The 72,089-nt window shown below is 33.6% G+C and overlaps 3 protein-coding genes across 4 annotated transcripts; all 3 read left to right on the top strand.

Moving 5' to 3' along the window:
• Nucleotides 1-344: 344 nt before the first annotated feature.
• On the top strand, nucleotides 345-10,748 carry LOC117028762 (NKG2-A/NKG2-B type II integral membrane protein-like). The gene is made up of 6 exons (XM_033117648.1): nucleotides 345-531; nucleotides 924-1,019; nucleotides 1,526-1,579; nucleotides 2,101-2,252; nucleotides 10,256-10,359; nucleotides 10,592-10,748. Exons 1-6 carry the CDS (start codon nucleotides 345-347, stop codon nucleotides 10,719-10,721), a joined length of 723 nt encoding a protein of 240 aa, XP_032973539.1. The 3' UTR covers nucleotides 10,722-10,748.
• Nucleotides 10,749-21,126: 10,378 nt separating this feature from the next.
• LOC117028761 (NKG2-A/NKG2-B type II integral membrane protein-like) lies at nucleotides 21,127-29,896 on the top strand. The gene is given in 7 exon segments (XM_033117647.1): nucleotides 21,127-21,241; nucleotides 22,977-23,077; nucleotides 23,586-23,603; nucleotides 23,606-23,683; nucleotides 24,231-24,284; nucleotides 24,813-24,964; nucleotides 29,786-29,896. Coding segments are annotated over 6 exon segments (483 nt in total). The 5' UTR covers nucleotides 21,127-21,241; nucleotides 22,977-23,007.
• Nucleotides 29,897-52,488: 22,592 nt separating this feature from the next.
• KLRK1 (killer cell lectin like receptor K1) lies at nucleotides 52,489-62,769 on the top strand. 2 transcript variants are annotated; one of them, XM_033118037.1, is made up of 8 exons: nucleotides 52,489-52,622; nucleotides 53,648-53,749; nucleotides 55,245-55,352; nucleotides 58,142-58,234; nucleotides 58,455-58,490; nucleotides 58,872-59,023; nucleotides 59,320-59,423; nucleotides 62,525-62,769. In XM_033118037.1, the coding sequence occupies exons 2-8, from the start codon at nucleotides 53,689-53,691 to the stop codon at nucleotides 62,640-62,642; spliced, it is 672 nt and encodes a 223-aa protein (XP_032973928.1). In that variant the 5' UTR covers nucleotides 52,489-52,622; nucleotides 53,648-53,688; the 3' UTR covers nucleotides 62,643-62,769. The 2 variants fall into 2 exon arrangements, with proteins under 2 accessions (XP_032973928.1, XP_032973929.1); XM_033118038.1 differs by lacking the exon at nucleotides 58,142-58,234.
• The last annotated feature ends 9,320 nt before the right edge of the window (nucleotides 62,770-72,089 follow it).

Here is a 72,089-nt window from a genome sequence, read left to right as displayed (position 1 = left end):
ATGGTGTTAAAAACAATTCTCTGTAATCTGATTTAAATTGAGACTATTATTATTTATGAACTTCTTTATTCCTCACTACTTTATCCTTTTCATTGCACTGACCAAAAATACATTGTCAAATACAGAATATCTTACAAATGTATTTAGCCATGAGACAGTTATTTCAAGTTCTAAAGCATTTAAAACAAGACCTTTAGATTCTTTTAGTGGAAAAATCAGCCTAGCTCACCCTCTACCCCACCCTCTTTTACTATAAGAGATCTCATCATTGCATATATTAATACCAATCAGTCTTAAGTAAGCTTACCTTAGTGCACACTCTCGAACACCACTCAGCTGCAGAGATGAATAACCAAAGAGTAACCTATGCAGAACTGAATCTGGCTAAGGACTCCAGTAGACAGCAAGTAAAACCTAAAGATGCTAAGAGTTCCATTTCAGTAACTGAGCAGGAAATAACCTATGCAGAATTAAATCTTCAAAATGCTTCCCATGATCTTCAAGGGAATGACAAGAACTACCACTGCAAAGGTAAAAAATTTAATAGATACACAGTATAACTGTTCTAGGACGTGCAGTTGAGGTGCAGAGATGTGGGGAAACAGTAGGGAATATGTGGAGAAACACTTTTTATTTGTGGGGATCAGAGCTGGAAGTTGGAATATAACATTCTAATGTGAAATCTGAGCCCTACTTTTACTCAGGCATCGTTGCAATGTGTAGCCTTTGACCAACAACTCATGGAGCATTGTGTTTCTTGACAATGCAATGGTACATTCTGAGAGGAAGATTGCAATGGCAGATATGGGTCTGGGATCCAGTTTATGTATATAATTCCCTGTTCAGGAAGGTTCTCTGTGTGCAAACTATCTAAACAACTGTTTCCATCTCATTCCTCAGTGTTTCCCTTTCTCTCCCTGTAGATTTTCCATCATGTCCAGAGAAGCTCTTTGCTGAGATTCTGGGAGTCATCAGTGTTGTCTTGCTGGCCACTGTGGTAGCAATAGCTGTTAAAACCTGTAAGTCAATATTTGAAAAATTATAAGGGAACTTTTCTCTAATGATTGATTGCCAGTGTTTCTAAAGATTTCATAATATTATGGACTAGGCTTCTAATTTTAACATATGCAGTTAGAGTAAATGTGAATGGGCTGACGAATTTTGAAGAATAAATATCATAATGCTTGCAGAGAGCATTTTACAAATACATGTACATATATACATATAAATTCTGATTTCATAACTCAAAGACGTGCTTTAGAAGGCTAAAAGAACTTACTGAGAAATATACACTAATTCTTGAGATTGGTTAAATCAAATACTGTAGTGGAATTTGATCCTTTAGGCTTTTGAAATATATTTCCTTAAATCTTCATTAATTCATTAATTTTTCTTGTAAAATCAATTTTATTTCAGATTATTCTAATCCTAAACAGTACACCAAATGTCAAAGTAAGAAACAAAAAGTATTATGATTTATGCAGATCAATATTAATTTTTTGATAAGAATTCATCCATTTTCTAGCCACTGAAAAATCAGAGCAGAATAATTACCCCTTGACAACAGGGATCCAGAAAGGTAAATAATAATTTTCAAAGTTCTGATGTTAATACAGTTTATAGTTTGTATGGAACTCAGGATATGCAAAAACAATATTACGTTTTTTTGGAATATGTAAATTATACCATTGGGCAATAAATGTTCATAAATAATACTTTTTGGAGAATGTCCTTCTTACAGAACGATATGAAGAAATGTTCGCTTTAAATCACCATACCCGTTGTTGCCGATTGGCTGACATTTATCCTGCTATGCTATGAGACAAATAATTTTGTTTTCTAAAATTAGTTTTGTTCATTGACTTTCATGATATGTGTTAGAATGGATATTTATGTTTGTGTGTTTCGTTGTTTGGACACACAAATTATGCGGTGAGAGGCTGACCCTTATCTGTGAGTGTGAGTAATTGTATTTTATTTTACATGTACCAGCCAGTGAGGGTGCATAGAAATGTTATGCACATAATGTTTGTAGTTATGCAAATATGTAATTATTTTTATTTTTTAATTCAAATTGTTTTTTCATAATAATTTCTTCAGCATATCATCGTGGTGCTTGTTCAAAGGAGTGGATTACGTATTCCAACAACTGCTATTACATTAGCACTGAAAGAAAAACAAGGAATGAGAGTCAGATGTCCTGTGCTTCCAAGAACTCTAACCTGTTATATATAGATAATGAAGAAGAAATGGTAAGATTTTAAATGTTTCCAACATTTTATTAAAACATTATTTTGGTCTGCATTAGATTTGTAGTATTCATTCATGTTTTTGTATATATTTGTAGTTTTCTAAAAGTCTGTTAATATTCTATTGTTTAAGCCTTTAATCTTTTTTCATATCTCATGTCATTAATGCACATTTAATAATTTCCAGTTCTTACTTTCCATAGACAACCATGCTTGCATACATACCTTTTGTCTAAAATAAGACTTGCTATTTAATTTTGCTGTACAATTATCAACTAAACATCATGGTTGTGCAGATTGTTTATAAATTGGAAGGACCCATGTAATTAAAAATCAGATCATGGAAAGGAAGTTTCCAGTCCACAATATCTCAATCCTGTGTATTCTCTCAACTTTCCCTCCCCCTATTTAATCACTATTCAAATTTTTAATATTCCAAATTATCTTTGCTTAAATTTGAGCTTCATGTAATAGGGAGCATTCAGTATGCATTTTATGTGTCTCCTTTCATTCCCATATGACATTTTTGCAGTTCATCCAAAGTGCTGCATTTACCTGTGGTTAATTTTTGTTGTTGTATTACATGTACGTGACATTTTTAATCTACACCATTCAGAATACAGTTGTTTTAATGTGTGTATTATAAATAATATTTTATGAAATTCCTTGTGTACACCTTTTCCCAAATATTACAATATATTTAAAATGAATATATTATACATACATGTTATGTAGAATATATTGTTTTTATATAACATAAATACAATATTTATAATAGTTTATAGATAAAATTATATTATAATTGCACATAGGTGCAGTTATAATATGTCTTCTATTTCTCAGAATAAAACTGTGGGGCCATAAATATATGTGTACGTCAAGTTTATTAAATGATTCCATCTTTTTTTTGGTTTATTGAGTAAATACACATTTTACCAAATAGTTCTTTGATTTAAACATAGTACTATCAGGAATTTAATGTTATAATTTTTTATTTTTACAGAAAAGTATCATGATGACACTAATAGGTATTTTCCTGATTACTATTAGTTTGAAAACATCCTTCTGGGCTACTAATCATGACATTCTCTTCTGTGTGAATGACAAGTACCTGGCATGTCTCTTGCCCATTTCTCCTATATGTTGTCTGATATTTTCCTTTCTCGCAGTTCTTGTTATATTTTGGATATAAGCTCTTTTTTGAATTTACGAGATGGAAGTAGGTTTTTTGACCATGTAACTTACATTTTTCTTCTCATATTGGAGTCTTTTATTGACCAGAGAGTATTAACGTTAGCAGAGTCTCCTATATCATTTTGGGTGTCAGTGATCATTTTGGACCTATTTGTGAAATCAGTCAAGATTCATGAAGATAAATTCCTACATTACTCTCTAGGTTTTATTGTTTTCCTTTATTATTATTATCTAATTGATGGATCATAATTTATAGCAAAGATTACTTTTTCATAAATATCTATATGTGCATGTATAATTCTATACATACACATGAGCTGATATGCTTTATATAGATAGTAGGTATTATATATATCTTTCTATACATGATAATGTATATAATATTACATGTATATACATAAACATACACAGAGTAGTTCTCTTATCTGTGGGGAGTAAGTTTCAAGACCCCAGTGGATGCCTGAAATCACTGATAGTTCTGAACCTTATATATACAATGGCTTTTCTTGTACATAGTACATATGATAAAGTTTAATTTATAAATTACGCAGAGTGAGAGATTAAGAACAGTAAGTAATAATAAAATGGAACAATTATAAAAATATACTATAATAAAAGCTATGTAAATGTGGGTTCTCTCATTTCTCTATTAAAATATCTCATTTTACTATACCCACACACCCACTTTGAGGTACGACAGCAAAACTAGCACAGATTTCCTCCATAATTTCATGGATGGAGCGGTATTTCTTATGGCAGATTTTAGTGATTATTGCAGCAGATTTTTTTTGCCTTTATCAAATCAAGAACTTCCCCCCTTTTTAAGTACAGGAATTATTTTACAGCCTCTCTTTGGCATATTTGATTGCCAGTGTCACTAGTCTCATGCTTTGGGACCATTATTAAGCAAAATAAAGGTGCCTTAAACACAAGCACTAAGATCCTTCAACGATTGATCTGATAACCAAGAGCTACAGTGACTAACATTAAGGAATGGGGAGCATATACAGTGTAGATATGCTGGACAAGGGAATGATTCATATCCTGGGCAGAAGGGAGTGGGACAGGGGGTGTTTCATCACTATACTTAGAATTACATACAATTTAAACTTGAATTTTTTAATTTTGGAATTTTCCGTTTAATACTTTTGGACACTGGTTAACCGTGGGTATCTGAAACAGCAGGTAATGGAAACCACAGATAAGGGGGCACCTCTGTATATAAATCACAGTCTGTACAGTCTACAGCTGTTTGAGTAACATGGGGAAAACCTATCTCCTTTTTTGTCCTTTACTGTGTCCATTTATAATATAATTGCCTTAAATATTTTATCAATATACATATAGATTCACGTGGCAGAATGTTATAATTTGCTTCAATTTATAGTTTTGCCTCAACTATCAAACAATTTACAAAACAAAAGAGGTGATGGATAGTCTATATATCTAGTAAGATTTTTATTCTTGTTTTATTTTCCTTCCTGATGATCCAAGAGCCCTCTTTCATCATTTAATTCCTGCTTAGATACTTCCCTTTCACTGTTCTATTAGAGGGGGCCTGGGGGTGACATGTTTTCTTAGTTTTTCTGTATCTGAGAATGTCTTGATTTCCCCTTCATTCCTTAGTGGTATTTTCGCTGCAGTTTTCTATGCTTTTTGGTTGGAATAAGACAGTTAGCATCGAAAGGTTTTCTGTCTTTCTAGCCTGCTGCTTTCATGGTTACCTTTGACTGGAGAGAAAAGGCTTTTCTTGGGACTTTTGTCTGCCGTTGGGTGTTTGTGGTTTGCTGGCCTTCCAGCATCCAGTCTGGGATAAGTGAGGTAAAAAGTAATTCCAGGGAGCTTACTGCCATCTGTTTCATTAGGTCCTGAGTTCCCAGCTCTCTCATCGTTCTCGTCACAGTTTTGCTATAATTAGTGGGAGAAATAAAGAATATGCACCTTCATTATACCAGAATAAGAAGTCTGATCTGTAGCAGTTTTAATTTAATTTTCTTAAAACTAACGGTCTTGAGAATCTTGTCATGTACTTATTTGTCACCCTTATATGTTTTAGAACATTTTCATTAAATATATTGGAGTGACATTGGAGCTATTTTTTTCCATTGGTACTCAATGAACTCCTTTTTTCAAAATAAAATTTATTGAGTGACAATGGTTAATAAAGTTACATAGGTTTCAGGTGTACAATTCTGTAAATACATCATCTATATATCACATTGTGTGTTCACCACCCAGAGCAGCTCTCCTTTCATCACCACATATTTGACCCCTTTTATCTCTTCTACCATCCACACTCCCCTTTTACCCTCTGGTAACCACTTAGCTATTGTGTGTGTCTATGAGTTTTTGTTTCTTTATTTGTTTGTCTTGTTCTATTGTTCCTTTCAGTTTAATATCCCACATTTCAGTGAAGTCATGTGGTTCTCGACTTTTTCTGTCTGGCTTATTTAGCTCAGCATAATAATCTCAAGTTCCATCCATGTTGTTGCAAGTGATACTATTATATCTTTTCTTATGGTAGAATAGTATTCCATTGTGTATATATACCACAGCTTCTTTATCCAATCATCTATCGAAGGAAACTTTGGTTGTTTCCATGTCTTGGCCAGCATAAATAAAGCTGCAATGAACTTCAGAGCACATATATCTTTATGGATGTATGTTTTTAGGTTTTTTGGGTATATACCCAAGAGAGGGATTGCTGGGTCATATGGTAATTCTATTCTTAATTTTTTGAGGAATCTCCACACTGCCTCCCATAGCAACTGCACCAGTCTGCATTCCCAACAAGTGTATGAGGGTTCCTTTTTCTCGACAGCCTCTCCAATGTGGCCGACCAGCAGCCACGAATCAACGAAGAACCTGAAAGGGGGAGTGGGAATTAAATAAAGACACTCACAGTTAATTAAGATGCGATATCGGTCTCCCGTGATGCTGAAGCATCGGCTTTATTCACCTTCACCACTTATATACCCTAAGAGTACGTGCACAACTACTAATCAGCAAACAGTGGAATGCATTACATCACAGAGTGTTATCTTTTACCTAAAACACAGAAAAGCAGAAACTACTAAACAAGCCTCAATGCTATTATCTCATCAAGAGCAAATTTATAACTTTTACATACAGATACAAAATCCTTGAAACTTTCCCAAAGTCATTATCTCATGACAAAGCCCACCAATTATCCTGCTAGTCTTCAGTCCTCAGTGTCCGAGAACCGGTCACTCCCACCTCATTCCTCAGCAGCTTGCAAGCACCCTCCAGGCACAGGCAGAGATAATGCCTTAGAAGCCGAAACAAGTTAATCATAAACTGAGCCAGTCTGCAAGGCTTTAGAATAACAAGAAATCATGGCTCCCCACACTCCAATACTTGTTATTGCTAGTGTTGTTGATAACAGCCATTCTAACAGGTGTGAAGTGATATCTCATTGTGGTTGGAATGACATTGGAGCTTTTAAATGTCCAACTATAATCATTGAAGTACTTATATCTCCTTTTAATTTTGTGAGTTTCTACTCATGTGTTTGAGAGTTCTGTTGTTAAGTGGGCACATGTTTATAATTGTTTTCTGTTCTTCTTGTAATGACATCGTTAACATTTTGAATTGTTTCTTTTTATTTCTAATAATATTTCATGTTTTAACAGCTATTTTGTCTGCTATTAGAATGGCCAGTTCAGCTCTCTTATGTTTACAGTTTATAGGGTATGTCATATTTCACCCTTTTACTTTGATTTTTTGGGGCTTTGACTATAAAGTACATTCATGATAGAGAGAATATAGATGGATCTTACATTTTCCCTGTATGACAATATCTGTCTTTTGACTAAAAAGTTTATTTTATTCACATTTAATAGAGTTGGATTAAGGTCTGCTGTTTTGCTCTTTGTTCTATGTCCATGTCTTTAGGTTTTTCTTCCATATTTCCTGACATCTTTGGTCTATACACATATTATTATAGCGTTTGATTTTATTCTTCTGTTGATGGTTTGGGTACATTTTTTATTTTCTTAGTAGTTGCTGTAGATATTAGACATATATCCTTAGCTCATCACTGTCTACGTCTAGTTAATACTGACTAAATTCCAGTGAAATATAGAAACTTAGAACCAATAGAGCTTTATTTCCTCTCCCATCTGTTGGGGTCTTACTATTTCTTCTAACAATGTTGTACCGAGTCAGCCAGGACTGGTTTGTGAACAAACAACAATGCACGTTGTTTGTGACCTGGCATTCATGATTTACACAAGGATTACTCGAAATGAATCATTTTAGGGTTTTTGCACCACAAAAATAAACAAATGCTAACAAATAAGGTTTTTTCCCTCCACCCCTAAGCAATGTTCCCATTTACCAGCACGGAGTTGCATCCAGGTAGACCCAACTATACAATGTCATAATTATTGCCTTAAATAATGTCATTTAAAAAAGTAATCACAAGAACAGAAACACAGATGCTTAAGTTTACCCACATATTTACTATTTCTACTGCTCTTCCTTCCTGTGGCTATGAGTTACCGTCCAGTATCATTCACTTTTAGCCTGAAGAACATTTTTGGAGAGAATGTCTGCTAACAAGAAATTCTCTGTTTTGTTTTTGTGTATTTTGTAAGGTCCTTATTGCAACTTCTTTTCTGAAGATCTGTTTTGCTGAATTAAGAATTCTTGTTTGACAGATGTCGTTGTGTTCCTCCCCAGCCACCCCCGTACATTTTGCTCTTTGAATATGTCACTGTTCTATTTTATTTCTGATAAGAACTCATCTATGAATCATATTGTTATTTCCTATAAGTAATGGGTAACTTTTTTTTTTTCTTATTTCAAGATTACCTCTTTTAAAAATTTTTTTGCTCTCTATTTTACATTTTATATTGTGGTAAAAACACTTAAGATAAAATTTACCATTACCAATTAAAAACAAATAAACACAGGCTTGATTCTCTGAGAGTAGTTTAGGTTACAGCAAAATTGAGACAAGACGGAGATTTTCTATATACCGCTATTGGCTATTCATCTCCCTCGTCTGGAATAGGGTGCAGGACAAATGTGGATTCTGGGAGAGATAATGTGGTTCATGTGCTGCTGGAGGAGGGAAATATCTCGCCCATTTCCTGATTTTCCACTGACCTAAGGTACATCATGCTCCCGCATTTTCCTCATGATTATTTCCTTGTGTCTTCAATGTTTTTCAGGCATTTGATTATAATATTTTGAGAAGTAAATTTCTACGTGCTAATTCTATTTGTTATTTGCTGAGTCACATATGCCTACAGTATTTTAAAAATTAAATTAAAAAGTTGTTTATTCATTATGTCTCAAAATTGTCTGTCTCTGTCTCTCTTTTTATACTCAGTGTACATTTACACCTTTGTTAGTTTTCTTGATATTGTTCCAAAAGTCTCTGAGTATCTGCTTATTTTTCTCTTTTTTTCACTCTAGTTTTTGGGATAAATAATTTTTTAAACACCATCTTCAATTTCATTAACTCTCCCTGTGTCTCAAATTTTATGTACGTTTAGTAAATTTTCTTTGCAGGTAATGTTTTCCAATTCACAATTTCTATTTCACTCATTTATGTAGTTTTTCTTTCTCTATTTGGTATGTGGTTTATCACTGCCATCATTTTCAAATATAATTATTTGAACACATATTTAAAGTAATTATTCTGAAATATTTTTTATAATAAACCTAACAACTTATCTCAATAAAAGATTGTTTTCACTCTTTTTCTTGTATATAAAAAGCATTTTTGGTATGTTTTCTAATCATTTACAATTACATATTTTTGATAATATTGTGTAGTAAACTTGGATTCTGTTTCATTTATTATTTTTTGTGAGTTGCGAAACTTTAATGCAGAATATTCTGTTTAGAGTTTGCTTGCTTCTATCTCTTCTCAGTTTTTAAAATTCTAATTGTTTGTTTTTATTTTTAGTCTGGCTTCTTAGGGATTCCCGTTGTGTATGCATACCTCGGTTGACAACCAATGATTATATATTTTTAAAGTATTCAAATACCTCCAGTCTATAGGATTTCCATAGTCTGTTATTTGTACTTGAGTGTGTATGCATGTACGGGGGAGTCCTCATAAATTTGCAATTAGTTTTCAAGTCCACATTGCCTTTTATTTTTACTAGGATCATCTTTAACTCCTCTACACAAGTACACTTCTGTTTCATCAGCCAAAAATGTGTAGAGAGCTAATGTCTTCTCTTCTGGTGAACTCCTCTTTTATTTCCTCTCTATTGTATTTTTGGCTACTACTGCGTTGGACACAAAGGAGACTAAAAGCTCAGACTAGAAAAAGGGTGGGTTTTGCTCATTTTAACCTTGTAAATTCAGCACTTTAAGCTGAAAAAATAGTGGGCAATTTATCACCCCTCCCCCAGTGCTAATCAAGTGTGCTTCTGTGGAAACAACACCATTGATTTTGACAGCCTTCTCCAAATTATAAAAACTACAGTTCTGCTTACTGAGCTGAGGTGGGGATGCGGGGTGACATGGGAGCCGTCCTAGGACAGATGACTACAAATTTAGTCCTTTCTTACTTGAATTTCTAGGAGCTTTTCCAATAATAAGTCACAAGTTATTGTTACTCTTTGGTAAATTGTCGCAGCCTTGAAATTATTTATGTCAAATTCCCTCTTCAATAATAATTACACATTTTCCTAATGTGCTCAGTGTGTAAGTATATAATGTAAATGGAAAGACTGAATAAAATACAAAGAATGATCTTTATATTCCATTAGAAGTTCAAATTAGTATAAAGCATTTTTTTGGTGTCTCATATAATTTGTTTCTCATAGAATTTTTTGAACATATTCCATTCTCATTCATGGATTGAACTCTCCTACAGAACCAATATAAGATTGTTGGTGTGGCCAAATGGCTCAGCCCTCTCTTCCAAACTGTAAGTTTAATGAGAACTCTTATACTTTATGCTTTGAAGTAATTGATCATAGCAAGAAAAAGCAACATGTGAACCATTATATGCAGATTATTATTTAAGTATTTCCATACAAAATTATAAAAGGACTATTCAGATATAGATAGATAAGTATTAGTCTAAGTCAATTATTTATTCATCAAAGTATTAGCTCGTATGTTACCAGGTTAGTGATATCTTATTCTCTGTATTTCAGGTTCTCAATATCTTCAGAGATGAGCAAGAATTGTGCATTTGTGTTGTTTAAGTCACACCAGTTTTATACAGAATCCTGTTTAGGAAAAAAACTATACGTTTGTAAGCACCAGAATCTTTGCAGTATCTGAAGTTGGTATAATTCTAATTTGCAAAGAACATATTCTTAATTGATTTAAAACCGTTACAGTAATTTTCTTATAATTATTTCTTCTGATACAATTTTGAGTACAGTTTTATGTTCACAACAAAACTAAGACAGGTACTGACATTTCCAAAATTACACCAATCTCGACACATGCAGAGCTTCCCCCATGATCAACATCAATGGCCAAAATAGTCATTTGCTAGTGAGAATGATTCTACACTGATGCATCATAATCACTTAAAATCCATAGTTTATGTGAGACTTCACCCTTGGTGTTATAGAATTATTTTTAAATCTGTATTTTTATTAATTTTTAAAATGTATACCCAAGTATATGCTATATGTTTCTTAAGCTTTTGCTATTTATTAAAATAAACCATATGTTTTAACATCAAGAGCTGTTATTAATAAGTCCTCAATCTGGTGAATAATTCCATTTATAGTTTATATTAGTTGATTTGTCCTAACCCTTGAATGTTGAAAATGAGGATTCAACAACAAAGGCTGGCACAGTGTACAGCTCATAGTGGAGTAAAAACACAAAAAAGAGAGGAAATTCGATTTAAAGTATTATTAAGTTTTTGTAGAGGAGATAGTCTACAAACAAGAGATAAAATAAAATTATAAAGAATATCCTAGGGTTAAAAAAGAATACCCAAAGGTGGAATTATTTGGAAGCCCGGTTTACTCCCTCAGGATGGATTTCAGACTTCACTGAACACAGTGTGGCTGCCGACAACCTAACAGCAGACATGTTCACTGAGTTGCCCTGGATAGAGCAGTTCCACAGTCCGCTGGTGTTATTGGTGAGGACGGATCTCAGGCTGTGACTGGCAAGCAGGAAGACCTCCCTATCACGGTGTCCTCAGACAGAGGTTGGAAAAAGAGGGAACTATGACTGGGACTGTCCACAAAAACTGCTGGAGGGTGAACACCACAGGACTTCCTGCATGCGTGCAACTGGCAACCTCACCGCAGAGCCAATGCGGAGAAAGCACCATGAAACCAGGAACAAAAGTCCTTTTTCTGTCAGTGTCTCTCCAGTGCCTTTTTCTGGCAAACTAACATCACACGAGCTAACAAGAGAGAAAAAGTTATAGGATCAAGCTCCATTATTTCAGAGAGGGCCATGAAGGACAGATTTGGATCTGAGATTAACACATTGTTAATTGACCCTCAAGATTATTGTGCAAGAAATACAAAATTGCTATATGGCATAATTCTTTACATAGAAAACCCTAAACACTCTACTGAAAAAGTATTAGAAACAATAAACAAATACTGTAAAGTTACAGTATACAAAAATCAATATACAAAAATCCATGCAGTCTGACATACTAACAACGAAATTTCAGAGAAGAAATGCATGAAATCATTTCTTGCAATTACAACAAAAAATAATATAATATCTTGGAATAAATTTAACAAAGGATGTGAAGGACCTATACAGTGAAAACTATAAGACTTTATTAAAAGAAATTGAAGAAGACACAAAGAAATGGATAGATATTCTGTGTTCATGGATTGCAAGAATTAACATTGTTAAAACCGCCATACTGCCCAACGCCCTATACAGATTTGATGCAATTCCCATCAAAATCACAATGAAAATATTTAAAGAAATAGAATAAATAATCATCAGATTATTATGAAATCACAAAAGAGCCTGAATAGCCAAAGTAATCTTAAAAAAAACCCCAAAAAACAAAACAAAACAAAAAACAGGGCTGGAGATATCACACTACTTTGCTTCAATTTATACTACAAAGTGACAATAATCAAAACAGCCTGGATATGGCAGAAAAACAGATGCACACACCAATGGAATAGAATTGAAAACTCAGAAATAAACCCACATATACATGGGCAGATAATTTTTAACAAAGGAGCCAAAAACATGCAGTGGAGGGGAAAAAAAAGCCTTTTCAATAAATGGTGCTGGAAAAATTGGAAAGCCACGTGCAAGACAATGAAACTGGACTGCTATCTGTCATCACACACCAAAACTAACCCAAAATGGATCAAAGTCCTAAACATAATACCTGAAACAATAAATTGCATAGAAGAAATAATAAGTATTAAATTTATGGACCTTAGGTTCAGAAAGGATTTTATGAATTTGACCTCAAAGGTAAGGAAAGTGAAAGCAAAAATAGATGATATCCAACGAAAAATCTTCTGCACAGCAAAAGAAGCCATCAACAAAACAAAGAGGCAACCAATGGAATGGGAGAAAATATTTGCAAACAATACCTGCCATTGTTTTGCGCTAATATCTAAAATACAGATATAAAGAACTCATACAAATCCTCATCTTTTAAAATGTAGGAGTGGCTCTCCATGCTTCAATATGAAGAAGCCTGAGTCTTACAAAGTCTGGATGATCTGAGTCCTGTTACTTCTTGCATCTTATCCTCTAATACAATGTTTCTCAAACTTTTTTTTGTTTTTTCCATTTTCTCCCTCAACCTCAAGCTACTAAGGAGCTTTCACAGATATGCTTTTTTGGTCCATCGCCATGAAAATTCAAAACCACCGATGTATCATACTTTTCTTTATGTACTTTATGTGTATCTGCACTTTATACATGAAGTGAGATTTTTTTTTCACTACCGTCAAAACTCTGTTTTTGTCCACTTGTCGACACGATCACCCCTGTTGAGAATGCATGAGCTCACGCTGCTGCCTTCACTCACTCTGCTCCAGCCATGTCAGCCTCCTCGCTGATCCTCAAATATTCAGACATGGTTCTTCAGTAGGAAATTTCATTAGTTGTTGGCTCAATTTCAAATGATCTCCATTTATCTGCTGTCATAATTTTCTTACCCAATTCTTGTCTTTGTCCAAATACTATATTCCCAAAGAATCCCAATGGAATTTCAGTTCCCTCTTACAATTGGCACTCCAAATTCCACTTACTCTTTTCAAAATGCTTTCATACAACATTTTTTTTTTTAACTTTCTAACATTATATATTTCATTTTTTTTTCTGGTTCAAACAACAAATATTCTATCACAGTTTTGGAGGCCAGAAGTCTGAGATGAAGGTGACAACTGGGCTGTCCTCACTTTGAAGACACTAGGGGAGACTATGTTCCATGCCTTTCTCTGAGCTTTTGGTGTAGCCCCCAGTCCTTGGCTTACAGACATATAGACATATTACTCCAAGCTCTGCCTCTATCATCTCAATGCGCTGTCTGTGTGTCTCTGTCTTTGTGTCCAAATATCCCTCTTTTATAGAATATCAGTGGCACTAATTAAGGGCCTACCCTACATCTACATCGGTATGACCGCATATTAACATGATGACATTTGACCTTATTCCCAAATAAGGTCACATTCATAGGCTCTGGGGGGATATTAATTTGGGGGAGGGTGTGAGAGTGTGACACTATTCAGTAAAATGGGAAATGCAGAAAATGACCAAAAATAGCAGGTCAAAGTCCACATCTTTTATCTGGGTGTCATTGTAATTAGAAATAGTATTTGTCTCAGTGTTTGTGAAAACTCAATTCCAACCATGTATACATAAATGGTTGGCAGAGCAATGTGAAGGATCTTAGAAGAGAAGGGAAAGAAAACATCCTGGCATAAAATTAGAAGCGACAGTTCACTTAGTATTCATGTTGCCATGACATTTCATACCTTTAAACACTCTTAACACTTTAAAATATCACAATAAAACAAAAAGAAATAAACTAGTTTTAGTAGAGAGTAATGATATTTATTTAGGAATAATTAGCTCATATCAGGTATACAAGATCTGACAATTAAGTATGTGAATTTGCCACCATGTGCTTACATTGCCAGGACATACAAACATCTCGGTAAGGTTTCATAACCTTGGTATATCGTGTCTCACAGCTGTGTTTGTGTCCATGTGTGGCGGTGTCTTGCTGAGTGATGTTCAGTATTGTTACATGCTTCTGTGTGCCGTTGGAAGAACGCCTGAGCTTGAATTAGAGCAACGGATAAACATTAATTTTTTTGTTAAACTTGGCAAAAATGGAAGTCAAATCAGGGACATGTTTAATCCAAGTTTATGGGGATAATGCCATGAAGAAAATGGCAGTGAACAAATGGATTAAATGGTTTTCTGAGGGGAGTTAATGCGTCACTGGTGAAGAGAGGTCAGGGCGGCTGGTAACGAGCAGAACTGATGAAAACATTGCAAAAATTCATCGATTTGTGAGTAAAAATCATTGGCTGACTGTGAGAAGGATAGCAGACAAAGTAAACATCAATAGAGAAACAGGAAAATCTTAACTGAAAATCTTGATTTGACAAAGATGTGTGCAAAAATGGTCCCAAAGGAGGTCACTGATGAACAAAACAAAGGAGAGTCAAAGTTTGCCAAGACCTTTTGGAGAGGCAAGATGATGTTTAGGGCCGTGTTATCATTCATGATAAAACACTAATGTAACACTGAAACAAAGCATCAAAGTACACAATGAAAGTCAGCTAATTCGCCAAGAACAAAAAAGGTCCATTAGTCCAAATCAAGAGCAAAACAGTGATGCTAAACTTTTGTGATATCAGAGGGATTGTTTATTATCATTTTGTACCAACTACACAAAAAGTTAACCACGTTTACTATTTGAAAGTGCTAAAAAGGGTGCGTCAAAAAGGTAGACGAAAATGACCTGAACTTTTCACCAATTCATGGCTCTTGCATCACGACAATGCACCAGCTCACAGGGCACTCTCTGTGAGGGAGTTTTCAGCCAGTAAACAAATAACTGTATTGAAACACCCTCTCTACTCACCTGATCTGACCCCAATGATTTCTTTCTTTACCCAAATATAAAGGATATTTTGAAAGGAAGATTTGGGATGACATTCAGGACAACAAGTGTAATATGATGACAACTCTAATGGCCATTCTAGAAAAAGAGTTCCAAAATTGCTTTGAAAGATGGACTAGGCGCTGGTGTCAGTGCATAGCCTTCCAAGGGGAGTACTTCAAAGGAGACCGTAGTGATATTCATATATGTAAAGATCTCATACAACTCCTCACCTTTAAAATGTAGGGGTGGCTTTCCATGCTTCATGATGAGGAAGCTGGAGCCTTAGAAAGCTTGAATGATCGGAGCACTGTTACTTCTTGCATCTGATCCTCTAATACAATGTTTCTCAACCAATTTTTTTTTTTTAATTTTTCTGCCTCAACCTAAAGGCACTAAGGAGCTTTCAGAGAGATGTTTTCTTAATCCATCTCCATGAAAATTGAAAACCACCAATATATTACACTTTTCTTTATATATATCTGTACTTTATACACAAAGTGAGATATTTCACTAAAATCAAAAATCAGTTTTTGTCCACTTTTTTGAGGATATCACCCCTGTTGAGAATGCATGAGCTAACACTGTTCTCTTCACTCACTCTGCTCCACCTGTATCAGCCTCCTTGCTGATCCTCAAATATTCAGACAGGCTTCTTCAATAGGAAATTTCATTAGTTGCTCACTCAATTTCAAATAGTTTTCTCGATTTATTTGCTATCTTAGTTTTCTTACCAAATTTATGTCTTTGTCCAAATACTACACTCCCAATGAATCCCAATGGAATTTCAGTTTCCCCTCACAAATGGCATACCCAAACCACTTACTCTGTTTAAATGCTTTCATACAACATTTTTAAAAAAACCTTCTAATATATTATGTATTTCAATGTCTTATCTGGCTTAAACACCCAATTTTCTATCAGTTCTGGTGGCTAAAAACCTGAAATGAAGGTGTCAACAGTGCTATCCTTATTTGAAGACTCTAGGGGAGACTATGCTCCATGCCTTTCTCTGAGTTTTTGTAGCCCCCAGTCCTTGACTTACAGACACATTACTCCAAGCTCTGCCTCTGTCATCTCATTGCTCTCCCTATGGGTCTGTCTTTCCGTCTAAATAGCCCTCTTCTTATATTATATCAGTCTTACTAGTTAAGGGCCTACCCTACATTATTATGACCACCTATTAACTTGATTATATTTGCAAAGACTCTATTGCCAAATAAGGTCACAATCGCAAGCTCTGAGTGGATATTAATTTAGGATGGGCATGGGAGTGTGAACCAACTTGGTAAAATGTAAAATACAGAAAAATGACCAAAAATGGCAGGTCAATGTCCAAATCTTTTATTTGGCTGTCATTGTAACTGGTAACAGTAATTGGTTTGGTGTTTGTGAAAATTTGATTCCAACCATGTATAAATTAAAGGTTGGCAGAATATTGTGAAGGCTCTCACAAGAGAGGGGAAGAAAACATCCTGGCATAAAATCAGAAGTAACAGCTCACCTAGTATTCATATCACCATGACATTTTAAATCTTTAAATACTCTTAACACTTTGAAATATTCCAATAAACTTTATTTAAAAAAAAGAAATATCACAATAAAAAATTTAGATAAACTAGTTTTAGTGGAGAGTAGTGACAATTATTTGGGAATAATTAGCCCTTACTCAGATATATACATATCTCATTTTGCATGACACTTAAACTTCTTAACTTTATCAGTGTTGTGTGTTTTCTTCTTCAAATTAAACTCTTGCATTTTTTTCAGGATCAATAAGACAGAGCACATAAAATTTAAATGACAGGTAAATATAAAAAGTAGTGCAAAATATGGATGGTAGTAAAGCCCCGTTAACTAGAATGTCTTGTATGAAAAGGTGGGGAAATCCACAAAATATGGTCTGATGATGTAAAATAACAGGATCTCATCTGCATAGAGATTGTCCAGTTGTTCTATGATAAATACAAAAGAATGCAACATAAATTACCTTAACCAGACTGAGATTTTCTTAACTTGAATCATCTAAATTTAGAAAGTGCCAAAATTTTAATTTAATTTAGAGACAAACCTTACCTTTAAAATACCTCATTTTTTAATGACTCAGACCCATAATTTATATAGTTTACAATGTGTTTGTTGTATTATCTGCTTAAGATGCCCAACTAGTCTTTTCCTAGTTTCTTCATAACATTCAGCACTCATCAGCAATAAGATCAGTTCAAAAGTGGCTTCTGTACTACGTCCATCAGAAGTGGAGAGATCAGACCAAATGGTAATTCAATTGAGACAAGAAATCTACCCGAGGAAGTGTTCAAAACACTGGTCATAAGGATGCTCAATGAACTCAGGGAGAATATCAGCAAAGTGATAAGAAACAAAATGGAGTTGAAAATGTAAAACATAAGTGGTCAGAAATGAAGAATGCAATATTGAAAGAAAGAATTCATTAGAGAGAATCAACAATAGATTTGAAGAAGCAGAGAATTGAATTAGCGATTTGAAAGATGAGGTAGCAGAGAACACCCAATGAGTACAGCAAAAAGAAAAAGGTATCCAAAAACATGAGGATAGTTTAAGGAGTCTGTGGGACAACATCAAGTGTACCAATATTTGCATCATAAGGGTACCAAAGGATAAGAGAGAGAGCAAGGAATTGAAAGTCTATTTGAAGAAATAATGATGGAAAACTGCCATAACCTGGTAAAGAAAATAGACATACAACCTAAGGAAGTGCAGACAGTCCCAAACAAGATGAACCCAAAGAGGCCCACACCAAAACACATCATAATTAAAATACCAAAATTAAAGACAAAGAGAGAATCTTAACACTTTGAAATATTCCAATAAACTTTATTTTAAAAAAAAGAAATATCACAATCAAAAATTTAGATAAACTAGTTTTAGTGGAGAGTGGTGACAATTATTTGGGAATAATTAGCCCTTACTCAGATATATACATATCTTCAAAGCAGCAAGAGAAAAGGTCTTAGTTACCTACAAGGAGCTCTCATAAAACAGTCAGCTGATTTCTCAAACTCTGAAGGCCAGGAAGGATTGGGACAACATACGCAAAGTGATAAAAAGCAAGGAAGTCCAACCAAGACTACTTTCTCCAGCAAAGCTATCATTTATAATCTAAGGACACCAAAGAGCATCCTAGACAAGAAAAAGCTAAAGGAGTTCATCACCACCAAACCAGTATTAAAAGAAATGTTAAGGGAACTTCTTTAAGGAAAAAAAAAGATAAATAATATGGATAATAAAATGGCAACAATTACATCTCTATCAACCATTAATTTCAATGTAAATGGTTTAATGCTCCAATCAGAAGACATAGGGTGGCTGAGTGGATAACAAAACAAAACCCTTGCATATATTGCCTACAAGAGACTCACTTCAGTTGAAAGCCACAGAGACTGAAAGTAAAGAGATGAAAAAAGATATTTCATGAAAATGACAACAAACAAACAGAAGGCTGGGGTACCAATACTTACACCAGAAGAAATAAACTTTAAATCATGGGCTATAAGAAGAGACAGAGAATGACCCTGTAATCCCAATTCTGGGTATTTATATTAAGAAACCCAAAACACTACTTTGAAAAGACATATGAATCCATATGCTCATTGTAGCATTATTTACAATAGTAAAGGTATGGAGGGAACCTGGCTGTCCATCATTGGATGAATAGATAAAAAAGAGGTAGTACATATATACAATGGAATATTAGCCATAAACATGAATGAAATCTTGCCATCTGGTACAACATGGATGGTCCTGGAGGGTATTGTGCTGATGGAGTAGGTCAGGCAGAGAAAGACAAATGCCATATGATTTCATCTACATGTGAAAACTGAAGAACAAAATGAATAACAAACAAAACAGAAGCAAAGTCATACATACAGAGAACATTTTGATGGTTGACAAACGGGGGGGGGTGTAGGGGGATGGATGAAAAAAACTGAAGGAATTAAGAAATTAAGAAGTACAAATTGGTAGCTACAAAATAATCATGGAGATGTAAAATAGCATATAGAATGTAGTCAATAATATTGTAATAACTCTATATGGTGTCATACGGGTAATAGATTTACCTGGGTGATCAATTGGTAAAATATATAGATGTCTAATCACAATGTTGTACATGTGAAACTAATATAATATTGTATGCCAACCTTAATTGAAAAACAAAAATTATTTAAAAATAATTTTTTAAAGTTGGTATTATTAAAATTAAAAAAATATATAACATATACATTCATTGGATTGTTATATATATACTCATTGGAATATATACACCTGTACATATATAATACATATATATATACATATATATATATGCATATATATGTGTGTGTCTGTGTGTGTGTATGTATGTGTGTGTGTGTATATATATATATATATATATATATATATATATATATATATACTTTTTTATCCGGGTCATCCATTGAAGAAACTTCGGTTGCTTCCATACCTTAGTTATTGTATTTAATACTGCAATAAACATGGGAATACAGATATTTCTTTGAGATATTCATGTCATTTTCTCTGTATATATACCCAAAAATGGAATTGCTGGGTTCCATGTTACTTGCAGTTTTAATTTACTTAGGAATGATGAATAAACATTGTCCCTTTACTCTATATAAGATGGGGAGGATGAAAAAAGTTCCATCTGATATACATTAGATAATTTAGATTTAATGTTTTATTTCTTTTGATATTGATGTGTAATTTAACTTACGTTTTCAAAGTCTATTTTTTCTGACACCCTCAGTTTTGGTTAAGTGAAATTTTAAAAAATTACCTTATTTTTCCCCTATATAGTTAAACTTGAGTTTTCTTTTTCATTTACAACAAATATATCTATTAATATACCGACAAGTAATTATGATTGGAAGATGAATCAATGAGTAATATTTTATTGACTAGTAATTTAATGTTTCTATCTCTTAGATTGTGATATAGTTAAATATTCTTTAATGTTTTGTTCTTCACAGAGACGTGCATTAATTTTTATCAAGGGGAACCTAATTAACTTACACACAAATAATACAATTAATTGTAACAATTTAAAAAACTAAGGCAGAGAAATTGAGAAGACAGGTTTGGGAATTGATAATTGTAACAGTTAAAATAAAGTTGAAAATGTAGTAATTCTTCAGAACAACAGGAACAAATATTATTAAATACCTATTTAATCAGGTTACGATTTTAGTTTTCATTATAGTAGAAATAATGTAATAAATATAAAGAAAAAAAGTGGGTAATGCCAGTATTTAGCAACCTTGTCTAAGAGTAGAACTTAAACATCTAAGATCCTCTTAATAAAGCCAAAGTTTTCAGTGCTTGTGATTAAGATGGAATCAGCAACATGAGTCGTCAAGTCTGTTGTCCGCAGAAATCTTTTAGAATATGCAAACAACTTCTCAGAGGCTCAATGGGCAAACTAAATGACATACCACAAGCTCAGTCTCCTACATTGTGAAGGTGTGTGATAAGGTAAACTGTCTTCAAAATAGCCGAAGTCTAAGAATTTCCTGTTCAAACTTTAAGTGACATAGTGGTGAAATATTTACTTTGTCCACTTTTGCTTCACTTTTGCTTTCTCTCTCAGTCTTCACATGCAGCCTGTGAAGACCACAGGTATTGTTTGTTACAGGAGTAACCTGTTCTTCCACTAAAGAATCTACGACTTTCTGGCCTAAACAAGGTATGTGTCTCTACTCTCCTGCCTCTCTGTTAGCTCATCTCATGAAGTAGGAGATTGCAAATGCTAGATGTGATGCAACTGAGGTATAATTAACATGCAATGAAATCCAAGAAAACATTGGTATCCTGATTTGTACAATTCAGGCAAAAAACGAGAATAAAATGTGAAATTCGTTGGAGGAATCTTCAAATAAATATAGCTTGTAGAAAATTACTAGTGACTGTACACACATGCATAACTTGGTTTATAAATCAATATAACTTAAAGTGAAATCTTATAAGCATTGTGACTTGGAACAGTTTACTTTGTATTTTGTAATTAATAGGTACAGTTATATCTGTATGTTATTTTATATTTAATTAGCCTTTAAAAATAGATTCTTAAAATGAATTCATCATATCATGAAGGTCAAACTTATTCCTCATAGATGTACTTTGATTAAATAAAAGCAGTTTGAATTGCGATAAAAATAGGATGAGGTATCATGCATAAAATCCTTATTTAAACTTTATTTTAAACAATCAAAAGTCTTTTAAAAAATTGAACAAAACATTGAAAACCAGAATTCACAGTGGTCATAATGTCTAATGAATTATGTTACATTGTCTAACTGACATGAATCAAGAATAGTAACATGGCAAATGTATTAAAGTAATAATTAAAATATGGAACATATCACTGAGAGTTATAAATGCGTTTGAGTATTGTGTTTTACATGCATTATATCTTACATATTTTTATTCCCACTTTAGAGTAGTAAACTAGGTTGCTAGATGCTGGGTAAGTTTTAAAGGTCATACCTTGTAAGTTTCCAAGCCAGAATTTTTTCTAGATCTCACTGAAGGCAGAGCCCACTGACTGAATTATTATATTATGTTTTTTGGTTTATTACACTTGCTTACACAACTAAGGCTACCCTCACTGACTTTGACAGCCATCAGACCTTTCGGGAGTTTGCACCCAAACTGTTCCTCCATCAATGATCGACACATTTATTTATCATGTTATGATTTCAAATCTTAGACATTAAATAATTACAAATAACTTGCATAAAATAAGCATTTTAAAAATCTTTTTATGTTTTATTGTTTTTATTATTTATTAAGTTTTGGATAACTTTAATGTGTAAGATTTTTCAACATATAAAATATTTCTTTAACAATTTAATGATGTCTCAGAATTCCAGTTATTCAAAATACAATATCATTGGTTATACCTTATCTGCCCTTTTAGTACATAAATATAAGTGACTAAATAAAAGTAATCTAGTGCAGGAAATTACTATATACGTTACCACTACTATTCCCCCAACTTTAGATCCCTCAATCTTTAACCCGTAGTGGATTTAAAAATTGTCATAAATATTGGTGCATGACTTTTTTTTCTATACAACAATTTAATTTACAACATAGTCATTTTTACAATTGTAAAATGTTTAAGTGGAATCTGACTTTAGATTAATAAAGATATAAGAGTCATGAATTTCTTTATCCCTAATTTATTACTTTTCATTGCTTTAACCAATAATATAGTGTGAAACATAGAATATCATTCTAAGAACTATTCTTCTGTCATGAAACACTTATTTAAAGTTGTAAAACAATTAGAATATGACCTCACATTGGTACACTGTAAAATGAGTACCGTTACTTATCTCACACTCTACCCACATTGACTACTCTAGGAATCTTGCCATTATTTACACCATTTATTAACTAAAGTAAAGTTATCACAGGCGCCATACCTGACATTACTCAGCTGCAGAGATGGATATCCAACTAGAAAACTACTCAGAACAGAATCTGGCTAAGGACTCAAGGAGACAGCAGCCAAAAGGTAAGGGCATGAAAAGCTCCATTTTACTAACTGGACAGCAAATATCCTATGAGGAACTAAACCTTCAAAATGCTTGTCAGTATCATCAAAGGAATGACAACAATGACAACTGCAAAGCTAAAGCATTAAATAGACCCAGAGTGTAATAGTTCTATAGGATGTGCAGCCGGGTGGAGAGCTGTGGGGAAACAGTAGGGAATAAGCTCACACATTTTTAATTAGTGAGGATCAGAGGTTGAAGTTGGAATACAATATTCTAACATGAATTCTGGGGACTAATTTATGCAGGCATGGTGGTAAGGTGCAGTCTTTGAACAACAATTCATGGAGCATTATATTTCTTGAAAATGCAATGGCATATTCTGAAAGGTTACAATGGTAGGTATGGGTTTGGAGTTCAAGTTTATATATATGTATATATATAAATATATGATTCCATGCGTGTAAACTGTCTGAACAGTTGTCTCCATTTCTCCTTCTCAGTATGTATTTTATTTCTTTCCTGCAGAATCAGAATCACCTCCAGAGAAGCTCTTGCTGGGATCCTGGGAGTCTTTTGTCTGATTTTGATGTACACTTTAGTTAGAATGATGAATTTTATTTCCAGTATGTACATTTTTGAAAGACTATGAGGGAACTTTTCACTCTGATGCTCATCAGTGCCTCTAAACATTTTATAATACTATGAAATAGAGCTATCATTTTAATGTATGCATTTAGAATAAATGTGGAGTGTTTTTTTGAATTTCAAAAGTATAAATACCCGAATATTTCTATAGAATATTACATATATTTATATTCAGATTTCATATCTTAAAGATATGCTTTTTTACATTAATCATGGACCTTTTATACTGTTTTTTTCTGAATAACGTGTCTCATTTCAATCTCATAGACTTTATTGAGAAATACAAGCTAAGCATTCAGATTAGTTAAACCAATATTGTAAAAAATGGTGACAATTGATCCTATAAGCATTTGAAATATTTTTCCCCCAAATCTTCATTACTTTATTACTTTTTCTTAAAATCAATTTTATTTCAGGTTTTTCTAATTTTAAACAAAACACCAAATTTCATTCTAAGAAACTAAAATTATGATTTATTTAGAGAAATATTAATTTTTTAAATAAGAATTACTTTTTGTTTTCTAGCTGCTGTAATGCCAGAGCAGACTAATTCCCGCTTGACAACAGGGATCCAGGAAGGTACAGAATAATTTTCGAAGTTCTGATATTACTACAGTTTACAGTTTGTCTGTAACTCAGGGTAGGCAAAAATAATAATAGGGTTTTATGGGAATATATAAATTATAACATTGGGCAATTAGTGTTCATAAATAATAATTTTAGGAGAATGGTCTTTCTTAGGGAACAATATGAAGAAATATACATTTTAAATCACCATACCCATTGTTGCCAATTGGCTTACATTTCCCCGTTACGCAATGAGACAAATAATTTTGCTATTCCAAAAACGTGGTTTTGTTCATTGACTTTCATGACATGTGTTAAAGGGGATATTTATGTTTGTGTGTTTTCCTTATTTGGGCACAAAAATTAGGGGGTGAGAGGCTGACCCTTCTCTGTGAGTGTGTGATTGTGTTTTGTTTGATATGTATCAGTTAATGAAGGTGAATAGAAATGCTATGCACATATATGTTTTTACTTATGCCAATATGAAAATTAATTTTTATTTCTTTAATTCAAATTGTTTTTGGATGATAATTTCTTCAGCATATCATTGTGGTCATTGTCCAAAGGAGTGGTTTACATATTCCAACAACTGCTATTACATCAGCACTGAAAGAAAAACGTGGACTGAGAGTCAGACGGCCTGTGCTTCCAAGAACTCTAGCCTGCTTTATATAGACAATAAAGAAGAAGTGGTAAGATTTTAAGTTTCCAACATTTTGTTAAAAGATTATTTTTGTCTACATTATACTTGTAGTATTCATTCATATTTTTGTATACATTTGTAGTTTAAAGTCTGTTAATATTCTATTGTTTAACTCTTTAATATTTTATTTATATTTCATGTCATTAATGCACATTTAATAATTTCCAGTTCTTACTTTCCATAGACAACCATACTTGTATAAATGCTTTTTGCCTAAATTACGTTTTGCTATTTAAATTTGCTGTACAATTTTATATCAAGGACACAAAACATCATGATTGTGCAGATTGATTATAAACTGACAGGACCCATGTCATGAACAATCAGATCATGAAAAGGAAGTTTCCAGTCCACAATAGCCCACTCCTGTGTATTCTCTCACAAGTTTTCCTCCCCCTACTTAACCACTATTCTAATTTTTAATATTCCAAATTATCATTGCTTAAATTTGAGCTCTTGTAACAGGGATCATTCAGTATGCATTTTATGTGTCTCCTTTCATTCCCATATGATATTTTTGCAATTCATCCACACTGTTGCATTTATCTGTAGTTAATTTTTGCTACTGTAATACATGTACATGACAGTTTTAATCTATACTGTTCAGAAAAATAGTTTTTTTGTTTTTAATTAAAATTTATTGGGGTGACAACTGTTAGGAAATCTACACAGATTTCACTTGTACAATTCTGTAATACATCATCTATATATCACATTGTGTGTTCAACACACAGAGTCAGTTCTCCTGTCACCATATATTTGATCCCCTTTTTCCTCATTTACTATCCCCATCCCGCCTACCCTGTGGGAACCAGTAAACTATTGTCTGTGTCTATAAGTTTTTTCTTCTTCATTTGTTTGTCTTGTTCTTTTGTTGTTTTCAGTTTTATATACCACATATCAGTGAAATCATATGGTCCTTGACTCTTTCGGTGTGACTTATTTTGCTGAGCATAATAATCTCAAGTTCCATGCATGTTGTCGAAAATGGTACTATTTCATCTTTTCTTTTGGCAGAATAGTATTCCATTTGTATATATACCACATCTTCTTTTTCCAATCATCTGTCAAAGGACACTGGTTGTTTCCATGTCTTGGCCACTGTAAATAAAGCTGCAATGAACTTTGGAGCACGTATGTCTTTTCAGATAAATGTTTTCAGATGTTTTGGGTATATGCCCAGGAGAGGGATTAGCTGGGTCATATGATAATTCTATCATTAATTTTTTGAAGAACATCCACATTGCTTTCCATAGTGCCCTCACCAATCTGCATTCCCACCAACAGTGTATGAGTGCTCCTTTTTCTTCACAGCCTCTCCAACAATTGTTACTATTTGTCTTGTTGAAGATAGCCATTCTAACTGGGGTGAGGCGATATCTCATTGCGGTTTTTATTTGCATTTCTCTGATGATTAGTGATGTCGAACATTTTTCCATATGTCTATTGGCCATGTCTATGTCCCTTTGGAGAAATGTCTATTCAGGTCCACTGCCCATTTTTGAATTGGATTGCTTGTGGGTTTTTTTGTTGTTGAGTTGTATGAGTTCCTTACATATTTTGGATATTAGCCCCTTATCGGAGGCGTTGTTTGCAAAAATCTTTTCCAATTAGATTTGTTGCCTTCTCATTTTGTCAATGGTTTATTTTGCCATGAAGAAGATTTTTAGTTTGATATAATCTCATTCATTTATTTTAGGTTTTACTTCCCTTGCCTTTGGGGTCAAATTCATAAAATGGTCTTTGAACACAAGGTAGGCAACCATAAATAAAGCTGCAATGAACTTCAGAGCACATATAGCTTTATGGATAAATGTTTTTAGGATTTTTGGGTAGATACCCAGGAGAGGGATTGCTGGGTCATATGGTAATTCTATTCTTAATATTTTGAGGAAGTTCCCCACTATGTCTCATAGCGGCTGCACCAATCAGCATTCCCACCAAACAGTACATGAAGGTTCCTTTTTCTCCACAGCCTCTCCAATACTTGTTGTTGTTAGTCTTGTTGATGATAGCCATTCTAACTCGTGTGAAGTGATATCTTATTGTGGTTGGAATGACATTGGAACTTTTAGATGTCCAACTATAATAATTGAAGTGTTTGTATCTCCTTTTAATGTTGTCAGGTTCTACTCATGTGTTTGAGGTTTCTGTTGTTAGGTGGTCACATGTTTACAATTGTTTTATGTACTTCTTAATGACATCATTAATATTTTGAATTGTTTCTTTTATTTCTAATAATATTTCTTGTTTTAACAGTTATTTTGTCCGATGTTAGAATGGCCAGTTCAGCTCCCCTAAGGTTACAGTTCATAGGGTATATCATTTTTTCACCCTTTTACTTTCATTTTTGTACCTTTGAATATAAAGTGCATTTATGATAGACAACACATAGATGGATCTTACATTTTCCCTCAGTATGACAATTTCTATCTTTTGATTAAAATATGTATTTTATTCACATTTAGTGTAGAATAAAATAAAATGTATTTTATTCACATTTAGTTGGATTTACGTCTGCTGTTTTGCTCTTTGTTCTATGTCCGTGTCTTTAGGTTTTTCTTTTATACTTCCTGACATCTTTTGTCTTAAACATGTATTATTATAGCGTTCCATTTTAATTCTCTGTCAATGGTTTGGATATACATAATTTTCTTAGTAGTTGCTGTAGATATTAGACATATATCCTTAGCTCATCACTGTCTACTTCAAGTCAATTCTGACTAAATTCCAGTGAAATATAGAAGCTTAGCACCAATATAGCTCCATGTCCTCTCTTGTCTGTTGTGGTCTTACTATTCTCTCTAACAATGTTGTACCCAGTCAGCCAGCACTGGTTTGTGAACAAACAGTGATGCACATCCTTTGTGACCTGGCATTCATGATTTACAGAAAGATGACTTGAAATTAATCATTCTAGGGATTTTTGCAAACCAAAAATAAACATATGCTAACAAATAAGGATTTTCCCCCCAACCCCGAACAAGGTTCCCATTTTCCAGCACAGAGTTGCAATCATAGAGACCCAACCATACAGTGTCAGAATTATTGCCTTAAATAATCTCATTTTCAAAAGTAATCACAAGAACAGAAACACAGATGATTAAGTTTGCCCATATACTTACCATTTCTACTGCTCTTCCTTCCTGTGGCTATGAGTTACCGTCCAGTATCATTTACTTTTAGCCTGAAGAACGTTTTTGGAGGGCAGGTCTGCTAACAAGAAATTCTCTGTTTTGTTTTTGTGTATTTTGTAAGGTCCCTATTGCAACTTCTTTTTTGAAGGACTGTTTTGCTGAATTAAGAATTCTTGTTTGACAGGTTTTGATGTCTTTCCCCACCAGTACTTTCAGCTCTTTGAATATGTCACTCTCGCTTTCTATTCAGTTTTCTTTCTGATTAGAACTCATTATTAATCATATTGCTATTTCCTATATGTAATGGGTAAGTTTTCTTTTGCTTATTTCAAGGTTACCTTTTTTTTTATTTTTTTGCTTTCTATTTTACATTTTATATTGTGGCAAAAAACACTTAAGATAAAATTCATCATTACCAATTAAAAAAAAAAGACACAGACTGATTCTCTGAGAGTAGTTTAGGTTACAGCAAAATTGAGACAAGACGGAGATTTTCCATCTACCCTTATTAGGTACTCAACTCCCTCGTCTGGAATAGGGTGCAGGACAAATGTGGATTCTGGGAGAGATAATGTGGCCCATGTGCTGCTGGAGGAGGGAAATGTCTCACCTGCTCCCTCATTTTCACACTGACTCAAGCTACATCATGCTCCCACAATTTTCCTCATAATTGTTTCTTTGTCTATGTCTTCAATGTTTTTCAGTCATTTGATTATAATATTTTGAGAATTAGATTTCTACGTGCTGTTTCTATGTATAGTTTGCTGAATCGCATATGCCTACAAAATTTTAAAATTAAATTTAAAAAGTTATGTCATTATGTCTCCAAGTTGTTTTTCTATGTCTGTCTCTCTTGTTGTTCTCAGTGTATATTTACACCTATGTTAGTTTTCTTGATACTGCTTCAAAAGTCTCTGAGTGTCTACTTATTTTTCTCTTTTTTTCTCTCTATTTTTTGGGGTAAACAATGTTTTAACCACCATCTTCAATTTCAGTAATTCTCTCTTTGTGTCTCAAATTTTATATACAATTATTTTGACTGTATTACTTGTGTATAGAGAGTGTGTTTTGTATATTTTCTAATCATTTATGGTTACATATTTTTGATAATATTGTGTAGTAAACAGTAATTCTGTTTCATTTTTCTTGGATTCATTATTTTTTGTGATTTGCGAAACTTTTACTGCAGAATCTTCTCTTTAGAGTGTGTTTGCTTATATCTCTTCTCAGTTTTTAAAATTGTAATTATTTATTTTTAATTTTAGTCTGGCTTCCTAGGGATTCCCCTTGTGTATTTATAGCTTGGTTGACAATCAATGATTATATATTTTTAAAGAATTCAAATAGCTTCAGTCAATAGGATTTCCATAGTCTGTTATTTGTACTTGTGAATGTATGCGTGTACGGGGGAGTCCTCATAACTTTGCAATTAGTTTTCAAGTCCACTTTGCCTTTTATTTTTACTGGGATCATCTTTATCTCCTCTACACAAGTGCACCTTTGTTTCATCAGTCAAGAATGTGTAGAGAGTTAATGTCTTCTCTTCTTGTGAATTCTCCCTTTTATTTCCTCTCCATTATATTTGTGGCTGGCACTGCGCTGGACACAAAAGAGACTAAAAGCTCAGACTAGAAAAAGGGTGGGTTTTGCTCTTTTTAACCTTGTAAATTCAGCACTTTGAGCTGAAAAATAGTGAGCAATTTAGCACCCTTGCCCCACTGCTAATCAAGTGTGGCCCTGAGGCAACAACACCATTGATTTTGGCAGCCTTCTCCAAATTGTAAAAACTATAGTTCTTCATACTCACTGAGCTGAGGTGGGGTGGGAGGGTGACATGGGAGTGATCCTAAGCAGGAAGACTACAAATTTGCTCCATTCTTACTTGAATTTCTAGGAATTTTTCCAATAATAAGTCACAAGTTATTATTAGTCTTTGGTAAATTGTTGCAGCCTTGAAATTATTTGTGTCAACTGCCCTCTTCAGTAATAACACGTTTTCCTAATGTGTTCAGAGTGTAGGTATATAATGTAAAATGAAAATTAAATTGAATAAAATGGAAAGAATGAGCTTTATATTCCATTAGAAATTCATATTAGTATAAAACATTTTTTTCTGTCTCATAAAATTTGTTTCTCTTAGAATTTTTTGAACACCTTCTGTTCTCAGTCATGGATTGACATCTCCTTAAGAACCAATATAAGTTTGTTGGTGTGGCCAAAAGTCTCAACTCTCTCTTCCAAACTGTAAGTTTCATGAGAACTCTTATATTTTATGCCTTGAAGTAATTAACCTTAGAAAGAAAAAACAATATTTGAACAATTATATGAAGACAATTATTTAAGTATTTCCATACAAAATTATACAAGAACTATTCAGATATAGGTATATAAGTATTAGCCTAAGTAAATTATCTATTCATCAAAGTATTAGGTCATGTATCACCAGATTAATGATATATTATTCTCTGTATTTCAGGTTCTCAATATCTTCAGAAATGAGCAAGAATTGTGCATTTGTGTTGTTTCACTCACACTGGGTTTTTTATGAACACTGTTTAGAAAAAAAACAATATGTTTGTAAGCACCAGACACTTCGCTGTATCTGAAGTTGGTATAATGCTAATCTGTAAAGAACACATTTTTAATTTACTTAAAACTCATGCAATAAATTTTCTTATAATTATTTCTTATGATACAATTTTGAGGACAGCTTTACATTCACAACAAAATTTAGACAGGTACTGAGATTTCCCATATTCTCCCCATCCCTACACATGCAGAGCTTCCTCCATGATCAACATCACTCACCAAAATGGTCATTTGCCACTGAGAATGAATCTGCATTGATGCATCATATTCACTTAAAATCCATAGTTTATGTGAGGCTTAACCCTTGGTGTTGTAGAATTATTTTTAAATCTATATTTTAAAATTATTTTTAAAAATATATACCCAAGTACATGTTACATGTTTCATAAGATGTTGCTGTTTATTAAGATAGATGATGTATTTTAATGTCAAGAGCTATTATTTCTAAGTCCTCAAAATGGTGAATAATTCCATTTATATTTTCAAACTAGTTGATTTGTCATAGCCTTCAAATGTTGAAAATGAGGATTGAACAACACAGGCTGGCATAGTGTGTAAGTCATACTGGAGTCAAAAGTCAAAATGGAAAGGAAATTTGATTTTAAAAATTATTAAATTTTGTAGGGGTGATCGCCTACCAACAGGAGAGAAAAGAAAATTATAAAGTATACCCTAGGGTTAAAGAAGAGTACCCAAAGGTGAAATGGCTTGGAAGCCAGGTTTACACCCTGACGCTGGGTTGTAGACTTCACTGAACACAGTGTGTCTGCAGACAAACCTGTCGGCTGACACATTCACTGGGTTGCCCTGGATAGAGCAGTCCCACAGTCCGCTGGCTGTTATTGGTGAGGACGGATTTCTGGTTGTGATTGACAAGCAGGAAGAACTGCCTAACACAGTGTCTGCAGACAGAGGTTGGAAAAGAAGGAACTACAATTAGGATTGGCCACAAAAATTGCTGGAGGGTGAATACCACAGGATTTCCTGCTTGCATGCAATGACAACCCCACCACCGAGGCCAAAGGAGAGAAAACACCATGAAACCAGGAACAAGAGTCATTTCTCTGGCATTCTCTCCATTGCCTTTTTCAGGCAAAATAAAATCACGCCAGCTGACAAGGTTGAAAAAGTTATAGGAACTAGCTCCATTATCTCAGAGAGGGCTATGAAGTATAGATTTGGAGCTGAGATTAATAAATTGTTGATCGGCTCCGAGATTACTATGCAAGAACTACAAAGTTAGTATATGACATAATTCTTTATATAGAAAATTCTAAAGACTCCATCAAAATCTATTAGAAACAATAAACAAATACAAAAATACTGCAAAAAAAGTTGCAGTATACAAAACCAATGTACAAAAATCCATGCATTCCTACATACTTACACTGAAATTTCAGAAGAAAAATAGAGGGAAATAAAACAACAACATTTCTTTTACAATTACAACCAAAAAAAGAATAAAATACCTAGGAATAAACTTAAGAAAAGATGGAAGGACCTATACACTGAAACAATAGCACATTATTAAAAGATTTGAAGAAGATACAAAGAAATGAAAAGTATTCTGAGTTCATGGATTGGAAGAATCAACATAGTTAAAATTGCCATATTACCCAAAGCACTATACTGATTTAATGCAATTCCCATCAAAATCCCAGTGAAATTTTTTATTATTGTAATTTTTTCTTGTCTTGAACCATCATTTATTTTTCTTTTCAATTACATTTATTCAGGGTGACAATGGTTAGTAAAATTACATAGGTTTCACGTTACTTTATTCAACTATGTATATCCATTGCCAAATGATATGCTTGCCACAAGAAGTTCTCAATAGATACAAGCTCAAAAAATAAATAGGAAACAGTCTTCATGATAATATCAATAATTTTGTTTGTTTGTTTATTTATTTACATCTTTTGTTATGCTCTGGTGTTGTTAATTCTGTGTAACATAATAGAGAACAAAAATTAATGCAGTACAGAAAGGCTCTAGGAGATTGGCTAAAACCACAGAAGGGACATTATAAACTTTCCATGGTTATTTTCATATGCTCCAAGCAGGTAATGTAGGAATTGTAGAGTTTAAAACCACATGCATTTTTATTCTTGCATACACAAATGAATCTATTGGCAATAAAGAAAGAAATAAGTCAATTAGAATTTGACCAAGTGCTGTTAGGTGAATTAAAAAAAAAATAAAGTTGTAACTTGGGAGACATTGATTCTATCCAGATCTGCAACAAATGAGCCTTTTTCCTTTGGAAAAGTGTTGTCTCATCCCTAGGTCTATTTCCCTAGGCACTTTAGAAAAGTAATTTACAAATTGTATGACATTTACAAAATTCTGGGATTCTTTGATATTAAAATACTGAAGTAACACAAAATCCATTTTTGCAATATGCAGAAAATGTTAATGGCATTTTTTTTATGCGTGTGTAGATTACCATGGTGGTAGGAAATGTAAGGTTCAGTGGCAAGCAAATAAGCTTCAAAGAAAAATAACCATGATGTTAATAGAAATTTGAAGTTATCTGATTTGTAAGTCATGCATTTGATCTACTTGAGAGAAATTTTGAAAAGATTTGCTGTCTATTTGACCATCTAATTACAAATTCTAAGACAATACCATAAGGGGAAAACACTTTTCTATTGTATTATATAGATAGATATTAAACAAACAAAATAATGAAGTCTTTTAGCATGGGCTAAGTTAATATAATGAAAACATTTCTTTGTGAAAGAAATGACATATCAATAGAATTGCTTATTTTTAGAATTACAGAAAGTTTCAACTGAGATGGGGCCAAGAAATTATTTTTCCATTACTAGCTCAGGAAACTGTACCAAGCAATATTAATTACTTACCAGGATGGTGACCTACTCTCCCTCCCTTCCCACTGAAGTACATATTCAACAGTTGTGGGATCTCTGCCATGTGTACTCACTGACATCATATTTGCCTAGCTAAGTACATAATACCTAACCGAATGTTCTGAATAAATATTTTAGGTTCTAAATTAATAAGTTCTGAAAAAATATTTCTTCAGGTATGTTTGTAGATTTTTTACTGCTATATTGCTCAGAATACTTCTATATTGCTCAGTCACTTCTGCTTCAGTGTACCCACGCATATCCAGATTCAGCTCTATTTCTTCCAGTCCCCCTTTCTAAAACTTAATTGCTCATGTGAATTTTAGAATTTGTCTTTTTTATGTCTCTTACCAATTCAAGCACATTTACAGAAAAATCAAGAGAACTGACTCTGGTGGTGAACACAAAATGTGATATTTAGATGATATATTACAGAGTTGTATACCTGAAACCTATATAACTTTACTAACAATTGTCACGCCAATAAATTTTAATAAAACAAAATCAAGACTGCCCAAGTTTCGTTTGGTCATAACCACACATGTTATGCTTCCATTTCTGGGCGACCATCCAGTAGACACCTCTGACCACATGCAGCTATGGTGTCAGTTTGAAGTGAGCATCCTGCCAAGAAGACTGTTTGTTTCTCACCACAAAGTTGCATTGTGGTCTCATCACCTCCTCCCCTATGGTACACAGGAAGTTCTGAACACATGGTCAGCCGTGTAGGTCAGCCTGTAGCTTACTTGCCAAGAAGACCTGTTGATTAGGCCTTGGTAGTTATTCTCACTTAGGAAAAGTAATTTCTAAATGGTTCATAGCAGTAGTGGTCATTGTTCTCAAATGATTTGACCCTGGGATGTTTGCAAAGCACTGTAACTTTTTTCAATAGTTTTAAGAAGTCAGATAAATATGTACATATGAAGCTCATACATGTATTTTTGTAGTCAAATTATTGCTTATGCATGAATTCATTTTGTTGTTTTATTTATTAGGAAGTATGTTTTCTGATACCTACATCATGTCCTTTTTAAATTTCACATATCACCCAAGTATCACTGATGTTTAGGAAATCCTCAACAGATGTTTCATCACGACACATGCAGAGTGAATACATGCTGAACACTGAGATTAAAATTAGAATTTCTTTTTACTTAACATCTCCTTATACAAGTACATTTTGTGTTTTTTTTTCCATCCCTTCCTTTCAAGTTTTTTAACTCAACATCCTGGACTCCTCTTGGAATATGCCTCTTTCAGAATTCTTAAAGATAGATGTTAACTAGACTTATTGTGGTGATCATTTCTCAATATATACAAATATAGAATCATTAGGTTGTATACTTGAAACTAATAAATGTTATATGTCAATCATCCCTCAATAAAAAATAAAAAGTAAATAAAATAAAATACGCCTCTCAAAAAGAATCCTTTCCTCACTCTATTTGTTTAGGGGCTATTATATATGACACCGTAACTGCCATGCTTAGCTTTATCATGGTATTTATTTCAAGAAATTTACTTGCAGATAATGTTTTTGTGACTTCCCCACAGGTGTGTAAGTTTCTATTAGAACTATTAATAAATAAAATTAGTAGACTATTCAGATGCTCTATATCTACTCTACTCTTATCTTTTTCCCTCGGTATTCTATTTAAGAGAGACATAATCTCATTCAGATTTAAAGCACTAACATAAAAATAACTCTTCAGACAAGTGTGATTTAGATTTCCCCATAGAAGCCCGCATTTAAACATCCATTATTTTTTTTATGAATTAAATATTTGTAAAAATGTGGTTGTAAGAAAATATCTGCTTACATTTCCTATCATATATCTTATTTTACTATGTATAAAATTTAATGGCAAATGTTGATTAGCTGAAGAGAACATTGGTATAAGAATGTCAGAAGAGAACATTTTTAAACTTGCTTTACATTCACTTATCTTGTTTATTCTTGAACTTGTTTATACTTATTTGTCCATTTTATGTCACATGCACAAAAATGTAAACTTCATGAAGGCAAGAAATTTTGTCTGAGTTGTTTACTTCGATATTCTCAAGGCCTAGAATAGCACCTAGAAAGTGGTAGTCATTTAAAAAAAATGTGTTGAATAAACGTTTATTCAAATATCACCACAGAAAATTTGTTTTCCTTCCTTTTGAAATTTATCTTTAAGAATTTTGGTTACTTTTCCTTAAAATTTTGTAATAATTTATCACCTTATCTTCCTTCATATTGTCTCTTTATTTTGAATAAATGAATATAAATAAAATATCTACTAAACCAGTCTTCTTAATTGATATCAGCTCACATCTATTTATTTTTCTCATGCTGAACAGGGATGTGTATACAAGTTCCTAGTACTTCTGCATATGATGTCTAAATGGTAGAGGTCCAATTTTATGTTTTTATTTGTATAAAAAATTTCCCAGCACTAATTATTTATTTCATTTCCTACTTTATCTGCAATGGTACCTCATATATTTTTTTCATATATGCATGTGGCTATTTCATGTCTGTGTATTTTCTCTTTTTCGGTTTGTCTGATCTATGTTGTCATATCACTTTGTCTTAACAAAGCTTTAGCAAAGGTCTTAATATCTAGTAGGACAAGGCCTCTACCTTTTCTTCCTCTTCAATAGTTAGTAACAGGCTACTCTTGGCTTTTGCAGTTTAATGAATATTTGGGATTCTGCTTTGTAAGTTTCATAACAAAACCTTGAATATTAACTGGAATTGAATTGAATCTCTAAAATATTTTAGGATCATTGACACCTTTATTTTAGATCCAGTAGTCCTATCAAATTATCATGCTAAGGGAATTAAGTCAGACAGAAAAAGACAAAAACTATATGATTTCACACATCTGTGGAATATAACACTGAAAGCAACAAATGAGCAAGACAACAAACATGCAAAAACTCATAGACACAGACATCAGTTTAAAGGTTACCAGATGTTAAAGGGGGGTGGTCAAGATAGAAGAGGGTACAGGGGGTCAAATGTATGGTGATGGAACAAGATTTGACTGTGGGTGGTGAACACACAATGTAATATATAGATGATGTATTATAGAAATGTACACTTGAAATTATATTAGGTTGGTGCAAAAGTAATTGCGGTTTTTGCAATTATATTTAACCTTTTAAACTGCAACTACTTTTGCACCCACCTAATTTTATTAACCAACGTTATCCTAAAGAATTTAATTAAAAAATGTTTATTTTTGTACAAATTTCTATAAAATTATATAACATGTTCCATATAGCTCTTATTTACTTCTGTTAGATTTGCTCATAACTACTTTATAGTACTTCCTGTTGTTGTTCATTAATTTATTAATATATTAAAAACTTATTGTTTCTGTTTATTATTGACCTTTAATATAATAGCTTTTGCAAATTAATGCTACATTTAGTTATACTAATGTTATTTCTATTCACTGACCATTAAATTATTTTTTATTTTCTATATAGATAAACATATCATCATCAAAATATTTAAGTTTTTGTGTCTTTAATGCCTTTAATTTCTTGTGGTGGTCTTAAATGTGCTAAGGAATCTCCACGATAACTTGGAAAAGAAATGGTATTAGAGATCATTTTCCCTTCAGGATTTTCTGAAATACCGCTAATATCTTGAAGTTAAGAATCTTGTTTAGGCTTATTTCCCCAAACATGCATTTCACGGATGTCATTGAAATTGCAGCATGAGGTGAGCCTCTTGAAATCTCCCCTGGAATTTACAAAAAATTGAACAACTATAATTCCACAGAGGACTCCCTGAACAGCAGAAAGACAAGACTAAGAGACACACAACTGAAATGATCTAAAGGTGGGCAAATTGGGTGAGTGGGGGAGGAGGGAAGCAGGAAGTGAGGAGATGTGAGCCCCATGTGTGGAGGACACAGACATAGCTCAGAGCTCTGAGCTCACTGCATTCCGGAGCTACTGCAGCTGTGGGAGAGGGAAGAATTCAGACTGCTAGTGCTCCCCTTATGGCCAACAGTACCACCTGAAGGATCAGCTTATAATATGGCTGAACCAAACGCTCAAAGCAGAGACCTCAGATCAAAGAATGAGGAAAGAAAGGTGAAAATGGAGGTTTAAGTCTTCACTGCCAAGCAGAGGATGGAAAGCTTAGGCATGGAGCTTAGCCACCCCCTCCCACCCTCCCAGAGCTCACCAAACCCCCACCTTCCCAGTGCTAGAAGATGAACGGTAGCAGTGTCAGATCAAAAGAACAGAATATTTGCAGTTCTGAGATCTGCAACCCGCAGCCACGGACTCACAGCCCAGCTAGTTCCAGCAAAGGGTAGGGAGCCCTGGATGCAGGATGCGCTTTGATGGTGGTCACCGCCATTGCTCACAACCACATCTCACAACCAACCCTGCCCCCTGCCACCATCTATCTGGGCAGATCCCTGCAGGAGTACACAGAGTCTCTGAAACACACAGGCCCTGAATATGGTGTAGGAAGAGCTTCAGAACTTCAGAAGCTTTCCACATTCCTCAGTGGAAGCGGTGCCCTGAGACCCAGGCAACCTGCTCACAGAGGAGAAGCCCACCTTCCAGGGAATTCTCCACATTGTGTGAGAGGCCCGAACAGTATAGAGAAAATATAACACTACAGCATGAGAGAATATTAAAGGCTGCAGTTGGACAGAAAATAAAGCATTCTACCAACACCTACTGGGAAGCAAAGGAAAGACCTCTTCCTACCAACCTGTTGCAGAACACTCTCCTAGGTGCTGCAGATGCCTAGGAAGAGAAATAATAACTTATTAATTGCCATGAACAACTAAGGTAAAAAGGCAGTTCAGAAAAAAAAAATGATATTCTCCAGAAAATGAACTTAAAGACATGGAAATACGTGACTTAAATGACAGAGAATTAAAGATTGCAGTTCTGAAAAACCTCAATGAGACACAAGAAAACACAGACAGGCAGTTTAATGAACTCAGAAATACAATCAAAGAACAACATGAACATTTTACCAAAGAGATTGAAATTTTAAAAAAGAACCAAATAAAATTTCTGGAGAGTAAGAACTCAATAAAAGAAATGAAGAATGAAATAGCCAGCTTAGGTAATAGAGCTGACCAGATGGAGGAAAGAATTAGTGACATCGAAGGTAGAAATCTGGAAATGACACAGATATGGAAGATTTTCTTGAGAGTTAAAAGAAATGAAAGAACTCTACAAGAACTTTCTGACTGCATCAGAAAGAGCAATTTAGGAATAATGGGTATACCAGAAGGAAAAGAAAGGAAGAAGGGAACAGAGAGTATATTCAAACAGATAGTTGATGATAACTTCTCAAACTTGTGGAAAGAACTGGATCCTCGAATCCAAGAAGCAAATACAACACATAATTACCTCCCCCCCAATAGGCCTTCTCCAAGGCACATTGTATTGAAGCTGTCTAAAATAAATGAAAAGAAAGAATCCTCAAGGCAGCCAGGGAAAAGAAGACGGTAACCCACAAAGGAAAGCCAATTAGAATATCATCAGATTTTTCAGCAGAAACTCTACAAGCCAGGAGGGAGTGGACTCAAATATTAAAACTATTAGGGAGAAATTATGAGCCAAAAATAATATATACTGCAAAAAATCCTTTAGATATGAAGGAGGAATAAAGACTTTTCCAGACATACAGAAGCTGAGGGAATTTTCTAATACATGACCTGCATTACAAGAATTACTGAAAAAGGCTATTCGACCAGCATAAACGAGGTAATTTGTGACAACAAAAACATTAAAGGGGGGGAGAATAAAGGTCTGAACCTGCATAAGGGAATGAAGAAACTAAGCATGTTGAAGATAATGGAATACTCTAAATATCAAACTTTCTTTTAAATATACTTAATGGTAACCAATCAAAAAAAAAAAATCCAGAACGGAGATATGTAATATAATAAAAGAAGAAATGGGGGAAAATCATAGAATACCACCACACTGAAATAATAGACAGCAACAAAAAGGCAAAAAAAAAAAAAAAAAAACAAACAATGGGACACTGTCCTACTAGAAAACCAAAGATAGACTGGAAGGAAATCCTCATATATCAATAATTACCCCAAAGGAAATGGACTGAACTCACCAATAAAAAGGCACAGAGTAGCAGACTGGATCAAGAAACTAAACCCAACCACATGCTGTCCCCAAGAGACACATCTCAGTTACAAGGACACATATAGACTCAAATTGAAAGTATGGAAATTGATACTCTAAGCAAATGGTATCCAGAGAAAGGCAGGTGTAGCAATACTGTTATCAGATAAAACAGACTTCAGGATAAAAAAGGTAACAAGAGACAAAGATGGACATTTCATAATAATAAAGGAGACTATACAACAAGAAGACATAACAAGTCATCAATATTTATGCCCCCAATCAGGGAGTACTGAAGTATACAAATCAACTACTAACAGAATTAACGGGAGAAATTGACCAAAACACAATTATAGTAGAGGACCTACATACATTATTGCCAGCTATGGACAGATCATCCAAACAGAAAATAAAGAAAGAAATATCAGCCCTAAAAGGCACATTAGATGAAATGGACATAATTGACATTTATAGAGCACTTCTTCCTAGAACATCAGACTATGCATTCTATTCTAGTGTACATGGAGCATTCTCAATGATAGGCCATATATTGGGACATAAAACTAGCCTCAGAAAATTTAAGAAGATTGAAATAATATCAAGCATATACTCTGATATGCTTCGAAATTGGATTTAACTGCAAAAAGAAAGCAGGAAAACCCACAAATATGTGCAGATTAAACAACATGCTTTTAGAGAATGACTGGGTCAAAGAAGAAAAAAGGGGGGAGATCAAAAATAGAAATAAATGAGAATGAATACATCCTACCAAATTTTGGGGGATGGAGCAAAAGCACTTTTAAGAGGGAAATTTATATCATCACAGGCCTATATCAAGAAACAAGAAAAATCTCAGATACATAACCTCACGTTACACCTTAGAGAACTAGAAATAATAAAAATCAGAGTAGAACTAAATGAAATAGAGAACAAAAAGATAATAGACCAAAATAATGTGACAAAGAGCTGGTTCTTTGAAAAGATTAATAAAAATGACAAACCCTTCCCTAGACTCACTAAGAGGAGAAAAGGCACAAATAAACAAAATTAGAAATGAAAGAAGGGAAGTTATGACATAGGCAAAAGAAATACAAACAGTCATCCAAGAATACTATGAAGGACCATATGCCACCAAATTTGATAACCTAGAAGAAATGATAAAATTCTTAGAAATATATAGGCTTATTAGGCTGAATAACAAAGAATTGGAAAATATAAATAGACTGATCACCAGTAAGGAAATTTAATCAGTTATCTGAAACCTTCCCAAAAGCAAAAGTCCGGGACCAGATGGCTTCACTAGTGAATTCTGCCAACATTCAAAGAGGATATAATACCTGTCCTACTCAAACTCTTCCAAAACACTGAAGACACAATACTCCCTAACTCATTTTATGAGGTCAGCATTACCCTGATACCAAAACCCGGTAAGGATAACACAAAAAAAGAAAATTACAGACCAATATTTCCGATGATTACAGATGCAAAAATCCTAAACAAAATTCTAGCAAATCGAATGCAACAATGCATTAAAAAGATTATACATTACGACCAAGTGGGGTTCATTCCAGGCACACAAGGATGGTTCAACACATGCAAATCGATCAATGTGATACATCACATAAACAATACAAGGAACAAAATCATATAATTATATCAATAGATGCAGAAAAAGCATTTCACAATATACAACATCCATTTATGATTAAAACACTTAATAAAATAGGTACAGAAGGAAAATACCTTAACATAATAAAGGCCATATATGACAAACCCTCAGCTAATATCATAATTAATGGTGAAAACCTGAAGCCCTTTGCTCTACATTCAGGAAAAACAAAGGGCTGTTCCCTATAACCTCTGCTTTTCAACATGGTATTGGAAGTCCTAGCCAGAGCAATCAGGTAAGAGAAAGAAATAAAAGGCATCCAACTTGGGAATGAAGAAGTTAATGACATGATTCTATCTATAGAAAACCCTAATGACTTCACCAAAAAGCTATTAGAACAGGAAAAGAATACAGTAAAGTTGTCAGCTACAAAATCAACATACAAAATCCATTGCATTCCTATATACTAACAATGAAATCTCAGAAAAAGAAAATAAAATTCCTTTTGCAATTGCAACAAAAAGAATAAAATACCTGGGAATAAACTTAACCAAGGATGTGAAAGACCTATATATTGAAAACTGTAAGTAATATTTAAGAGAAATTGAAGAAGACAAAAAGAAATGGAAAGACATTCGGTGTTCATGGATTGGAAGAATCAACATAGTTAAAATGGCCATATTTCCCAAAGCAATATACAGATTTAAATGCAATCCCCATCAAAATCCCAATGGCATGTTTTAAAGAAATAGAGCAAAAAACCATCAGATTTGTACAAAACCACAAAAGACCCCGAATAGCCAAAGCAATCCGAAGAAAAAAGAACAATGCTGGAGGTATCACATGCCTGACTTCAGCTTGTACTACACGGCAACGATAATCAAAACAGTATAATATTGGCAGAAAAACAGACACACACACCAATGGACTAACATTGAGAATGCAGAAATAAACCCACATAAATATGGAGAGATAATTTTTGACAAAGAGGCAAAAGACATACAATGGAGAAAATATGGCCTCTTCAATAAATACTGGTGGGAAAATTAGAAGGCCACGTGCAAAAGAATGAAACTAGACTTGTATCTGTCACCATGTACCAAAATTAACTCAAAATTGATCAATGACCTAAACACAAGACCTGAAACAATAAACTGCATAGAAGAAAGCATAGGTACTAAACTTATGGACCTTGGGTTCAAAGAGCATTTTATGAATTTGACTTCAAAGGCAAGGGAAGTAAAAGCTGAAATAAACGAGTGAGACAATATCAAACTCAAAAGCTTCTGCACAGCAAAAGAAACCATCGACAAAACACAGAGGCAACCAACCGAATGGGAGAAGATTTTTGCAAACAACGTCTCTGATAAGAGGCTAATATCCAAAATATATAAGGAACTCATACAACTCAACAACAAAAAACAAAAAATCTAATTAAAAAATGGGCAGAGCACCTGAAGAGACATTTCTCCAAAGAGAACATACAAATGACCAATAGACATGAAAAAATGTTCAACATCACTAATTATCAGAGAAATGAAATAAAAACCACAATAAGATATCACCTCACACCAATTAGAATGGCTATCATCAACAAGACAAATAGTAACAAGTGTTGGAGAGGTTGTGGAGAAAAAGGAGCCCTCATACACTGTTGGTGGGAATACAGAATGGTGCGGCCTCTATGGAACGCAGTGTGGAGGTTCCTCAAAAAAATTAAGAATAGAATTACCATATTACTCTCTTGGTATCTATCCAAAAATATCTGGAAACATTTATCCGTAAAGATATATGTGCTCCGATTTTCATTTCAGCTTTATTTACAGTGGCTAAGACATGGAAACAACAAAAGTGTCCTTCGATAGACAATTGGATAAAGAAGTTATGATATATATACACAATGGAATACTATTCAGCCATTAAAAATGATGAAATAGTACCATTTGCACAAAACATGGATGGACCTTGAGATTATTATGCTAAGCGAAATAAGTTAGACAGAAAAAGTCGAGAACCATACGATTTTGTTGATATGTGGTATATAAAACTGAAAACAACAAAAGAACAAGACAAACAAATGAAGAAACAAAAGCTCTTAGACATAGACAATAGTTTAATGGTTACCAGAGAGTAAGGGGGGGATGGAGGTGGTAGATGAGGTTAAAGGGCATCAAATATATGGTGATGGAAAGAGAACTTTGGGTGGTGAACACACAATGTGATATATAGATGAGGTATTATAGAATTGTACACCTGAAATCTATGTAACTTTACTAATAATTGTCACCCCAATAAACTTTAATTAAAAAAAAAGAAAAGAATGATGTTTATATAGATCACAGTATGTATGATAAATATTGTTTTAGTCATGAAAAGGTGTTGAATTATAGTAAATGTGGTTTCCATCTTGATGTAATCATGTTTTTCTATTTCTTTAATATGTAGTTTATAGCAAATTACATTTAAGAATTTTTCTTTCATAGGAAAATTATTATTACAATCCTGAAATAAACTCAGTTTGTTCATATATATTAGTTTTATACACTGATTTTTTTTAATACTTAGACGTTTATCATTTATATCCCCCACACTGTGTGAACCCCCCAGCCCCCATCCATTATTCCTCTGACATTGTATAGAGCCATTACATTTCCACTGTCTCTATTCCTAATTCTGTACTCCGCTTCTTGTAAGTATATACATACACACATACATACATACATACATACATACATACATATATATATATAATTATAGTTGGCATTCATTATTGTTCAGCTTCAGGTGTACAGTGCAGTGATCAGTCATCTACATCATCCCTGAGGTGGTCTCCCAAATGGGACAAGTGTCCATTGGATACCCCACAAAATCTTTACAACATTATTGATTACATTCACCAAATTAATTTTCAGAACCCCATTGCCATCTTGTGGTTACCGACTGTTTTCTAATCCCCTCACCTTCACCCTTATCCCCACCCCCCGCCCATCTAGCAACCCTCAGTTTTTCCTCTGTGTCTCCAAAACTGTTTCTAATTAGTTCATTCACTTATTATTCTTTTCTTTAGATTCCACATATAAGTGAGATAATATGGTATTTGTCTTTCTCTCTCTGACTTATTTCACTTAACATAATGTTCTCTAGGTCCATCCATGTTGTTGCAAATGGTAAGATTTCTTTCTTCTTAATGGCTGTGTAATACTCCATTGTATAAATGTACCACAGTTTCTTAATCCAGTCATCTACCGATGGGCATTTCGGTTGTTTCCATGTCTTGGCTATTGTGTATAGTGCTGCATAAACATAGGAGTGCATAAAGATTTTTGAACTAGAGTTTTGGATTTCTCCAGATAGATACCTAGAAGTGGAATTGCTGGATCATAAGGTAGTTCCATTTTCAGATTTTTGAGATACCTCCATTCTGTTTTCCATAATGGCTGCACCAATCTGCAATCCCACCACCAGTGCACAAGCGTTCCCTTTTCTCCACATCCGTGCCAGCACTTGTTGTTTGTTGATTTATTGATGCTAGCCATTTTGACTGGGGTGAGGTGATCTCATTGTGGTTTTTATTTGTATTTCTCTGATGGTTAGTGAGGTTGAACATTTCTTCATATGTCTGTTTGCCATCTGTATGTCCTTTTTAGAAAAATGTCTCTTCATGTCCTCTGCCCACTTTTTAATTGGGTTGTTTGGTTTTTTTGGAGTTGAGTTGAGTGAGTTTTTAATAAATTTGTGATATTAACACCTTATCAGATATATCATTGGCAAATATGTTTTCCCATTCAGTAGGATCCCTTTTTGTTTTATTGATGGTTTCCTTTGCTGTGAAATAACTTTTTAGTTTGACGTAATCCCACATGTTTATTTTTTCTCTTACTTCCCTCTTGCGAGGGGATATATCAGTAAAAATCATACTCTGGGTAATGTCTCTGAAGTTTCGTCCTATATTTTCTTCTAGGAATTTTATGGTTTCAGATCTTACATTTAAGTCTTTAAGCCATTTTGAATTTATTTTTGTATATGGTGTAAGGAGGTGGTCCAGCTTTATTTTTTTGCATGTGTCTGTCCAGGTTTCCCAGCACCATTTATTGAATAGACTGTCTTTACCCCACTGTACATTCTTGCTTCCATTGTCGTAGATTAAATGGCCATATAGGCATGGATTTATTTCTGGACTTTCTATTCTGTTCCATTGATCTATGTGTCTGTTTTTATGCCAGTACCATGCTGTTTTGATTACTGTAGCCTTGTAGTATAATTTGATGTCAGGTATTGTTATACCTCCCACTTTGTTCTTATTTCTCAAGATTGCCGAGGCTATCCGGGGTCTTTTATGGTCCCATATAAATTTTAGGATTATATGTTCTATTTCTGTGAAAAATGTCGTTGGTAGTTTGACAGGAATTGCATTGAATATGTATATTGCCTTTGGCAGTATGGACATTTTAACTATATTAATTCTTCCTATCCATGAACATGGTATGTGTTTCCATCTATTTGTATCTTCTTTCATTTCTTTCTTCAGTGTCTTATAATTTTCTGAGTACAGGTCTTTTACTTCTTTGGTTAAATTTATTCCCAGGTATTTTATAGTCTTTGAAGCAATTGTAAATGGGATTGTTTTCTTAATTTCTCATTCTGACATTTTATTATTGGTATATACAAATGCAACTGATTTCTGAGTATTAATTTTGTATCCTGATACTTTACTAAATTCATCTATATGCTCTAATAGTTTCTTGGTGAAGTCTTTAGGGTTCTCTATATATAGTATCATGTCATCTGCATATAATGACAATGTTACTTCCTCCTTACCAATTTGGATGCCTTTTATTTCTTTTTCTTGTCTGATTGCTGTGGCTAGAACTTCCAGCACTATGTTGAATAGAAGCGGAGAAAGTGGGCAACGTTGCCTTGTTCCTGATCTTAAGGGGAATGGCTTTAGCTTTTCCCCATTGAGTATAATGTTAGCTGTGTGTTTATCATATATGGCCTTTATTATGTTGAGATATGATCTCTCTATTCCCACTTTCTTAAGGGTTTTTATCATAAATGGCTGCTGGATTTTATCAAATGCTTTTTCTGAATCTATCAATATGATCATGTGATTTTTATTTGTCATTGTGTTAATGTGGTGTATCACATTAATTGATTTGCAGATGTTGAACCACACTTGCATACCAGGGATGAATCCCACTTGATCATGGTGTATGATCTTTTTAATGTATTGCTGAATTCTGTTCGCTAATATTTTGTTGAGGATTTTTGCATCTATATTCATAACAGATATTGGCCTGTAGTTTTCTTTTTTTGTGGTGTCTTTGTCTGATTTTGGTATCAGGGTGATAGTTGCTTCATAAAAAGTGTTTGGGAGTCTTCCCTCCTTCTGGATTTTTTGGAAGAGCTTGAGGAGAATAGGTGATAATTCTTTTTTGAACGTTTTATAAAATTCACCTGTAAAGCCATCTGGTCCAGGGTTTTTGTTTGGTGGGAGATTGTTGATTACTGATTCAATATCCCTGGTGGTAATCAGTCTACTCAGGTTTTCTGTTTCTTCTTGAGTTAGCCTTGGAAGGTTGTACGCCTCTAGAAAATTGTCCATTTCTTCCAGATTGTCAAATTTGTTGGCATATAGTTGCTCATAATAATTTCTTAAAATTCTTTGTATTTCTGCGGTGTCTGTTGTCACTTCTCCTCTTTCACTTCTGATTTTATTAATTTGGGTTCTCTCTCTTTTTTAATGAGTCTGGCTAACGGTTTGTAAATTTTGTTTATCCTTTCTAAGAACCAACTTTTGGATTCATTGATCTTTTGTATTGTTTTTTCTGGTTTCTATTTTATTTATTTCCACTCTGATCTTAATATCTCCTTCCTTGTACTCCCTTTGGGCTTATTTTGCTGTTCTTTTTTCAGATCCCTTAAGTGTGAAGATAAACTGTTGATTAGTGATGTTTCTTGTTTCTTTAGGTAAGCCTGCAATGCTATGAATTTCCCTCTTAGGACTGTTTTCTCTGCATCCCATAGACTTTGGGTCATCGTGTTTTCATTTTTGTTTGTCTCAAGATATCTTTTGATTTCTTCCTTGATCTCCTTGTTGAGCCGTTCATTATTTAATAACATGTTATTCAGCCTCCATGAATTGGTGTGTCTTCCAGATTTTTTCCTGTAGTTCATTTCTAATTTCATAGCACTATGGTCAGAGAAGACAATTGGTATGATTTCAATTGTCTTAAATTTATCAAGACTTATTTTGTGGCCTAACATATGGTCTATCTTGGAAAATGTTCCATGTGTGCTTGAGAAGAACATGTATTCTACAGCTTTGGGGTGAAATGTTCTGAAAATATTGATTAAATCCATGTGGTCCAATGTGTCATTTAAGGCTGTTGTTTCCATACTGATTTTCTGTCTGGAAGACCTGTCCCTTGTTGTCAGAGGTTTGTTGAAGTCCCCTATTATGATAGTGTTACTGTTGATCTCTGTCTTTATGTCAGTCAGTACCTGTTTTATATATTTAGGTACTCCTATGTTGGGTGCATAGATATTTACTAGCATTATGTCCTCTTGTCGGATCGATCCCTTTATTATTATATAGTGCCCATCTTTGTCTTTTAATATGTTCTTCATTTTCAAGTCTATTTTGTCAAGATGTAAGTATTGCAACTCCAGCTTCTTTCTCATTTCCATTTGCGTGAAATATCTTACTCCAATTCTTCACTTTCAGCCTGTGTGTGTCTTTTGATCTGAGGTGAGTCTCTTGTATACAGCATATACAAGGGTCTTGCTTTCTTATCCACTCAGCCACCCTATGTCTCTTGATTGGAGTATTTAATCTGTTTACATTTAAAGTAATTATTGATAGGTACATAGTTGTTGCCATTTTTAAATTTGTAGTTAGATTGTTTTCATCTTTCTTCTATTTACAGAAGTGTTTTTAGTATTTCTTGCAATGCTGGCTTGGTGGTAATAAATTCCTTTAGCTTATTCTTTTCTGGGAAGCTCTTTATTTCTCCATCGACTTTAAATGATAGCCTTGCTGAATAAAGCAATCTAGGTTGTAGGCCTTTGTTTTCCATCACTTTGAGTATCTCCTGCCACTCCCTCCTGGCTTTCAATGTTTCTGTAGAAAAATCATTTGATAGTCTTATGGGAGTTCCCTTGTATGTAACCCTCTGTCTTTCTCCTGCTGCTTTTAGGATTCTCTCTTTGTCTTTAAGCTTTGCCATTTTAACTATAATGTGTCTTGGTGTGGACCTGTTTGGGTTAATCCTGGTTGGAACTCTCTGCACTTCCTGGACTTGTATGTTCGTTTCCTTCATCAGGTTAGGGAAGGTTTTGCACATTATTACTTCAAATATGTTCTCCATCCCTTGCTTCCTCTCTTCACCTTCTGGTATTCCTATGATGCACATGTTGTGCTTGATATTATCCCAGAGGTCTCTTAAACCATCTTCATTGGTTTTTATTCTTTTTTCTTTCTGTTATTTTGTTTGGGTGATCTCTGCTAACTTGTCTTCTAAGTCGTTGATTCGATCCTCTGCTTCATCTAACCTGCTGTTAATTCCTTCAAGTGAGTTCTTTATTTCACTAATTGTGTTCTTTAGTTCTAACTGGTTGTTCATTATGATTTCTACATCCTTCTATGTGTCGTTTCTAAGCTCCTTAAACATTCTTATCATCAGTGTTCTGAACTCTGTCTCTGATAGGTTGGTTACCTCTGTTTCATTTGGTTCCATTTCTGGAGGTTTCTTCTGTTCTTTAATTTTGGACATGTTTCTTTGTTTCCCCATTCTGGCTGACTCTCTGTCTTTGCTTCAATGTATTAGGTAGATCCCCTAGAGTTCTTAGTTCTTGCTGGGTTATCTTATGTAGTATGTGTCCTTTATATTTGACTTGCACTACTTTGTTCTTCTCCTCTGCATGTGCTCCAAAGGTGACTCTTGTGTTGTGTATATTGTCCTGTTAAAGAAGATCTTTAATTGCTTTTTGCTTGTAAGTAGGTGGGGTTAACTCCTAGGCTGACTAGTTGTGAGACTTGGCTCTGCCCACTGCAGGGTGTTCTGCTGCGTGAGGGTTGACCACTTAAATGTGATTTGGCCTCTATGGGCTCTTGTGCCTGTAGAGAATTCCCTCTGGGTGTGTCACTTGTAGGTCAAACCTGATTTGGTCTGGAGTTGGCCTCTGGGTATGTTGAATCTTGTGCCTCTTAAGCTGGGCCCTGGTAGGGCAATTTCAGAGCAAAGCAAATCCCCAAGCACAACAACAACAACAAAATCAAATACCTTCACATGTAAAACCAACCAACAACCCCCACTCAACACAGGCAAAGATATCAAAGATATAAAGACAAAACAAAACAAAACAAAACAAAACAAAACAAAAAGCAGCGCCAGTCTTGGCTTAAGCCCACCAAGTAATTTCCAGGTTGTCCTCTGCTGTACCAAAGAGTCCTCTGCATATTGTGTAGGCAGAGCCGGTCACCTGGTGCCCAGAGTGACGTTGGAACTGCAGATCTAGATGCGTGGGGCTGAGGGGTCTGGATGGTAGTTTCTACAAAGTCGGTGCAGTTTCTGTTCTTGCCTGCACATATGCGTACTGAGAGTAGAACCACCAGCCCTGTGTCCAGTTCTCCTGAGTCTTAGGGCACTTCTTCCGTGTGTGTGTGTGTGTGTGTGTGTGTGTGTGTGTGTGTGTGTGTGTGGTGTGTGGGGGGGGGGTGGGTGGGAGATTTCTGAGCTGCTGAAAGCCCAGAGCTGCATCTGCCGCTTACTGCTGATCCCTGGGAGTGCCTCTGCAGTTGTAATTGCCCTGCCATAGGCAGGCCAGAAAGGGTGGGGGCTGGTGATGGAGGGGTCTTCTCTCTCCCAGACCAGCTGTGTCACACTCTTCTCGCAGGCCAGAAAAGGTGGTGGCTGGGGGTGGAGGAGTCTCTTCTCTCCTAGCCCAGCAAAAATCACGCTCTTCCCAGCCTCTTCCCTGGGTCAGAGCTGCACACCAGTCTTCCCAGTGCCTAAGCACGCAGGCTCCTCTGTAATCTGACACTACTCCTCAGTTCAGTTTAAGTCTCTGGAAGGGCGAGGGTAGGATTGGAAGAGCGGGGGGAGGGACCCAGGTATGGAGCTTGTGTCCTTTGTCCAGCCTAGGGCCCAACTGGAGGTCTCATTGTGGTTATTGCCTCAAATGCTGGATATGCTGCCCCCTCAGTGGGAGAGATCAGCTGTGGGACGCAGGGAAAGAGCCCACCTCCTGGCTTCTGTGTTCTCTGTTCCGTCTTGGGATCCCCTGTGTCTCTGCAGCTGTGGATGCCAGCTGCATTTCCACCGCCTTGGATGAGGGCTTGTTTCCACAGCTGCAGATGGGGGCCATGTCCCCACAGCTGCAGATGTGGGCCTTGTCTCCACTCCATTCCCTTCCCTCTTCCCCTGCTCGCCCAATTTGCCCACCTTCAAGTAATCCTTGCACGAGTCTCTTAGCTGTTCTGCGTGATGAGCAGAGAGTCCTTTCATGGGTTATAGATGTCCCATTTGTGATAAGATCTGGAGGAGAACTAAAAAAAAATATACACTGATTTTGTTTGGCATTGTTTTAGCATTTTGCAACAATTTTTAATAAATGAGATGGATTTTTTCTTTTCCTTTCTTAACATATTCTAATCTACTATGAGCATCAAGGTTATTCTAATTTTAGTGAAAGAAATAGCTATTGTTCTTTCCCCCGCTATTGTCTAGAAGTGTTTGTATGTTATAAGTATCTCTTTCTTAAAAATTCATTATGTTTGTCCTGTGACACTATTTGGCTTTTGTGCTATCTATAGGAAAGATTTTAAATAACCTATTGATTTCATTAAACTTATTCTAGCTTTATCAAACTTTGCAGAATCAACTTGTGCTTATGTTAATTTTATCTCACATATTGTATATAGTAAATAGTTGTAGCGTCTATTTGCTCTATTAGCTGAAGATTATTGCCTAAAATCATCTAACCGAATGAATAAAGTGTGAATTTACTGGTTGAAGATTTGTTTTCACATGCACATGCTTACTGAGAGTTAATATGTGTAACTGACTTTTTAGCTGTTTCTCTCTAGAGTGGTTCTTTGTTTTCTTCTTCAAAGTGCCCAAATGTGTTATAAGTATCACTATTATTATAACATTCTAAAGAAGCTCCAACTACTTTACAGATATTTTTAAATTTAAAAAAGTCTTAAATTTACAAAAAATTGCAAAGATAGTTCTCATACGCCTTTACCCAGTTTCCCTTATTATTAATAACATATTAGTATGGGACATTTGCCACTATAAATACACTGCTATTAAATAAAGACACACTTTATTCAGATCTTCTTGAATTTTACCTGATGTTCTTTTTCTATCCATTATCCCATCTAGGATACCACATTCCATTTAATCATCATATCTCCTTAGGCTCATTTTGGCTGTGACAGTTTCCTTATCATTTTTTAACGTAACAGAAATTAAGAGCAGCTGAAAATCAGCACATTGAGACATTAATGATTATGTTACTATTCTAACATAAGATTTGGTGCTATTGTCCTGAGTAATAAAAAGGGAGTCATATAATTAGTAATGTTTACAATGAAAAAAGAGAAAAGGACCTTACTTAGGAAAAGAGGTTGATCTGAGACATCCACACATATCATAAATGAAATAATATTGGCTATAAATTGGTAAATATTTAAACTAAGCATATGATGGTTTATCATGGAATTTTAATATTGTATACACTTTATATTTTCATAATTAAAAGGTCATGTATGTACATATATATGTGTGTATTTATATATATATATATATATATGTATGTATATTTATGAAAAGGTCTTTCTATAGTTTTAACTTATATGATACAGCATTCTTAATTCCACTCAAATTTATAATAGCACATGCACAGGACAATTAAAAAGTTTATTTAATTTTCTTTTCTTTTTTCACCTAGTATTTACAACCACATTTTATAATAATTGTTCACTTTTGATTCAGAAAGAGATCATATAATCCTGCTATTTGTTTCTCAAAACTCTGGGAAACTTTTTAACACTGAATTCATTCATTTTAAGTCATAAAATGTTAGGACCTAACAGTTCTTTCACAAGTTAGCGAAATTTTCTCTGTAGTGATGAAGCTGAAGTACTGTGGTTTGCGCTGTTTTTTTCAACAGGAAGATGAGATTAGAATAATACTTGTCATAATTTTCTCAGGGATCAAAATTGTTTAAACATCTCTTGTTTCAGTTCTAAGTTGGGAACTCAGGACATGTCTAAAATTTTCGCAAGAAGCAGGACCTTACTTCTCTGATCAGGTGTGTGTCTGTGTGTGTATGTGTTTCTAACAACCATTATTCAAGAAATGAGAAATTCTTGAGGTTTCAACCTCAAGAAAGTTTTCTAAAAATATTTACATTTTGAGGTAATTCTAATTGTTTCTTAAGTATTTGATTAGAATTACTGAAGGCAACCAATGTCTGAGGTGTACTCTTTTTATTCAATTATAGCTAATTAGGATAAATTTATTGAAGAATTAGAAGTTATGATGTTGCTATAAGATGGAGCCCTATCTCTAAACAAAACTTGGAGAAAGAATCTTTACATTTGAAATTAAAGAATTGAATTTCAATTTGAATTCTCACCCTTATGAGTTTTGTGCTCTTATGCAAAGCACTTACCTTATGTGATACACAACTTTACTTGCATAATAGTTCCTTCCAACTATTATGTATATGTATGAAACAGATTTTATTTTTAAAATCTAAGCACTATGCATATTTATTACATAGTTATTTTCTTCTGAGAGCTCAGCTACACACTATAACCAGTTGCTATATAAACAAATGTGAAATCATTTTTGTTAACAATGATGCTGATAATAACTTATAAGTGATGATGATGACCATATGAACGGAACTTGAATTAAAATGTACTAAGAGGAAACATTCAACAAAAATTCATCTATCTTACCCAAATTTACCTTGCCAAGAAAGCAATTATTACCAAATAAAGTAAAACAACTATGAATAGAAAAATATATGTGCAGTCATTCAATATGAGTGATGGAAAAAAATTTTTGATTAAGTATCTTATTGTAGGGGATTTTTAAAAAACCATTAGATTTTTTACATTTTTGAAATAATTGTTTATTTTATAACCAAGATAAATTTTAACAATGAAGTTTACCTGTTTTTATATAAATTCTCATTTTTCATTCTTTCCTTATTTATATATGCATGGGGGGAATTTTTCTGTATTCTCACTTTTCCAATCAAGCTATATCATCTCACCACAAGGAAAGAGACAGAATGAAATAAATGCATCATTTTATTTTATTCAGGAACTTTTGCAGTGAAAACTTTGGATTCATCTCTGAGGTAGATGAGCAGTTACAATTATATGATGGAGTCGGTCCGAGATCGGTGGGCTCATCAGAGTATGGGTATGTTCTTTCACATAAATGTGTAGTTTAGACTGTGTGTAATTTTAATATAGCCAGAATTTGATACAAGCATGTAAGGCATAGGAAAGCAATTTACTCTGATTCACTTATGTTCATTTTATATCCATTTCATGTTATGTTTATGTTATATTTTAAATCAAGTTTTCAAAAACTTGGAAGCTATTTCTCTCCTTTCCTTTATTAACTACGGAAAGTCTCTGACAATTTGAGGCAGCCTGGAATAGCCACAGCATCAGAATTGGAGTCAAAAGAATTGAATTTCAATCAAACTTTTACCGGTCTCTAGCTTTGAAATCTTGGCAACCCACAGCCTCTATGCACTTCAGTTTTCTTTTCTATGAAGTAGAGATACTAAACATGTGACAGCTATTTTAGTGGATTTCTATAATAGTCAAATAAAATGACATGTATTTGAAAGTGTTTTTTAAACTAAAAGTATTATAAATTACTCATAGTTGATAACACTGTATTAAATAAGCAATATAATATCGGCGACTTCTAAGATTCAATTTCTTCATCCATAAAATAATACCTACTCTTTTCACATGTTTAATAATTAAATCACATATTGTATGTACAATTTTGAGTTAAATTTTATGTATAAAATGTAATTAACATTAGCATTTCATTTATAGGAGGCTTTTACATATTTAGTAATTTTTACTATTTCAAGAAGAGAGTAGAATGATTTTCTATTTGTTTTTTTTGGAAGCAAGATTCTTTGTTTTTATCCTAAAGTTTTATACTGTACTCTTTTATTCTCTGTATGTCCTTCACTATAGACACGCTGCCCTTTACTAAGTGTTTACTATGTGACTGCATCATTGATACTAAATGCATATTATTTTATTTCACTTTTTAAAATACCAGGTTGTATTGATGTCCTTTATTCTTTCTACTTCTTTCCTTTCTTTCTTCCTTCTTTTTTTCCTTCCTTCTTTCCCCCTTCCTTCCTTCCTTCCTTCCTTCCTTTCTTCCTTCCCTCCTTTTCCTTCTTTCTTTCCTTTTTCATTATTTTTAATTTTTGAAGTTATTAATTTAGTAAATGTGGCTCTGTAAATTAAACACATGTCTAACTCCATAGGTCCCTGTCCTTTTCACTATATAGTGTCTTCACTTATGTTAGATTTTATTACATGTTAAGAATTAACTTATTTTAATAGTACATAGGATCTTGCTAAAAATATTTTGCTATAGAATAAATATAATTTTATTTACATTACAAACTATAAAAATCATAAAAATGAAGTAATATAAAGCAAAAGTAACTTGATGTTATACTTTAAAAGGAAAAGGATAAATCCAGTACCCACCTGGCACTATACATAGTTATTACAATATTGTTGACTATATCTCCTATACCAAAAAAAAAAAAAAATGAAAAGGATAGAAATGGCAAGTTAAATTTTAAAAAGTTATGATTCAAGTGACAGAAAGACCTTGACTCATGTTGGCGTGAATTCTTTTTCTCCAGTGATGAGTGACTCTCATAATTATAAATCTGAATTCGCAAATAGTGATACTTCTATACCATCACAAAAGAAAAGACCTACATTAGCCACAAACACATGTGGAGAAAACCGTAAGTACTATACTCCATGTGTCGTCTTGAGGTGATAATTGGAAACTATGTAATTATCAGTGATAAGTATTCGGTTTATTTTACCTTCATTAGAGAAGGAGGAATGAGATTAACTCTAATATAATATTGCAATATATAATAAAATTAGTAGAAATTGTTAGGATCTTTCATGCTCTAAAAATAATGACATTATCATAATAATGACAATTGAGACAGCAATTTCTAAGGGATCACTGAACAACTAGCTTTAAGTAGGAGTAAATAGAAATGGAAAACGAGAGAAAAGTAACATAAAATATCCTTCAGAGTTATGTTTTTAAATAGTATGGAAACAATAAGTGGATTGCTATTCACAGAAATGTTTCTGTGTAGTGAAGGCGATATGTTCGCTGTCCTTTATCAAGGCAGAATAAATTTGACTGAAAATGGAGCCTGAATAGCTTATTTACACACAAAGGAAAACAACACACTACTCTCACTTATAAATTTTGATTAAGTGTTAAAAAATAAGTGACTATCAAATAGCATCACTTTCAAGTGTTATAGGAATGAAAATGTGTCATATGTAATAATCGAATATTGTAAATCTTAAGCATAATGTTAAAAAGGCTTTGGATAAAATCAAAATCTTATAAATTCTTAATTTATAAGACCTTAACTTTAAAACCTCTAAAATATAAATACTGCCTTTAAGATATATGTTCAAATGCTCTCATTGTGCTTATTGATAAATGTTAACAGCATTTTTATTTTAGTTAGAAAAAGGCAAGAATTTTTATTATCATTATTGCTGATTAGTATTGATTGTTTGGTGGTACTAGTCAATGTTAAGAATCAACAAAAGAAAAAAAAGCAAATGATCTGAAATTAGAATGAAAAGGCAAAACTAATATTAGCAAGAACACATGATTTAAAATATTTTTAAAATCCTCAAAAGCTTCACCCCAAAATATTATAAACAATAAGGAAATCTGATTTGTGGGTTTGACTGAAAATAAGATGTAAAAATCAACCGTCTTGATGATCCAAAACAAGGAACATGTGATGAAAGAAAAATACCATATTTATAAAATCAAAATCAGAGGTAAACTTTTTAATTAAAAATACTAGAAATAAATTTATTACTTTAAAGTTGTATTAATGAACACAAAGTAAGACATATATAATGGAAACAGCAACTATTCAAGGATAAAAGATATTATGCACATGTAAATATTTTCTATATGTTTATACATTTAAAGTGATTCTGTTGAAAGACCAGTGTACTATATTTTAAAAGTGGCAGGTTCTTGAAAAGCTCATTTTAAAGTTCTGAAGGAATATATGAAGTGTAATGATAGCAAAAACATTCTGGAAAAGAAATGTGATGTAATATTATGGGCATTATAAGCTATAAGTACTCAAGCATATTATAGAAGTAAGGATGTTTTAATAATAATTTGACTGGACAGACAAATTAAAAATATAGGAATAAATGCAAAGACATATAGGAATGTATTATATGCTAAAGGTGGTATTTCATATCAATGAGAACACATCGATTTATTCAGTAAAACATAGAAAAATTCAGTGCCCAATTGAAAAAGAAAATTTTTTGTAAATGTGAGTTTCTACCTCATTTATTATTAAACATACACACACACACACCAAATCAATAAAAAAAGGGAAACCATATAACTTATATTGAAAGTTATGGTCGTAATTTATTTTGTAAGCTCAGAATAATAAAAGTATTTTTATTCATACCAAAAAAAACACAATGGTTTGAGCAAGTCAACCATTATCCATTTCAACACCCCAAAAGTATCATATTTGCAAAACATATGGCAAGAAATGAAACTAATATTCTCAACCTAAAAAGTGACGGAAAAAAACAGTTAATACACATACAAGAAGTATCAGAGAAATGAAATAAAATCATAATTTACTCATAGTAAGAGATGTTCAATCTTTTGTTATCTTATTCATAACAAGAAAAATAAAGTTAAAATTAAAAAAAATAGTATTGCTTATCAGATTTACACATTTAAAAAGTGTGAATAATATTTAATGCAGAGGAAGATGTGAGAAAACAGGCCTTTAAATTTGTATTTGGTACTATGTAATTGGTAAAACCTCTTTGGACTGAAATTTTCAATCATTACAAAAATTTAAAAAGCAAATGCCCTTTGACTCAGTAATTACCCTTTTGGGAATTTCTCCTAGAGAGGTATCAAAAAATATGCACAGGTGTGTAAGAAATGTTATTTATATCTAATAGTGAAAATTAAGGAACAATTTAACTATGCATTGGGAAAAAATTAAAAGTCTGTCGGTAATTAGATTTTGTCTGTGTACCAATGAAACACAATACAAGAAGCTATTTATTAAAAATTGACAGCTTTATAAGACATGATATAGAATAATCATTAGGATAGTTTCTTAAGTGAAAAAAATCATAGAATATTTTGTATGGTTTCTTAAATATGTGTTATTAAAAGGGGGAAGTGTCCATATTTATTATTGTATCTCCATAGAAAATTTTAAAAATGGTAACTATGATTTATTCTATGGGGTGGACTGGGGTACTAGACAGGAAAAGGAGGGAATAAATATTACATTTTTATAGTCTTATTTTTTAGTCATTTACAAAGTACTTATGTTACCTGTTCTGAGAAAAATAAATAAGGAAAAAGCACTGATATCACTCCCACATAAAAAAAAAAAAACTTTAATGTTTATATTAAACATAAAGATAGCAGAACACTTTATCCTTTTTTCATCTTTCTCACTCTTTTTTCCTTTCACAGCATCTCCATTTTTTCTTGCCCGGTCCATTGCTGTAGCTATGGGAGTCCGTTTCATTGTAATGGTAATGATATGCAGTGCCATAGTCATAAATTGTAAGTGATAACAGAGAAGTAGAATGCAGCATTGTTGATCTAATGATTGTAATGAATTACTTTGATTAATATTCAGAAGGACTGAAACATAAATTAGAAATATTGAATATATTTTATATTTTAGCTTTTAGTCTAGAAAGTTGTCAATTATTTTTTATTTTTGCTTGGACTATGTTACTAACAACAAAAACCATTCTAATAATTATGATTATTTTAATAGCATTATTCAACCAAGTGGCTCCAATTTCTTTGAATGGTGAGTGGAAGTTTTGTAATATTTTGAAGCACAAATTGCATGCATCTATGTATACTTGGGTTTAGGCAAGTATCTAATTGTGTTAACAAAATCTGTGTAAGAAAATAAGTTCTTGTCCACAATTCACTGTAGCTTTTTAAATTTTATTTTATTTTTTACAATGATGGAGTACTTGTGAAAAGTAGAGAACTCTTTTGGTTTATCTATCATTCTATCTATCATCTATCTATCTATGTGTAGAGATGTCATTGGGTATGACCACACTGGTTTAATTATCTAGAATTTTAGAACTAGAATATAAAAGGTATTGAACTTGTCTAGACAAAATCTGTTACAATGGTCAGACATGTGCAGAATTAATAATATATTCTCCCTTTCTAGAAAGTTACTGTGGCCCATGTCCTAAAAACTGGTTGTGCTACAGAAATAACTGCTATCAATTTTTTGAAGAGAGCAAAAGCTGGTCCCAGAGTCAAGCTTCTTGTATGTCTCACAATTCCAGTCTCCTGAAGATATATAGCAAAGAGGACCAGGTTAAGTATTGTTTTAATTCCTTTTCCTATATTTGGTCCTGCCATATAAAGCAACTCTCTGGAATAGGAACCCAAAACATAATAATAAAGGCACTAAGGCTCAGATATCAACCCCAAATCATTCTGTATTAAAAATAAAGCACAAAAATTGCAGGTATTGTGTATGTGTTTCTTAAGTTGGAATTATGCCAAAAGGCAGGCTGCATTTTTCCCAAGTGTGGAAAAAATGATTAAATGATTATGGCCTTGTATATACTAAAATTCTGAGCACTGACTTTACTTGTTATTTCAAACAGGATTTCTTCAAATTGGTGAAATCCTTTCATTGGATGGGTCTAGTACAAAATCTAAAAAGTGGATCCTGGCAGTGGGAAGATGGCTCCATTCTTTCGCCCAACCAGTAAGTCTGTGCCAATAGGTCTCTATTTTTGAATTTGTCCCTAAGCTATTCCTATGATCAGTTAATGATCACATTTTTCTTTACATAATGGCAGGACATCCCCATATACAAAAAACAAAACAAAACAAAACAAAACCTCTTAGGGACTAAATTTAGTACATTGTGGAGCAGAGCAGCCAATCCTAGTGATAATGAGTAACATTGATTATTTGCTATGTGCTAAATACTGTGCAAGATAGGTCTAATACAATGCTCATTTTACAAATGAGGAATCCAAAGCAGAGAGGCTAAGTGTCATATACATTCTTTTTTGAAGTTATTACTCAATTTGTTGAGACATAATTGACATTCAACAAAGTGCACATATTTAAAGTCTAATTTTGACAAATGTATACATCCACGAAACCATTAATAACATCAGGATAATTAACATATTTATCACCTGCAAAACTTTCCCTTTGCACTTTTTTTATGCCTCCTTCATGCCCCTCCGACCTACCTGCTTCTAACTCCAGGCAACCAATCTGCTTCCTGTCACTGCAGATTAGTTTGTAATTTATAGAATTTAATATAAATGGAGTCCTACAGTATGTTCTATTTTTATGTCTGATTTTTTTATTCAGTATAAATATTTTGAGATTATCCACCTCATAGCATGTATAAAGAGTTAATTTGTTTTTATTGCTGAGAGGCATTCCATTTCTGAGTGTTGCTCAATTTGTTTATCCTTTCACCTGTTGATGGATGTTTGGGAAGTTCCCAGTTTTTGAATATTAAAAATAAAGCTACTTGCTATGAACATTTGTGTGCAAGTCTTTGTATAAACATAGCCTTCCCTTTTTCTTACATAAATACCTAGGAGTGGAATGGATGGATCATATAATAAGCATATGTTTAACTTTTTAAGTCTAACTATTATCCAAAGGGGCTTTGCATTTACATTCCCAGCCAGCAGTGCGTGAGACTTCTAGTTGCTCAACAGCCTGGTCAACACGTATGGTCAGTCTCTTAAATTTTAGCCATTCTACTGTGTGTAGTGGTGTCTCATAGTTTCAATGTGCATTTCCTTAATGACTAATGATATTGAGCATCTTCTTTGATGCTACATTTTTTTTTTATTGCTATAAATACTCATGAACATTTTTTGTGGAACTCAGATAAGTTACTTGGGAACAGCTTGATCTGTTTTGGTCTTGCTTTATTTATTGTTAGTCAGTATTTTCATTCTAGAGCTAATTATCCCCCACAACTGAGCCAAGCCCCTTCTATGTAATCTCAAAGCCTTGAGAAATATGAGGTTTTACAATATGACTGGGACAAATGTGGTTGATTCCAATGTAAGCACTGGAACTTAGTGTAAGCACTAAGAACTGTTCCCTCTAAATCATTTTAGATAGTCCTTTCTTTGTCTTTGAGTAGTTATTGAGTAGATATATATTGATCAATATTCTGCTGAGTACTCAACTGGGACCTTTTGCATATCTTCAGATTTCTTTTTTCCTTCAACTCTGTCATCTCAATTACAGTGTCCTATGAACTGCAGCTTTCTATATCTTTCTAGACTCAGGTATCATGTGTATTAGGTATCTATATGTTCCTCTTTTAGCCATTGATTATACAGCTCAAGTCTGTACACCAGCCAAGTGACAATAGCCTAGTATTCACAGAGCTCCCTTTGGAAGATCTGGCCTATCACTACACTGGTTAGTAATGTCTCCATTCTGGCACAAAGATCAGAAACAAAACCTAAATGGTTTACGACTTCTGCTTTCCTTCAGTCTTATAATATCACAGATAAAACAGAAGTTCTCTAGAATGTGTTTTAAATTATTTATTTGAAGTATATTTTATTTATTTCAATCTTTAATGATTTAATAAGTAATAAAGACAATCACAACATTAATGTTAATGTTCACTTAATTTGGTGCTTTTCCTCTCTGTGACAGTTTTAAGCCATATATATATAGATATAGATATATACACATATATATACATGTATATACATATGTATATATGTGTGTATATATGTGCATATATATACATGTATGTATATATGTATGTGTATATATACATACATGTATATATGTATGTGTATCTATCTATTTATCTATATATATATATATCTTCTCATGAAATACTCTTAAAAGTTTTATATAACATGTATAATTTTAACCAAATTTTGCTTGTAAGGAACAGAGTCTCAGAGTGTATAATAACTCATCTAGTTATAACATTAGCAATAATTACAACAAGGATTCAGATATATGTCTTTCTGACTCTATAGCCAGAATTACCATTAAGTGACACAAAAGCTGTTTTTGCTGACTCTTAAATTTATGTTGCTACATTAATGGTTAATTGGCAATGATCAATGGACAACTCCTTACTGTCATAAGTTCCTTTCAAGTTTCGCCTTGTATTCATGTACCCGGGACTATCTACCTTCTTATCTAATTATATACAGAGGGTGCCAAAAAATTGTATAAACATTTTAAGATAAGAAAAAAATTGTATTAAAATTACGCTGAAGGTACCACTTTGAGCACCTCTTGTGATTGCAGAAGTCAAATGTGACTTGTATTCCCCTTTTGTTATCAGTATATATTATTACAATTTTAATACAGTTTTTTCCTTCCTTAAAATGTATATACATGTTTTTGGCACCCTCTGTAGGTATTAGAGGATTTTACAACTTTTGAAAATTTTCTTACCAAGTAAAATTGCATCTAATTGAAGATTGTATACTTTTCACAAAACATGACACTGAACATGAATTCTAATTGATTTCTAATCCAAATATTTTTTAAAAAACATTTAAAATTTTCCTTTTCACTCAGGTACATATGTGAAGAGAATTTCATGACTTTCTAAATTGGCTGATTTCCAATGTATAAAAATAGTAGTACATAATTTACAATAGAATGCTATTTTTACTTTTATTTTCTGAGTTGGGTATATATTGCGTATCTGTGAATTAGGAAAGGCCAGGTATGGTCCTAAATACTCCTGAAATGATATTATTTCAGTACCTATATTTAAATAAATACTATTTCATTTTTATATTCTTACATTAATAAATGTAATTTGTTTTCTCTCTCTAGACTAACAATGATTAACATGGGACCTGGAAACTGTGCGCTTTATGGCTCAAGTTTTAAAGGTTACACAGAAAACTGTTCAAATCAAAACACGTTCATTTGTATGCAGAAGAATGTATAAAAAGCTTAATGTTTATAAAACATAAAAGATTCAAAGACACAAAAGCCATTCCCTGAGTGTTCTCTATGAAGAAAACTTCCAGAAGAAAGTTACACCAATATTTGTTAAATATTTTTTCTATTTAACATGCCACAAGACATAACCTTGCAGCGAATAAAGGTTAACAATTAAATAATTTATTTTCTATAACAATGTTTTATTTATTTTAAAAATTTTTGAGTGATGAACAAATTCATTTTTAAATTTAGTAAAATGATGATCCCTAGGATTCAAATAAATTTTAAGCTATTGTTTTATTAAATATGTGCAAATATTAAACTAATAAGTCGTTTAGAACTTTTCAAAGATAAAATATTTGAAAATTAAATAGACAAAGCTAGGTGAAGGGTGTATGTGGGCTCATTAAATTTGCTATATTTGAAAATTTTCAAAATAAAAGTTGAACAATTTCAAAATGCCACTACTAATTTTATATGGCACATGACATACTTAGCAAAAATTGAATTGTTCCTTGTAATAAGAATATGGCAGCAATCTGCATTCCCACCAAAAGTGTATGAGGGTTCCTTTTTCTCCATAGCCTCTCCAGCATTTGTTATTATTTGCCTTGTTGATGATAGCCTTTCTAAATGGTATGAGGTGATATCTCATTGTGGTTTTTACTTCATTTCTCTGATGATTAGTGATGTTGAGCATTTTTCATTTTTTCATATGTCTATTGGCAATTTGTACGTCCTCTTTGGAGAAATGTCTATTCAGGTCCTCTGCCCATTTTTTATTTGGATTGCTTGGTTTGTTGTTGTTGTTGTAGTTGTTGAGTTGTATGAGTTCCTTATATATTTTGGATATTAGCCCTTTATCAGAAATGTTGTTTGCAAAATCTTCTCCCACTCTGTTGGTTGCCTCTGTGTTTTGTCGATGGTTTCTTTGCTGTGCAGAAGCTTTTGAGTTTGATATAGTCCTATTCATTTACTTTAGCTTTTACTTCCCTTCCTTTGAAGTCAAATTCATAAAGTGCTATTTGAACCCAAGGTCCATAAGTTTAGTACCTATGTTTTCTTCTATGCAGTTTATTGTTTCAGGTCTTATGTTTAGGTCTTTGATTCATTTTGAGTTAATTTTGGTACATGGTGACAGATATAAGTCTAGTTTCATTCTTTTGCATGTGGCCTTCTAATTCTCCCACCACCATTTATTGAAGAGGCCGTATTTTCTCCATTGTATATTTTTTATTTCTTTGTCAAAAATTATCTGTCTATATTTATGTGGGTTTATTTCTGGGTTCTCAATTCTATTCCATTGGTCTGTGTGTCTGTTTTTCTGCCAATATCATACTGTTTTGATTATTGTTGCCGTGTAGTAGAAACTGAAGTCAGGGAGTATGATACCTCCCTCATTGTTCTTTTTTCTTAGGATTGCTTTGGCTATTCGGGGTCTTTTGTGGTTTTGTACAACTCTGATGATTTTTTGTTCTATTTCTTTAAAACATGCCATTGGGATTTTGATGGGGATTGCATTAAATCAGTATATTGCTTTGGGTAATATGGCCATTTTAACTATGTTGATTCTTTCAATCCATGAACAAGGAATGTCTTTCCATTTCTTTATGTCTTCTTCAATTTCTTTTAAATACGTCTTATAGTTTTCAGTATATAGGTCTTTCACATTCTTGATTAAGTTTATTCCCAGGTACTTTATTCTTTTTGTTGCAATTGCAAAAGGAATTGTTCTTTTTATTTCTTTTTCCGAGATTTCATTGTTAATATATAGGAATGCAATGGACTTTTGTACGTTGATTTTGTAGCCGACAACTTTACTGTATTCGTTTATTGTTTCTAATAGCTTTTTGGTGGAGGGTTTTTTAGGGTTTTCTATAGATAGAATCATGTCATCTGCAAAAAGTGACAATTTAACTTCTTCATTCCCAATTTGGATGCTTTTTATTTTTTTTATCTTGCCTGATTGCTCTGGCAAGGACTTCCAACACTATGTTGAAAAGCAGAGGTTATAGGGGACAGCCCTGTGGTGTTCCTGAATGTAGAGCAAAGTTTTTCACCATTAATTATGATATTAGCCGAGGATTTGTCATATATGGCCTTAATTATGTTAAGGTATTTTCATTCTGTACCTATTTTATTAAGTGTTTTAATCATAAATTTTTGTTGTATATTGTGAAATGCTTTTTCTGCATCTATTGATATGATTTTGTTCCTTATATTGTTTATGTGGTGTATCACATTGATCAATTTGCATATGTTGAACCATCCTTTTGTGTCATGTCCAGCACAACACAGGCAGTGAGAGAACGAGAAGGGACAGCGAAGGGTTAAGAAAGAATCAGAAATCAAGAAAATTATGAAACAGGGGGCCAAGGGTCTCACAGCCTCAAAGGACTGAGAGCCCCGAATCGGGCCACCTTGTGGCTTTTATTGATGTTCACACAAGGAAGTAGGATTATTGTTTTCTCCACGGTCTGTGAGTCTCATATACCATACCAGAAAACTGATTCAAACCAATCATCCTTGCCTGCAAACAGTCAGAATCGAAAGTCCCAAGATGTCTTAATAATAGTGGTATGTACCTCTCCAGGCACAAAAACCTTTATACTGAAACTCATTGTTAAGAACAGAAGGAGAACTGATGTCATCACATCTTGCGTCACTTCCTAAGCAGGTTGTGGGAAGGAATACAGCCACAGAGGCAGAAGCTCTCCTTAGCCGGGGGAAGGTGCGGGTCTATGCCCACCTCCATCAACCCCGTGAGTTCTCCTGGTGGTCCCCACGTAACTGTGCCTGGCTTGGGTTGCCTCCCCACCCGTGGCAAATCTTATCCATCATTGGCTAACCAGCCATCCTTTGGGGCCAAACAAGGAGATGTCACATAGGTGAAGCAATGTCCCTGAAAGGATTAGTCTCACAGACTCTTCTTTCTTTAGGGGTAGGCACGAGGGGACAGACGGGTAGGCTGCTGTATGGCAACATTTATGCCTCTGGGATGAACCCCACTTGGTTTTGATGTATATAATCTTTTTAATGCATTGTTGCATTCAATTTTCTAGAATTTTGTTTAGGATTTTTGCATCTGTAATCATCAGAAATATTGGTCTAATCTTTTTCTATTTCGTGTTATCCTTACCAGGTTTTGGTATCAGGGTAATGTTGGCCTCATAAAATGAGTTAGGGAGTATTGTGTCTTCAGTTTTTTTGGAAGAATTTGAGTAGGACATGTATTATATCCTCTTTGAATGTTTGGTAGAATTCACTAGTGAAGTCATCTGGTCCTGGACTTTTGCTTTTGGGAAGGTTACAGATGACTAATAAATTTCCTTACTGTTGATCAGTCTATTTAGATTTTGTAATTTTTCATGATTCAGTCTAGAAAGGCTATATATTTCTAAGAACTTGTACATTTCTTCTAGTTTGTTGAATTTGGCGGCATATAGTCCTTCATAGTATTCTTGGATGACCCTTTGTATTTCTGTGACATTCGTGATGATTTCCCCTCTTTCATTTCTGATTTTGTTTATTTGTGTCTTTCCTCTTTTATCTTAGTGAGTATAGCCAAGGGTTTGTCACTTATATTAATCTTTTCAAAGAATTAGCTCTTTTGTTCTTATTGTCTTATTTTTTTACTATTTTTTTTTTGTTCTCTATTTCTTTAGTTCTGCTCTGATTCTTATTATGTCCTTCCTTCTGCTTACTTTGGGTTTCATTTGTTCTTCTTTTTCTAGTTCTTTAAGGTGTAATGTTATTTATGTGAGATTTGTAATGTTATTTAATGTTATTTATTCTAGTACTTTAAGGTGTGAGGTTATTTATCTGAGATTTTTCTTGTTTCTTGAGATAGGCCTATGAGGATATGAATTTCCCTCTTAAAACTGCTTTTGCTCCATCCCCCAAAATTTGGTAGGATTTATTTTCTTTCTCATTTGTTAGAAACAAATGAGATGTATCTTTTTTATGTATCTTTTGATCTCTCTTCTTATTTTTTCTTTGACCCAGTCATTCTTTAAAAGTATGTTGTTGGGCCGGCCCCATGCCGGTTCGGTTCCCACATGGGCCAGTGGGCTCTTAACCACAAGGTTGCCAGTTCAATTCCTCGAGTCCCACAAAGGATGGTGGGCAGCGCCCCCTGCAACTAAGATTGAACATGGCACCTTGAGCTGAGCTGCCGCTGAGCTCCCGGATGGCTCAGTTGGTTGGAGCGCATCCTCTCAACCATAAGGTTGCTGGTTCGACTCCCACAAGGGATGGTGGGCTGTGTCCCATGCAACTAACAACGACAACTGGACCTAGAGCTAAGCTGCACCCTCCACAGCTAAGACTGAAAGGACAACAACTTGAAGCTGAACGGCACCCTCCACAACTAAGATTGAAAGGACAACAACTTGACTTGGAAAAAAGTCCTGGAAGTACACACTGTTCCCCAATAAAGTCCTGTTCCCCTTCCCCAATAATAATAATAATAAAAGTATGTTGTTTAATCTTCACATATTTGTGGGTTTTCCTGCTTTCTTTTTGCTGTTGATATCTTATTTCCAAGCCTTATGATCAGAGAATATGATTGGTATGGTTTCAATCTTCTTAAATTTTCTGAGGCTAGTTTTATGTCCCAATATATGTTCTATCCTTGAGAATGTTCTATGTACACTGGAATAAAATGTATAGTCTGATGTTCTAGGATGAGGTTCTCTATAAATATCAATTATTTATACACATCTATTTCATCTAATGTGTCATTTAGGACTGATATTTCTTTATTTATTTTCTGTTTAGATGATCTATCCATGGCTGTCAATGATGTATTTAGGTCCCCTACGATAATTGTGTTTTGGTCAATTTCTCCATTTAGTTCTGTTAGTAGTAGCTTAGTATATTTTGGTGCTCCCTGATTGGGGGCATAAATATTGATGACTGTTATATCTTCTTGTTGTATAGTCCCTTTTAACATTACGAAATGTCCATCTTACTCTCTTGTTACCTTTTTTGTCCTGAAGTTTTTATCATCTGATATAAGTATAGTTACATCTGTGTTCTCTGGATACCATTTGTTTGGAATGTCAATTTCCACCCTTTCACTTTGAGTCTATATTTGTCCTTGTAGCTGAGATATGTCTTTTGGAAACAGCATATGGTTGGGTTTAGTTTTTTGACCCATTCTGCTACTCTGTACCTTTTTATTGATGAGTTCAGTCCATTTAGTTTTAGGGTGATTATTGATATACGAGGATTTCCTATCATTCTATCTTTGGTTTTCGAGGAGGACGGTGTCTCCATTGTTTCCTTGCCCTTTTTTGTTTGCTGTGTGATTATTTCAGGGTGATGATATTTTATGATTTTTCCCTGTGTTTCTTCCTTTATTATGTTCGGGTCTGGATTTTTTTTTTTGATTGGTTACCTTTAAGTTTATGTAAAAGAAAGTTTCATATTTAGAGTATTCCATTTTCTTCAGCATGCTTCCTTTCTCCATTCCCTTTTACCAATTCAGACCTTTACCCTCCCTCCTTTTATATTTTTGTTGTCACAAATTATCCTTATGTATGCTGTGAGTTGATTTCTGCACTGTAGTAGTAAGTTGTCTTTTTCTTCTTCTTTCTTTTTAGTTTTCTTTTTTCCTTCTTTACCCTGTGGGTTATGTTTAAGTGTATAGTGTCTTATTTGGTACACCAAATAGGGTTGCCATTTCCTGCTTCTGTCTGTCTGTTCATAATACTACTCATGGTTTTGTATTCTTTTGCTTTTTTGTGTCAGGTTGAATAGCCTCCTTCCATATTTCTTGTAGTGCAGGTTGTGTTAGAAAATTCCCTCAGCTTCTGTATATCTGTAGAGGTCTTTATTCCTCCTTCATATCTAAAGGATAGTTTTGCAGGATATATTATTCTTGGCTCATAATTTCTCTCTTTCAATAGTTTTAATATTTGAGTCCACTCCCTCTGACTTGCACAGTTTCTGCTGAAAAATCTGATGATAATCTAATGGCCTTTCCTTTGTAGGTTACCATCTTCTTTTTCCTGGCAGCCTTGAGAGTTCTTTCTTTGTCACTAATTTTTGACAGATTAAATACAATGTGCCTTGGAGAAGGTCTGTTGGGACTGAGGTAATTCGGTGGTCTATTTGCTTCTTAGATTTGAGGGTCCATTTCTTTCTACAAGTTTGGGAAGTTCTTGTTGAATATTTGTTTGAATATATTCTCTGTTCCCTTCTCCCTTTCGTCTCCTTTTGGTATGCCCATTATTCTTATATTGCTCTTTCTGATAGAGTCAGAAAGTTCTTGTAGAGTTCTTTCATTTCTTTTAACTCTCAAGTCTTTCTCTTCTTCAATCTGTGTCATTTCCAGATTTCTATCTTCTATGTCACTGATTCCTTCCTCCATCTTGTCAGTTCTATTACCTAAGCTGGCTCTTTCATTCTTCATTTCTTTTATTGAGTTCTTAATCTCTAGTTATTCTATTTGATTCTGTTTTAAAATTTCAATCTCTTTGGTAAAATGTTCATTTTGTTCTTTGATTGTGTTTCTGAGTTCATTAAACTGCCTATCTGTGTTTTCTTGCATTTTGTTTGCTTTAAGATTTTATTAAGTATTTAAGTCATGGAAACCATGCATAAAAAGCCCACAAATTTGTGTTGAAGAAACAAACCAATATAAATTGGACTATGTTTCTAGAATTAAAGAGGGGAAGCCTGGCATATGTTCCACTGAAAAGAACAGAAGTTTTGTAACATTGTGTATAATATATTACAGCTTAAAGAAAACATTATGAAACTGACAAAAAGGTAAAAATTCTGCAGATTCTCAGAATTTGGTGAAAATGGGAATACCAAGAGAAAAGCAACCACAGAAACTGGCTTGCAGTATGAGGATTTATAATGAACTTGGGGAATCTTAGTTTCTGTTCCGTTGTTGTCATGGAGTACTGGGAACACAAGATAAAGCTTAAGGCCACCTAACTGGAAGGCTTAAGTATAAGTTATTTTCTAAAGCAGGGCACTTCTTCAAAGGCTACCGTCTTGTATAAGAAATAGCAAATAAAACCTACATTTCAGGAAATGTAACAAGGACACTTTTTAGTGAAGCAAACCAGAATATGTCACTCAAATTATGTCTCTTTGAGATAAAAATTATTTTTACCTGAAGACCATTAAGAAGCAGTTTGAAATGACTATCTCAAAAAGATATCTGAACCTTATATTTTTTGCGTCATTATTTGCAAAGCCAAGACATGGAAACAACATAAGTGTCCACTTATATATGACTAATTAAAAAAACTGTGGGATGGGATATTATTCATTGGAATATTATTCAGCCATAAAAAAGAAATCCTGCTAGTTGCAATAACATGAATGAATCTGAAGGACATTATGCTAAGTAAAACAAACCAGACCCAGAAAGACAAACACTGTATGGTCTCACGTATGTGTGAAACCTAAAAAAGCCAAGCTCATAGAAACAGAGAGTAGAATGGTGGTTGCCAGGGCCTGGGGAGGGGGTAAGATGGAGAGATGGTAATGAAAGGGTACGAACTTCCAGTTATAAACAACAACAAAATGGTAATTGTGTGAGGTGATGGATGTATTAACTAGCCTTATTGTGGTAATCATTTTGCACTATATCTGTGTATCAAACCTTAAACTTATATATTGTTGTATATCAATCATAACTCATCTCAATAAAACTGGGGTGAAAACAGCATATTGGTGGTTTTATCACTAAACAAGAAAAGGAAAGAGGCAGTATCAAATGCAGGAAAAGGTCTCTCTACCTGCCCCTTTTCTACCTGAAGCCTGGATATAAATTCTTCTTTTACAGAAGGCAGAATCTTAGTCTAGAAAGTGCCCACCAGAGCAATCTGCAAACAAACCTTAATTCATTATTTTTCTGTCATATGTATACTTTTCCATAGTTTGCCACCTTTGGAATCTTAAAAGTACTGGTTTTTATCTTATCATTTCTCTATGAACTTACTGTTCTTTGCTGAAAATGTTATATAAGCTGCATTTCTAAGCCACTACTTTAAGTTACTCTTCATTTTAGGTTTCTCTTGTGCAAAGTGCACTACATGCATAAACTTTTTCTGGAGGGATGGTGTATGAAGACTTTATCTGGGTTATACTTTAACCTAACAAATAGTTTGGAGTTTCTTTCAAATTAGAGAATATTTTTAAAAATACATGATCATTGAAGTTTAACAAAAGATTTTGAATCAAGTTTTCATGGCTTTTTTTTTTTTTGGATTATACTCAAGTTATTTTAAGTGACAAATTACAAAATTACTAATTGATAGCACATGTTTAGTTAATAATTATCATTGCATAATAATTAAAAGTTGCTTTCTTAAGCCTGCTACATAAATCCTGCCAATTTCATTTAACTTACACTTTTTCCCTCCCGAACTTTATGTCCCGTGGCATCTACCTCCATGTTCACTTCATCTCTTTTAAATTATGACATGTTCTTATGGACCTTCACACTTCTGGTTAAACTTTTCTCTCTTTTAATATATTATTTGTTTCCCTGTGTTGCTCCACTATCATCAGGTAATTATTTAAGATATCACTTAAAATATAGCTATTTAAAAAAATTCTCAAATCTTTCAATCAGAATTTATCTCTTCCCACAAACTCTCCTTGGTTCTCTTTCAATCTCTCATCACCTTTTGTTTTGTTTTACTGCTGTTTTCTCACTATGACACATGCCGATGGCAGGAGTCAAGTCTTAACTTTGTTATTGCCACAATCATTTATTAGATTTATTTGTGCATTTTATAACTCCAACACCTTGACTTTTATACCAAACTGAATATTTAATACATCATTTTTATTATAGCTCTAAAGGAAATCTTAAAAATTTTAAAGGAAGCTTTGTATATGCTTCAATAGTCCATGGCTATTCCATGTGTTAATAAATGTGCAAATCCAATAGTAAGTTTTCCGCATTTTCTTCCTAGTAGAATTTTTGGTTTCTTTATTTCTTCAAATATATTTTCATATAGAATTAAGAATTTACTTCCAAGTTTTTCTAATTATATCATTTGTAATGGTTTTCAGAATGCAGCTTTTGTTTTCATAAAGTTGCTAGGAGCATACTCATATAATGCTTGTAATAATGGCAAGTAATATGACGCAGCAGGAGAAACAGAATTCAAATAAGGAAGTTGGGGGATCAAGGAACATCCAGGAACAAGCACCCCAATGTTTTTCTTATTTGTAGAAAGATATGATTCTTCTCTGGATGAAACTGCTAATAATAGTGCTGACATTTATGTGATGAAACTTGGTTTCAGGAGAGCTGAGGCAGAAAAGTATCCTGAGAGTCTTGTCACATAGAGGATACAGGATGTCTAACCCTTCTAATGGATTATCTCAACTGTAAGATATAAATAAAAAATTGGCAGTAGGCTCCACTTGAGACTTTTGAACTTTTAAAAAATCTTACAGAAATAGTTACTTA

The sequence above is a fragment of the Rhinolophus ferrumequinum genome, chromosome 10 (genome assembly GCF_004115265.2).
Source record: "Rhinolophus ferrumequinum isolate MPI-CBG mRhiFer1 chromosome 10, mRhiFer1_v1.p, whole genome shotgun sequence".
NCBI lineage: Eukaryota > Metazoa > Chordata > Mammalia > Chiroptera > Rhinolophidae > Rhinolophus > Rhinolophus ferrumequinum.
This window is presented reverse-complemented; position numbering and strand designations above follow the sequence as displayed.

What these genes read in the sequence shown, in the direction of transcription:
- LOC117028762 (XM_033117648.1), top strand. Translation starts at nt 345, where the DNA reads ATGAATAACCAAAGAGTAACCTATGCAGAACTGAATCTGGCTAAGGAC. An exon ending in CAAGAACTACCACTGCAAAG is followed by an intron (nt 532 to 923) that starts GTAAAAAATTTA and finishes CTCTCCCTGTAG; the next exon opens with ATTTTCCATCATGTCCAGAG. An exon ending in AGCAATAGCTGTTAAAACCT is followed by an intron (nt 1,020 to 1,525) that starts GTAAGTCAATAT and finishes TCCATTTTCTAG; the next exon opens with CCACTGAAAAATCAGAGCAG.
- KLRK1 (XM_033118037.1), top strand. Translation starts at nt 53,689, where the DNA reads ATGAGCAGTTACAATTATATGATGGAGTCGGTCCGAGATCGGTGGGCT. An exon ending in CAGTGCCATAGTCATAAATT is followed by an intron (nt 58,235 to 58,454) that starts GTAAGTGATAAC and finishes TTATTTTAATAG; the next exon opens with CATTATTCAACCAAGTGGCT. An exon ending in GGCTCCAATTTCTTTGAATG is followed by an intron (nt 58,491 to 58,871) that starts GTGAGTGGAAGT and finishes CTCCCTTTCTAG; the next exon opens with AAAGTTACTGTGGCCCATGT.